This window comes from Adiantum capillus-veneris, chromosome 3, assembly GCF_014529385.1.
Source record: "Adiantum capillus-veneris isolate H3 chromosome 3, ASM1452938v2, whole genome shotgun sequence".
NCBI classification, from domain to species: domain Eukaryota; kingdom Viridiplantae; phylum Streptophyta; class Polypodiopsida; order Polypodiales; family Pteridaceae; genus Adiantum; species Adiantum capillus-veneris.
The window spans coordinates 70,745,484-70,817,572 of NC_140933.1; the positions used below are offsets into that span (position 1 = coordinate 70,745,484).

General features: G+C 42.5%; 1 protein-coding gene across 1 annotated transcript; it reads left to right on the forward strand.

Moving 5' to 3' along the window:
- The first annotated feature begins 12,685 nt into the window (after positions 1 to 12,685).
- LOC147461073 (uncharacterized) lies at positions 12,686 to 49,290 on the forward strand. Its single transcript, XM_086504679.1, has 5 exons — positions 12,686 to 12,772; positions 12,911 to 12,976; positions 46,626 to 46,769; positions 46,996 to 48,729; positions 48,844 to 49,290. Exons 1-5 carry the CDS (start codon positions 12,686 to 12,688, stop codon positions 48,928 to 48,930), a joined length of 2,118 nt encoding a protein of 705 aa, XP_086360805.1. The 3' UTR covers positions 48,931 to 49,290.
- The last annotated feature ends 22,799 nt before the right edge of the window (positions 49,291 to 72,089 follow it).

Below are 72,089 nucleotides of genomic sequence, written 5' to 3' on the forward strand. Positions count from 1 at the left end.
ACCTTGCTTCAAATTGTTAGTGCGTGTGTTTCCATTTGGAGATAATCCTCTATTTGGATTCATACAGAAGAACTCAAATATTTTTAATTGTGCTCTTAGCAAGAGAAAATCCTTAAAACAAATGAGGGTCGCTTTTCAAATTTTGGTCCATTCTCTCCTTTGTGCGAGAACCTCACCTAATTTCTTCACGTTGAATATTTATCTTCAACTAGGTTTATTTTTGCTTTATAGCTTTTACATTCATGAAAAAAATAGATTTATGATCATTACTATTTGACCTACCTATTTTTATTTCATCATAATTTTAATAAATTTTACCATATTTTATTCCACCATGTAAATATTATTATTTCACCTTTCTAGTTTTTTGTAATACTATGTTGACTAGTTGCATTATGGGATAGGTCTTTAATTATTAATAAAGGGGACCTTTGGAGTTTCATGAGGAAATTCAAGGCCCTTGGTGGTGCTTTCGCACATGGATGAAGACTTTTTGGGATGCATAAGGAAGGTGTCAACCAAGATGGGACAACCAAGGACTTTACTGGCAGCAAAGATACATTGTGGAATTTTTGGTGATTTGTTCCACTTGGAACTCGACAAAACTCAAAACATGAGAAATGCATCTCGTGAGCTAAAGCATCTGTCCATATTACTTTTTAATTTTTGGAAATTTGAGCGTAAGATATGATTCAAATAGTGGACCCTAATTTGCTACACAGGGCAACCTTGAGTTCCTCTCACCTTCTCCTCTCCACACTCACAACCACACCCTTTCCTCTCTCTACCTCAAACATTCCTCTCTCTCCCTCACCAACACCTGTAATGTTTTTGTTCTCTCACCACCTTGCTCATCGTCATCTTTCCCTTCACCTCCATACCTCCCAACTTCTCCTAAGTATAAACTCTCTCTCTTTCTCTCTCTCTCTCTCTCTCTCTCTCTCTCACACACACACACACACACACACGCACACGCACACACACACACACACACACACACACACACACACACACACAAAACACACACACACACACACACACACACACACACACACACACACACACACACACACACACACACACACACACTGTATTACTTACTTGTAGAGAATCCCTAGCTTATGTGACACCCTAGATTCTACTAAAACATGCTTCCTAAGCTACACTATATAGGGTATCCACCATGGGACTTGCCCCTTTTTTAACATAAGTAAAACGTATGGTTTACTGCCTTGGGTAAACCCGGCCATGAAGGCGCTATGGTGGGTTTTTTCATACGCATCGTAGACAACCTCGTAGTCACAACAAGGGATCTCTCCACTCATGACGATCTGCTCTCTACACAATAATGGCAGCCTTCCTCCTTCCTCTATTTAAGAGGTGAGGGTGCAACTCTGCCCCTCATTTAGCTATGTATGTTTTTTTCTTGCTTAAAATAGGACTGCGTGTCTGTTTCTCTACTGCACCAAAGTATGGAGCTTGCAACACAAGCAACTCAGGTTGGCTACTCAGCTCATAAGTTTTTTGTTTGTGCACCCACCTTTTAGGGCATTTTTACTGTAATGATGTTGCTTTATCAATTTGATGGTATGACACTTTTGTGTGGATTTCACTCAGTATAACGGAACCTGTTTAAGGTTCATTGGTCGGTAAGTATATATGGGTGATGGTGTTTTGGAAAGGCCTTGACCCCACTGCTGGGTTTCGGTTTGTTGTCAACTCTGCTTAACTACTATTTTAAAGATTTTGAGGTTTTTTTAATAGATATGGTTTCGGGGTATGGCTTATCTGTTGCTGATGCTTAAACTCTGTACAAAACTTGCCTTTTGACTACTTTACGTTAACTGTTCACTGGTTTTGTTAGGGTTGTTGCCGCTTAACATGACTAGGTAGTACTCTGTCGAGGATAACGAAACATACTATTGGTGCTTACTAATCATCAAAATGCTTGGGGATTTGCTTGGCACTGTCGCTTTTGCATGGGTTATTGATCATAGTCATGAGAAGCCTTGTGTTTTGGTTGGATATGGGAACACAAAAAGGGTGGGGTTCTCTGACCCATTGCGCACTGATATTGAATGTTTTTTAAAGGGAGATGGCCTAGTTGCACACTGTTGCTTTACTTGGTCATAACTTTATTGTTGGGATAGGGTAATGCAATACATTATCTGCATTCACATAGGCGGGTGTAGCTCCGTTTGTAACTTTGGGATTGACTTGGTACTATCCCTTAAAGCATGGTATATTGGCTATTAAAAGACCACCGCTTGGGTTGTTATGTGAATATAAAGGGGTTGACCTGCTGCGCACTGTTATTAGATGTTTTTTGGATTTGTAGGGGAGTTTGCCCTAATTGCATACCGTGGTGTTATTGGTTCATTACCTAGATTTTCTGAATGAGATGTTGCAAATCATAGGCGGGTATGGTTTCTTGTTTTTTTGGACTATGGTAAATCGAGGCTTGGCCCAACTGCATACGATTATTAGATGGTTTTTTCTGGCCCGAATACTTATAGTTATTGGAGGCATTACTGGTTGTCTTGTTAAGGTATTGCATTATTTTTTTCATTCACAAATGACAAGTGGAATTGGAAACGTAAAGCATAATTCCTTTAAACTTCATGGTCGGACTCGAGGTCTGGCTTGATTCCGCAAGGGCTCCTTGCCACTTTGCCAAAGAGATGTATAAGGTAAGTCATATACAAATTGGGGGATGATTTGGATTCCATGTACCATGATGGGCATAAACTGTATCTGACCTAGAAACAAACATAAACGAGCTTGGTGCTTTCTAGAAACTATAAATGGAATTCTCTAAAAACTTCTTTTATAACCTCATATGATGGTGTTTTATTAATCTTGAAAGTAAACTTATAAAATGATAAAAGTACTAATGGGGGATTCAACACTTGGATTAAAAGGGGTGATGGCCTTCTAATCAAAATGATATTTTTTTACTGGAAACTATGGGATTTTTTTATAAATAAAAAACATTTTTACATAAATACTATGGACTAAGCTTGTAAGTTTAAAAAAAGTTTGTAAAATGGACATGGAGAACAAGTGGTATAGTCCATTGATACCTGTAAGACACATCCAAGGCTAACATATTTGTTGTCTTGTTTGGATGGATGCAAGTAAGGACTCTATCTTATCGTGGGAAGTTTTTTTTTGGCTTTAACAAGTTGTCCAACACAAGATTACACTTATACCTACTGCAAGGGAAGTTCTTGTATTATTTGTATACTGGAATGGGGCTTCATTCTTACAAACATTGTACAAAGATAATTCTAAGGTTGAGTTTTTTTTGTACTTATTATTTCCTTTATTCTAAAGCCAGCTGTCTTTTGAATGTAAAAAGTTCAATCATGTCTTATTATTTATGATAAAACAGCTACACACACACACACACACACACACACACACACAAATACACACTTACATACATAAACTCATATGTACATACAATCAAAATCACATGCCCACATAGAAACAAAAAAAATATCATCCTCAAGCTTGGTGATAAGAAGACATTGCTACCTCTCTTAAGGATTTCATCACAAAAACATGACATAGAGTTTCTCTTAAGGATTTCATCACAAATACACGACATAGAGTCTCTCTATACAAGAATGGGAAAACAAGTTGGTTCTAGGAAGTATAATCACTCTCTCATCTTTTTTTTCTAGTAATTCTCTCTGTAGGAGAGAGAGCGAGATCACTCAATCTCTTGCATTATTGCAAGAGACACCAAGCTCTTCAATTTGGTCTCCACCGATGACAAATCAATTTTAAATTCCCTACTCTCTCTCTTTCAATAAGCTAGTGTAACTAGCAACCATGTAAATTATCCATCCCTTCAACCCCCCCCAACCCCCCCCCCCCCCCCCCCCCCCCCCCCCGCCCCCCTCTCTCTCTCTCTCTCTCTCTCCCTCAAGATTGTTAATCTGGCACACATAACATGACCAGAGTAGGGTGACCCATGATCACATGGCCCTTGTTATAGCTTAATAAAAATACTAGAAAATCCCACCCTTTTTCCCATATAAGGAGGGGATTCCATCACCCAAAAAAAAATCTCTCCTAGGCATAGGCTCTAAGTAATGGAGATTATCACCATGCCTCACATTCTAGAATAGCTAGGAGTTTTCATCTATGCAAGGCACACATACACATGGAGAGGGCTATGCAGCACATGATATCTAGTGCACATCCAACTCTTCCATCTCCATCAACACACACACACACCCTTGTGCACTTGCAATGGAGGATTGAACATGCACTATCGACAAGGAGGATTAAGGCCACCCTCACATTACTCCTCGCCATTACCTTCTATCCTCCCTTTTCCCTTGCTCTTCTCTACCCATTATAACCTTCTTCTGCAAATAATCTACTCTTTTCTTTGTGCCATTCCTTGTATTGTGTTGGCTAGCAAATTGTGATGTATTTTTTATTTATTTTGTTTTGCTTATTGAGGTGTGCATATTTACCACCTCTTGTATGAATAGCAAGCCATACATCTATGCTCACACACTCTCTCTTGCTCATTCTCTCTCTCATCTCGTTGCTCTGCTGCCATATCCCACATGTGGTGTGAGTTGGTGCATCAGTTCATAGCAGGTTTGGTTGTGTGACATGGTGGGTAGTGTGTTGTGATACGTGGCTTTGGCTAGATATAGGCCACCCCCCCTGACATCAAATTTTTGCCATTATTTCATTGGTGCCCCCCATAGGATTGAACTCAAGACCTTTAGTTTACAATCTGACATGTGTGTATCATGGATGAGTGTCCCCTTGAATTTTCAAACTGGACCACTAATGATGAGGAGGCGCTTCAAGAAAACTTAACACAACTTATCAAAATGCTCTTGCTAGGGTGCTATGTTGTCAGTATAGAAAAGTTGGGACGACCCTCTTTTCCTACTCAAACTATGTACATCTCTCACCATCTTTGTATGTGTAAAAGAAAGGTGCAACAATCACACGTGGCAAATAAGTGCAACCCAAAGTGAAGGAGGAGCTATCATTTTCTTTCTTGGCATCTTCATGGGCATCCTTACCTTGGTAGGTTTTCAAGTTGCATCCGAGTTCTCTACACCGACAGGCCCACCTTCTCCACCTATCCCACCTACATCCACAACTAGCCTTTGTGACTTGAGGAAGCTATTGCAAGCACGTGGTCCCTCCCTCTCCCTTATGTTGCCAAAGGAATCAAGAGTGTTTTGTTGATGATAACCACATCTTCAAAACAAAAAGTTAAATCATTCAAAATAATTTTAAGCCTCATCCTCATCTCATGAGTAGAGAGATAGAGATAGCATCAAGGATTCTATTTCTTCTACCAAGTGAAGTGGCAGAGCTAGAGGTCTTGACATGGGGTTTGCTTGGTAGAAAGGCAAAACCCTTCACATCCAAGGAGTGCTACTTTTGGGGCAAGGCTTTGAGTCTTCTATGTATCGGTTCAATGGGATTTATATGAGTGCTAAGACTCACCACCTATCTCATTAAACCTGTGTATGCATTGGATGTCACTCTCTCTCTTAAGAAGGTGAAACTACTCAAGGAAAGATAGTTTATGCTCTTCCAAGAAATTTCAAGAGGGGCAATCCTAGAGCTAGAAGACGAAGACGACCTTGTCTTGTGGTACTACCAATTCAACCTTGACTACCAAGAGCTCTACACCTCCATCTATAACCTTCCATCATAAAGGGAGGAGCCCTTTCATGTTATCATGTGATGGATCCAAGAAACCATCCTTTTGCAAGAGGTATGTCCTATCCTCCAGAACACATCCAATCCGTTTGTGTCATTCTTGACCAAAAGATGCATTATCAGCAAATCATCACCACCATGTTTGGTGAGTGATTGCAAGAAATTAATGCTTCGGATCAACCATTCATCTTATCTCTCATTCATCACCATGTTCCTTTTGATGTGTGTATATACATCCTTGTATAAAATATTTATACAAGGATGTATAAACTATTTATTCCCTAAGTTTGTTTTAAAAAAAAAGATTTTTTTTTTTGGTTCAAAAAGTTTGTCATCAAATATGCTGTCATGGCAAGTATCTCCTTTCCCATATTTAGTGGCAAGAAGGGAGAAGACACCACCATGGACTTTCTTGATAATCTTGAAATTGCCTATGTGGTCTTCAACAAGGATGATGATGCCTCATGATGCCTCATGGCAGCCTCATGGTGGCAGCTACACATTTTTCCTCTACTGATGAAAGTAGAGGCCAAGTCTTGATACAATGCTTTGCTGCAAGCTACCAAGGATGCATGGGACTTACTATGTGATGCCTTTGTGAATATTTTGGTGAAGACACTACCTTAGAAAATCTATGGCAGTTGCTGACAGAGTTGAAGCAGGGAGGTTTGCTAGAGTATGCCACTTATGAATCCAAGTTTGTGGATCTATGGAAGCAATGTGTTACCTTGCTAGATGAAGATGAAGGAGCACCTACCTTTTTTTAAAGAAGGACCGTTTTATTGTTGGCCTATGTTCGCCACCTGAGGACAAGATAAAGGGGATATTCTTTGCAACATATGAGTTGGTAGTGGAAATAGCCCACCTTAAAGACAAGAATCTACACATGTGAGAGAAATCCAACGAGTTAGAGGAATCAAGCTCTACTCAAACAACCCTAGCAATTGCAAGAACCGCTCAAAGGACCTAACCACAAGAGGTATTAGAAGAGAAACAAGACATTTTGAACCGCATCACTATTCAATTGGAGAATCTATCAGTGCATTTGGTTCAGCAAAAACATGCACAGAACTGCATTATAAAGTAAGGGAGAGGACAACAACGACAAAACTAGGAGTACTATTGTTATAATTGTGGAGAGAATGGTCATGGTATGTATTATTGTCCACATCCTAGGAGACAAAACTTTAATACCGAAGCAAGTCAAAATCAACTTTCACCACCAAGAGAGACATCACCACCACCTAGGCCACCACAACAAGTACCACCTGTCCAAATCCTAAAACAATCTAGTCAACCACAACCACCACCACAGACCCTCATTCCACCCTTTCCCCCACCACCATCCAATGACTAGGTAGTAAGTGTCATCAATCTTGAAGGTAAGGTCAAGATGATAGTGGAGGAACACATCAAAGGAGTGGCAAAAGGGATGATCAAGGTAGAAGAGGTGGATGCCAAGGGAGTAAAGATTTTCTGGAGTGGTGAAGCTTCCCAAAGGGAATAAAAGATGAAGACCAAGGGAGAGCCTAGCAAAAAGTCATCCAAACCCCCACATAAAATCAATGTTGTAGATTTTGTTCTAGGTGAATGTTCTAAACCATTTGGTTCAAGATATCTCTATGTAGGGATGAAAGATCACCTGGCTCCAGTTGCTCCACCTTGCACCTAGGGTGAGGAGGCAATGGACAAAGATGGTTAGTTCGAAATGACCAAAGCCAAAGATAGCTAGGACTATCTCTGGGAGAAATTTAGATGGCATACTACGTGTCATGGATACCCACATCAAAGGGAAACACATTTTCAATATCTACATCAATGGTGGTGCACACATATGCATCATGAGTAAGAAGATGATGCACCGTTTAGGCCTAAAGGTGAGTAGGCTGGCACCATGCTGAGGTGAGATGGCAAATAATGTCAAACTTTGATGTGTTGGATTGTACATGCGGTTAGGGTAAAAACATTCAATACCAAAGTGGATGTAGACATCTTTGTCATGCAACACAAAGGACATGATTATCCTATTATTCTCGGAAGTCCTTGGCTTATGGCTATGAAAGGTAAGCAATATTGGGGCATTTCTATAATCCAAATGAAAGATACCAAAGGAAAGCCAATACTCTATGGCATGAAGACATGTTGACAATGCAACATGGATCTCAAAACCTCTAAAGATTTTTCTACCGACTTTTCAACCACTACAGAAAAGGAGTCTACAATGATAGAATAAAGTGACAACATCATTGTAGTGATGAGGATCATAAAGATCCTAAAAAGATGGATCAACCTGATGCACCATCATCAAACCAAGGGGAGCCACCAAACTATGAAAGTTATGAGTAGGTCGGCACCATCCCAAGCTGAGATGGAAAATAATGTCAAAGTTTGATGTGTTCGCATTGTAAATGGAGTTCGAGTAAAATCATTTAACACCAAAGTGGATGTAGACATCTTTGTCATGCCACACAAAGGACAAGAATATCCTATCATTCTTGGGAGGCCTTGGACCATGTCTATGAAAGCTAAGCAAGATTGGGCACCAACACAATCCAAATGAAAGATGCCAAAGGAAAGCCAATACTCTATGACATGAAGACAATGCGACCTGGATCTAGAAACCTCTCAAGATGAGTTTTCTAGCGACTCTTCAACCACTACAAAAAAGGACTCTACAATGATAGAATAAAGTGACAACAACATTGAAGTGATGAGGATCATTCTCAAAGATCCTAAAAACATGAACCAACTTGATTCATCATCATTAAACCAAGGGGAGACACCATGTATACAACCTCTGATAGAAGAAAGTAAGCTATATCCAATGATTTCTAGTGAGTTGTGTGACAAAGAGCGTGAAGATTATATTTTGATGCTAAGTAATTTTACCACGCTATTCATTAATAAATATCATAAAATCATTAGCATCATAGTAGTTCAACATCACATTAAAAAGGAAAGTAAACTTGTATTGAAAAAACTCAAGAGGCTAGGAGTAATTCAACAAGAGGCCTTGCTTAAGGAGGTAAGAAAGCTATTAAAGGCATGTTTCATCTACCCTATTGAAGATTCAAAGTGGGTCTCTCCAATGGTATCACACTGTCATACAGCTCCGCTTCCATGATGCAAAAAAGATCAGAAAGATGTACATTGTGCTTGGTTCGAAGTTTACATGATTGTTGACCAATTGTCAGAGCTTGATAACAAGCTAATTTTATACTAAATGTATGCCAGTTGCGGCTTTAAAGGGTCAAAATTCTGTCTTGATTAATGCTAAAAGAGAGTATTCTTGAAGTGATCACAAATGGGAGTTTACAGACTAGAATTGTAGTACTCAAGGTGATCTACATGCTTGTCTTCACGGCTCATTGATTGGAGCTATGGAGAGGAAGTTATGACAGTTTGAAGTTTGAGCAGTTTGCAGATTTGTACCAGATTGGGCAATTGCAGATGAAGGATTAGGGATGAAGTAAGTGCATGGACCTGAAGTGCTCATCTAGGGGAGCGTGTTGATTATTTCAGATTGGCAATTGAAGTTCTAGTTGCTAAAATACTGCCAATTTAAGTTTCACCGGGGGTACCAGATTGGTCGCCTTAATTAATGTGTCATTTGAAGGTTTTTCAGCCTCACAAGGGATTGTATGCAAAGTATGTGGTATTTGAAGGCCATAAGAATTTATAGCTCATCATCAATTGGAGCCCGGGTCGGTGAAATATTGCAGTGTCGATGGCAATACCTATATTTGTCACCTCCATTGGAGGGCTCGACAATGTCCAAGAGCGGTGGAGTCGGCACGGTCTGAGACTGGCTAGTAGGGCTTTCAATAGTATTTGGTGGCTCAAAAGAGGAGTCCTAGGCACTCTGTGGCAAGAGATCAAAGCAGGAGGAAATAGAAGCACTTTTTGGGATTATATGAGGTTGTGGGGGACTTTGGGGATCAAATCAACCATGGACTGCCACGTGGTGGTGAATAAACCCGCATAAGGTGCTTGGGGGAAAAGGGGCATGCTATAAGAGCTTGGGAGTGCACCTCATATGGCCAGTGGAATGAGGAGAGAGAGCTCCTTGCCTTCTTGGCTATGGCATTGTCTCATGGCAGCCCTTTGGGCATTGCGTGTGGCCGCGCTTCGGCATTGTCATGCAACTCTGCTTCCATGATGGGAAAATTATCAGAAGGATGCACATTGTGCTTGATTGAAGTCTACTTGATTATTTATCAGTGATCACAGATTGATAACATGCAAGGTTTGATGCTAAATGTATGCTAGATGCGGCTTCAATTGCAAATCCGTACCGGATTGGGCAACTGCATCTGAGGAGACAAAAATGAAATGAATGCATGGGCCTAGAGTGCTCACTTTGTGGACAGTGACCGGAGTTACAATTACCAAGATATTGGCCGTTAAAGATTCATCGGGGTCCGGTTCCGTACCAGTATGGTCCGCTCGCTCGTTGTTCCATCTGGGACTTTTGAGATGCCGCCAAGGTTTTGAATGCAGTAGAATAACTGCTCAAGGAGTATCATGTTCGGTATGCCATCACTTGCAGTGCATTGGTAGCTGGCTGTGCTCGGTAGGCAAAAATGGAGCTCGGCACTGCTTAGGTCAACAATTATGGAAGCATGGTAACGCTCTGGCCAATGCGTATACCAAATGTGGCGCTTGGATGATGACTTGGCCAATAAGTATGCTTAATACAATGCTTTAGTAGTGCTTTGGTTGAGATGTATGCTGTAAGTGATGCACTTCAGAGAGCACAATAACTGCTTGAGTGGAATTTCTTTTAAAGGTCGTCTCTTGATACAGGCAATAGAATGCATGATGAGATTGCTCGACAGGGGCTGCTAGGGAAAGATGTTGTGATTAACAATGCCTTGTCCAATATGTATACCAACTGTGGTGCCGTTACGAAAGCACAAAAAGCTCTTGATGAGCTCTTTGTATGAATTGTCATCTCCTAGAGAGTGTTGACTGCGGGATTTACCCAATAGGATATGGATGAGAGAATTCTTGATGAGAGTACTGCCTTGGATACTATGTATGCCAAATGAGCTAGCTCTAGGGCCTTTCAAAGGCAACCAAGTGGCAGGGCCGCCCATGAGCTTAAAGGAAACATGGCCGCCCATTAAAATAAAAAGGGGCCTTATGTGTGTGAAGGGAGGGGAAAAAAAAAGGAAGCGTGCAGGCAACAGAGATCGAGGGCGCAGGGCATGAGGGAAACGCTTGTAGCAGCCATGGAACTACTCAAACCAGCACGAGGATGAAGCAAAAAATGTTTAGCTTGTAGGGGCTATGCCATTTGGTGCCACTCGTGGTGCATTTGGTGGAGATCAAAACCCGTGGCTGCCACATCATCACCCTCATTCCCACAACGATGGCACCATCATTGTGAAAAGAGGGGAAAGCTAATAATAGGGAGAACTTTTGCGGGGATAAGCACTGAGAAGAGGAGTGGAGGATTGTGAGGGTATTGAGAAGTGAGGAGGGGCTTGCCATCTCTTTGGCTCTCGACCTCAAGGAGGGGCTTGCCATCTCTCTCGCTCTCGGCATCGAGGAGGAGCATGAGAAGGGAAGCAAAGGGGAAGGCATAATGTGTGAGGAGAGAGGAGGGAGGGGAAAAGAGGACTCTCGTCCTCTCAAGCTCTGGAGGCTCTCTCGTCCTCGGCTAGCAAAGACACGGCTCTCTCTCTCTCTCTCTCTCGTCTTGGAGAAGCCAGCAAGGGAGGGTTTGAAGCAAGATACAGCCTCTCCCTCCCTCTCTCTCTCTCTCTCTCTCTCTCTCTCTCTCGTGTGTTGGAGAAGCAAACAAAAGGAGACTTTCTCTCTCTCTCTCTCTCTCTCTCTCTCTCTCTCTCTCTCTCTCTCTCTCTCTCTCTCTCGCATTGGAGAAGCAAAACAAAGGAAGACTTTCTCTCTCACTCTCGACCTTGGTGAAGCGAGGAAGGCGGGTAAGAAAAAGCTTGGTGGTGAAGCGAGGAAGGAAAAAGCAAGTAGCAGGATCAAAAGAAGGAATCAAGGAGTCAGGGAGGGAGCTAAGAGGTGGTATCTCTCTCTGAAATCTTAAGGAAAAGGAATCCAATCTCTCTTATTCCTTATGGAGCAAGTAAATTCACTCTATTGAGCTCGGTAGTACAAATCACCAAGGGCATACAGATCCTGAAGGCAATCAGAGCAAGTGGATTAGAGTAGAGTCCAAATTTGTAAGTAGTAATTAAGGTGGTGCAAAGCAAATAGAGTAGGAAGCATGAAAATTGAGGCAGTGAACATAATTGATATGTGCAAAATCCAAGGGTAGTTGAGGCAAATAAAGTGACAAGAGGGAATTTCTATCATCGGCATTACCTTGAATTTTGATTAATTATCTTGTTAAGGCTCGGTGTCGTAACGACCCGGTTAATCCTGTAAAACGTGAGCTTAAACTCCTAGTTAGCAGATGACGGTGCTGTTAACAACCCGCCTTGGCTAAGGATTAATTTGTACTCAAAGCATTATTCAATTAATAGATGATCACAGTGATTAGAAGATCTTTTAGTGTCTGTATTCTCTCTCTTTCACACCTCTCATAGCTAGAGGCCCGGCGCCAACCCGGCTCACGTTTTGAACACATATCCCCCAGATAGCTTTGGTGAACCCGACACGAAACGAGCCAGGGTGGGAGGTACATATGGAGAATTTATGGCATACGATGAAGATGATTTCAGAGTTAAGTGAAAATGGTTTTGATGATAAGTCAACAGTTCTAGATTTTTCGAAGATGCTTCAATTGGTTCAAGGATCTCTTCTTGAAATGGAGACCGCACAGAAGAAAAATCAAATGGATGAAGCTTTGGTTGCAGCTTTAGATGCAATATATGACGAGAGACGAGTCTTCGATGGATATGATCCAAAAGGCTGTCTAGAGTGTTATGAGTCGGAAACCTAGTTAAGAGGGATATCAGAAGAGTTGATGATCAGACCATTGGAGCATTTAATGAGTTCAAATTTGAAGGAGCGGATTCAAGAGGTTACCAAAGCTTGCAATGACGATTGGGAATGCTTCAAAGAAGTTATTGTACAAGTAAGTTATGAGCATTATGAAAACTATCAAGAATAGAGTCCAAGTCTACCAAACTACACAAATATTCAAGGACAAGTACGATCAAAATTAAAAGCTATGATTGATGAGTGTATTGTACAAGATGCTACCTTCTTATAGGCTAATGATGAAGATATAGTTGAAGCTGTGTATGAAAAGCTGGGTTTAGCAGATGCCTTGCATGAAGTATAAGTCTTTAAGGGTGAGGCTTTATAGCTTCAGGATACACAGGATGAATTTTGTAAAGAACTTATAAATGCAGTACATGAGGACAAGAAATCAGGGGACAACGAAGTGGCTAAAGCTCAAGAAGAAATTGTACAAGTGAATGAGTGCAGCCATATTCAAGTAGACATGCAGGAAGATTCGGTTACAACTGATACTTTTGCTATTGACTCAAAATTAGAGCAAAATGTTTCTGGTACAGATTCCACTATAGAGTTGATTGACGATACTGTACAGAATCTACCGTAGAGTTGAATGATGATACATATATTATAGGTCAAAGCAAGGTTGTTGCTGTTGAGAGTAGCAAGATCATGGATTTGAGTATATTAGATTTACCGAATCTTGATCTACCAGATTTTGAGTACTTGGTTAAGCAAGAGTATGTGTTTCAAGATCTGCAAAATCTTAGTTTACAATAGCCTGAGATGTGCAGGATGGAGGAACCTTCTGAAGCGGTGGACCTAGATCTTATGTGCTTATTAGATGAAGCTTTGGAAGGATTCTAACATACAATTGCTAAGGATACTAATCAATCTAGATTCATGCATGAGCAAGTTTGTTCAGATGCAATTGATGATGACCTTATGCAGTTGTTGGATGATGCTCTACTTGATTTTGAGCCTCTACAAGATAGAGAATTGTTTTCTGATGCATCTTGTGAGCCTAACGAAGAAGATTTTGCCAGAGACTTGATGTATTCAGATATGCATGATTGGGATTCCAATACTAGTGAGAGTGAAGGTGCACTACCAATGATTTTACCTGTGATTGATGACCGAAAATTGGATGAGCCAGTTGCACAGGGGATATGGCAGTATCTAGTGATAACTGATGCTATCTGGGATCTGATGTTAACCTATGATGTAGGGGATTTTGAGCTAGCTTTTGACCCAAGAGGTGAGAGATATATGCATGGTCCAGGGCAATTGACTTATATGCCATATGATCTAGGGGGTTTTCATGAAGATTTATGGGTTAATTTATGTTTATGCTATAATGATTGGAAATTCTTGTATTTTTCCTATGATCCTGGAGGATGGTGTAAATTTTTAAAGGAATGCTCATAGAGGGACAAATGATTAGTTTCCCATTTGATCCTGGGGGCTAATGAAGTGCAAGTTGTAGATTCAAAGGATATGAGTTATTTTCTTGTAGCAAGTTGCATGGTACAAGGTTTTGGTTTCTAGATTATGCTAAGTCAGAAGAGTTGGTTATGTGTTCAATAAGATTACATGGCTAGCTTCTAGTTGACATCTTTGGACAATTGATAAAGTATCTTCACATCTTATGAGTTGATTCTGCTAATAGAACTTGAAGTAAAGGACTTGTCGGCCATTCCGTGTGCAGACAAAGTAAGGCATACTTGAGCTTGATAGGGTTCCCTAAACGAGCTTGGTGGCGGGCTTCACTAAACAGGTTTCCATAATTTAATGTTTTGGAGATACGACAGATACAGTTCAAAGAATTGTGATGGGTAGCTATCTAATGATTAAGCTTGAACATTGTTGATAGGGTATAAGCCTTATATTCTTTTTCATACGTTTACTAGTTATGTGAGTCTGATAATGGCAAAAAGCTTAAGGTACCTATAGCAGATGCAGATTGAAGTGTAGTTGGCATAGAGCGGAGGCTGTGCAGGTTTAGAGGGGGTGGATGTCGTGCAGCTCCGCTTCCATGATGGAAAAATTATCAGAAGGATGCACATTGTACTTGATTGAAGTCTACTTGATTATTTATCAGTGATCAGGGCTTGATAACATGCAAGGTTTGGTATGCTAGATGCGGCTTTAAAGGGCCAATAGATGCCTTAATGATGCCAAAAAGGAGTATGCTTGAAGTGAGCATAGATGGGAGATTATGATCTAGAATTGTAGTGCCTAAAGTGCTCTATCGGCCTATCTTTACGACTCATCGATTGGAGCTACGGTGCAAAAGTTATGGCAGTTTGAAGTTTAAGTCAATTGCAGATCCACACCGGATTGGGCAACTGGAACTGAGCATACAAAAATGAAATGAAATGCATGGGCCTAGAGTGATCACTTTGTGGAGGGCATCGGTCTTTTCAGATCAGTGATCGGAGTTACGTACCAAGATATTGGCCGTTAAATTGTTGTAGTGGGCGATCATGGCCCACGAATTTCGGGCATTCATATGATGACATGGCAGTGCCTACGAGCTTGTTCCCACACGCCCAATCTTTTGAAGGCAAAGAAATAAGGGGGGGCCTCCCACCAGTAGTGCCCGATGCAATTGCTTGCTTAGCAAAGGGGGGTCTCCCGTGATGCCCAAGCAAGCCAAACATAGAAAGCAGGGTGTCACATGAAAAAAGCACGCCAAAAATAGAAGGTGGGGCTTGCATGCAAAGAGAAGAAAAACACACGCCAAAAATAGAAGATGGGGCTCGCATGCAAAGAGAAGAAAAACACACGCCCATAAGGGCAAAATTTTTGGGGAAAAGAAGGGAGTTTGATTTTTCCAGCATGGATTGCGTGATTTGCACCAAGTTTTTGTACGTTTCTAATTTAGCTGCTTCCATATTAGGTGCTGAGTAGTTTTTCCATTTGGCTTCCAATGTTTGACTGGCTTTAAATCCAACTTGGAAAGCTTCCAAGGTTGCATTGATTGGTTCACAAATTTTGTTGACCAATATCGATCCTGACGATTTTGGTTCCGGTTCCTTAAAGTCTGATGACAACGTATGCATCTTTTCCTCTACCTCATTTCATATCCTCTATTCAACCTGGTTTTGTAGTTTCTATCTCTTGAGTTTGTATCGTTTGCATCGTTCTTTTTTGGAGTCTTTGGATGAACTGCTGGGTATGTCCTATCCACTTGTATTTTTTTGTTTATTCCCCTTGGCTTGTGTGCTCATCAGTACTCGAACTGGAATTGTAGGTTCCCCTTCTAATGAACTACTTGGCACAACTTGATCTACATTTATGGTGGTTTTTCCTTTGTTTGCTGGATTCCTAGGGCAGTCTTCATAAAAGTGTCCACCCTTGCGACCGCATGCTCCACAATATGCCTCTATAGGTCTTGCATTCTTATCTGGTTCAAGACAAACATTTTTCCAATGGTCATCTGCCTTGCAGTTATGGCAATTTCCAATTTCTGGTTTGGGCATTGGTTTGATCATAGGTGGTACAACTCCCTGGTTTGCAATGAAGTAAATAAGTGTTGTATCCGTATGTGCTTGATACATTGGCTCTACTGAGACGGGAGTCGATTGATTATACCATTCTTTTTCTACCCCCATTGTTACCGAACTTGTTCTAGGGTATGGTGTAATGGGTACTAGAGCCTGTTCATCCATCTGTCCCTTAGGCAACATACACTTGGCTGGTATAGCATTATTCCCTAGGAGTGGTGACTGTTGGTCCAATACTAGTTGTGGTCTCTCCATATTCATGGGCAATCTTTGTATTGGTGCCACATTTGGCGGGTATCTATACATGGACTATCCTTGTGGTCTCATTGGCACATATTGGATGTTTCCATCATATTTGGACTTCTAATAGCACTTGTTTGTCTCATGGTTTGTCCATTTTTCTTCAATGGCACACCATTTCAACTGTCTGTTTTGTCCCATAGGTTGTCCTTGAGTTGGTCCCTATCCTGGCCCTCTCATAGGCATCCTTTGCATGTTGGCCATCATGTCATTCATGCATTTAAGCATCTATGAAATTTTGCTCAGGCTATCTTAGGTGCTAAGATGACTGCACCTCACTGTGGGTGTAAATTTAACTTTTATCACTTGGATGGGGTTCACATAGCCTTATAAAGATAACCTGGGTGACAAAATCACAAAATCCCTTTTCTCGTAAGAAAATTATCTTTGGTGCACCTAAGATAAATCTTCTCTATCTCAATCTATTTTTACCCAGTGTGACTTGTCTAGGCTCTTATATGCCATTTCAAGCTCAATAAGTTTCACAAACTTTGGTTTGTTTATTAGTGTTTTGTCACCCTTTTTGGTCCATTTGTGAAGGCTTCCAGTTTTCTTGGTGTGTTTTGCCCTTGCACAACTCCAAACTTGTTCAAACTTGCTCAAGAGATGTATAATGGTCCAATGAATCCCTGTGAGTCAAAAATGTGGCAAAATACCCCTTCTAGATGGAATTTTATCTTCTTCGTGCGTAAGATAAAATTCTTCCAAAATTTGGTCTTTTACAATTTTTTGCTTAACAGATTGATTCAATATTTAGTCAAAATTAACTTTCCTTTTGTTAATTTTCTCTAAAGTTGGTGTTTTTTTCCAGATTGGGCTAGACCACGTCTTTTAATGATCCAAATGTTTCCAAAATCAATGGGGATGGTCTAAACAAGTTGGTCTACCACCTTGCAAGTTCAATTTCTCAGTTTCAGTCCCAAAAACCCTCTGTCTATCTTAGGTGCGGTTAAGATAGAATTGGCAAATTTTTTGTTTTCTTCAATGCACCACATATTAGATGCAATCCTGATGGCTTTCTACTTATCCTGCTCCTACTGAACATGAAAAAGAGTGCAAAGAGTGAAATATTCAACTTTCAATCTCAAATATCTACTTTCTACTTAGGAGATACTCTTACCGACCACTAGCTAGTCTCAAGGATTCTTCTGTCAAAGTCAACGATGCGGAAGTGTAGAGACCAAGGGGAGAGAGAGAGAGAGAGAGAGAGAGAGAGAGAGAGAGAGAGAGAGAGAGAGAGAGAGAGAGAGAGAGAGAGAGAGAGAGAGAGAGAGAGAGAGAGAGAAATGAAATGAAATGTTATATTAATGTCTTCAAAAGGCCAGAATGACCTATGAGACCAAACTGATACAAAAGTGGTGAATCTATTACATTGTCTGGGTACCTTAGTACCAAAGTACTAAGTGTGAAAATAAATGTGAAAAACTAAATACAAAGTATTAAATAAACTTCTTAGGAGCATTCTGGGTATCTGGCTAGAATGCTTCTAATCCTTTGTTGTAGTCTCCTCCGCTGAAGTGTGCTTCTGCATCTCGGTCATGGTCGTCTCGATTTCCTAAGCTCAATCTCCCTGTCAATGAGGGTGACTTTGGTATGAATGTGGGTACTCCTTTGTGCTGGCTGCTGGCTCTTGCTTCTCCTTCCACTTCTGCTACTCTCGATCCGAAGAAATCTGTGATCTGCCTCTGAGGCTGTAGTGCTCTTTGCCTTCTCATTAGATTATCCCTGTGCCGATGTAGTTCCAGTAGGTACAAGCCTAAGCATCTTTTATCTTGGTATTGCATGACTCTATCTAGAGGTCCAAAGCCTTCTTTAAATAGGCAATGGAAACGCCCACGTATCTCATAGTATACGGTGCAATGGCATATGTAGTGTAATTCTGTCTCCGGCTCCATTCCGCATAACTTGCAAATTCTGCTCTCAGGTGGGATTCCCCTAAATCTGCCAAATTCAATTTCCAGTTGGTGTGAGGATGTACGAATCTGACCAATAGCACATCTCAAACCATGAGATAGGTGGGTATCCATATAGCTCGGGCGAATCACAAATCCATCTTCAGATAGCTGTAGGAAGTTTTCTTTGTAGTTGGCCATCTTCGTGCCCAATTCTTTTGTAGGGTCTACCCATGTCCTCTTAGTATCCAACTGTATAAGATCATGAGGGATGATTTTATTAATCTCCGTTCATGTAATTGCCAGTGATGGAGCCGCAAGAGAGTATTGGAAGGGGGGTAATCTTTCCATACTGAACTCGTGTCTCTGAAACCACGAGGACAGTTGCGCATACCAGCATGATGTATCCGCTTGCATTGCTAATTGTCGAGAGGATTCAAGGGCCAATCTAGTATATCGGCAATTATTTGTATCCCACAAACCATGTATAAAGGACACTGATCTGGTAAGAGCTTCAATTTCTATCGGAGGGGCAGCAAGTTCCGCTCGGGTAATGGCGTGTGGTACATAGGCCGTGGCTCTAATCATTCGGGAAATCATAGATACCAAAGGTCTCTCCATTGACTTCCAATTGTCCTGATCCAGAGATGGTCCCCAAATGTGGACCCCATAAAGCATAGCCGAAGCCACCACAGTATCAAAGAGCCAAAGTTTTGTTCGTGGTTCCTGAAACTGCACTTGTGAACACATCCTCTCCAACCCTCTCAAGGCCGAAGAGGCTCTGGACAATCTAGCATCCGCTGCTTTCTTAAGAGTAAAACTTCGGTCCTACAAATACCACACCAAGGTATGTGTATGCACACACACACACACACACACACACACACACACACACACACACACACACACACACACACACACACACACACACACACACACACACACACACACACACACACACACACACACACACACACAGAGAGAGAGAGAGAGAGAGAGAGAGAGAGAGAGAGAGAGAGAGAGAGAGAGAGAGAGAGAGAGAGAGAGAGAGAGAGAGAGAGAGAGAGAGAGAGAGTCTCCTGAACCAATCAACCTTGGCAATGAATAACTGAATGTGTGCATACAATGGAGGCAAGGGGTTGCTTAAATAGCAATGCCAGTAAATTTCCCTACCCAAGACTTTGACAAATAAGTAAAATAAATACCTAAAAGCCAAACTAAATAATGGGATCACACTGGGAAGTTCACTTGATATGCCTAAACTTTAACACCCTCTCTGCAGCTCATAGTGGACATCAATAGTGAGACCAAGTCGATGTAGAAACTACCATGGACACCCCAATAGAAGGTCTTGGACTACTAGATACACCTCGTTGTTTCTCTCCTCAACTTTGTACCTGAAAGTAATGCCATCTTGAGCATCGGTTGCCTTTGTCAAAACTTTGAACCGTTGACCATATTATGTCCAATAATCCCCATTTGTGAACTATGAACACATCACGTCCGAAATATAAAACTCCAAGATAATGAACTGTGGAAAACATCCTGTCCATGATCCGACCAACAACAATGGATTGGTGCACTCATCCATAGTGTTTTAGACGTCTGATTAGTTTCCTGCCGATGCATGTGCATTGAACTCTGACCTACAGGTCCAAACACCAATAACTTGAACTCCAACACAAGGGTCCAAATTAATAATAGGGAGCCTTCATTGCCCCTCTCTGCCACTCACAAGCCTTTCTTTGCCTGAAGCTAGTGGTGACACTTGCCATTTGACTAGAAATCTGACGTCGAGGCCAATGTGGCCACCGCCATGTGTGCCATGTTGATCTCCTGTGCCAAATCTTTATTACCGTAATCTCTAACCAGCTTGCCTTTATCCTTGTCTTCCTGTGAGTTCATGCTTTTGCCTTTGGCTTCAAACACTTGAGCCAAACAAAGTATCGAGTCACATTCATGACAACTGTGATCGTACCTCGTGGGTACCAAGGCAGCTAACTGAGTACTGGTACTACCATCCTTGTCCAGCTGACCTTTGCCACTGTCCTCTAGCAAACTCTACCATTTTGCTTTTGACTTCACAAACTCGAGCCAAACAATTTGTCAAGTTTTGTACTAAGCCGTTGCATAGGCCGCTAAATGGATGGTTGACGATCCGTTATCCATAGCCACTTGTTTCTCTTGGTTGATGTTGTTGGGCATGCTCGAGCAAGGGGGTGCCAGTGTTGAAGTTGCAAAACTTGGTAATCTCGTACCTTCTCGCACTCCAATAGGCTGCACGAGTCCCGAGACACTCCACAAATCCCACCTTCTTTGCCGCACCCAAGCTGAAAAAAAATTCCTAGCCACTTTCCAAGCCGGTCCAATTGTCTGCAAACTCCATTTTCTTTGGAGTCTGAAACTCCAAGGTCTATCTCCCAAGCTGCACAAAAATCCCTCCAATTGGTTGTCTAGTCTTGCCAGGCACCATTGCGATGCCCAATCCCGTGCCAAAACACCTCTCCAAAAGAAAAGGGCTTCCTCTCTTCATCAAAGACCAAGGCCTTGCCGCCTGCAGCGTTTTGAAATGCTAGCAGTGTGCAGGCCAGTGGGGAGAAAAGAGGGAGAAGCGGCGGGTGTTTTGAAACGCCGCCTGCAAAATAGGAGGGTGGAAACTCACTGTTAGAGAGCAGAGTTTCCAAAATGCAGCATGGGGTGACATCATCGCTAAGTACAATGTGCCCAATGTTTTGAAATGTTGTGGGTAGCACAGGGGCGGGGGCGGCGATGGGAGGTGGTCGCAGAGGTCATTGGCTCTACCGCTAGCGTTTTAAAACATTGCTCCAACAAGCAACACGCCCAAAACGCCAACCATCGACCTGTTTCCACCCAGAGTTTGAGAACGTTGCTAGAGGAGGGATGCCGAAGACCAGCAAGGGTGGGGGGAAACTCACCTGGGCTTCTCTTCTCTGGGCTGCTCCTCCATGCAAAGGGCTTCTTCGATCACCGAGCTACACCGCACTTTGATACCATGTCAAAGTCGACGATGCGAAAGCATAGAGACCAGGGGTGGGGGGAGAGAGAGAGAGAGAGAGAGAGAGAGAGAGAGAGAGAGAGAGAGAGAGAGAGAGAGAGAGAGAGAGAGAGAGAGAGAGAGTCTCCTGAACCAATCAACCTTAGTAATGGATAACCAAATGTGTGTATAGAATGGAGGCAAGGGGTTGCTTATATAGCAATCCCAGTAAATTTTCCTACCCAAGAATTTGACAAATAAGTAAAAAAAAAAAACCTAAGAGCCAAACTAAATAAGGGGATCACATTGGGTAGTTCACTTGAGATGCCTAAACTTTAACACCTTCACCTAATCCGTCCTACTACCGAAGTCAAAAAATGTGTTACTCTAGTCAAAACTAGAGGAAATGAAGGAATTTCAAGTGAATGCTTTGGGTTTTTCCGTAGTCTAGGTTGCCTCATCCCCAGCAACGATGCCAAAATGTCGGCCGACTGCCATTTCTCACCATATCGATGCTAGCAAAGCGAGAACCACATACATACAATGTCAATCCGTGGGACGTAGCTGACCCGACCAGTGCATGGAGGCTACAAGAGATAACTAATCTCTCAGAAAACCCAAGTCCACAATGTGCTCTTATCTAGATAGATCTTAGACGTGTGTCAAACATCAAAAGCCACTTTCCTTACCTGCAAGCTCAACCTGATGAACTTGCATAGCTACGATGCTCTGAATGCAATGAAACTTACTATCTAGAATGTGCAGAGTATCCTCAACATCCTCGTATACTCAAAAGTCATTTTTGACACTTGGACAAAATCGTGCCTAAGATAATCAACCTATTTTGGGTAGGTCGGTTTCAGCCTCTGAAGTGCTCTATATCTTCCTTAGGACGTGCTCTATCTATCCCTATGGTCAAAAATCAGTTTAGATGTGTGTATTGTACATAAGGAATGAAAATAGCTCGTAGACGAACACGACTAAAAACACAAATTCATTGCGTAAAATTTACATAGAAAGGAAGAGCTTTCACCTGCAAAGTGCATTGGTATGCTCAGAATCACAATGCAACACCACACGAGGGAGACATGAACAATAAAGAAAATAGAGAATTCATAGTATTGTATTACAGTGTATGCTCACTTTAATTATCCTAAAGCTTAGGTCTAAAGTTACAAAATTTGGCTTTTATACCTTAGCTAAGGTTTAAAAAATAGATTTCTAGCTAATTGGACTCAATAATAAGGCTTAGGAACTGCATTTAGTTATGATGCTTTTGTTAGCTGAGCAGCTAATGACAAGTGTGGGCAAAATTTTGCAAATGCAGTTGTGAATTCAAAGGCTGTTTTAGATGCAAAACTTTTGCATACACGTTCTGGGCATCTGAATTTTTGCAGTTTGCTACCTTTGCAAAAATCTGATATAGTTGCTCCTTTGACACTTCTTGAAGCACATTCTAAGCATGTTTGTGAATGTTGTGTTTTGGGTAAGATAGAATGTTTGAAGTTTCCAAAGGATGGTTTAGTAAGGGCTACATACATGTTGCAACTTGTGCAATGTGATGTTTGTGGGCCTATGTAAACTCCATCCTTGGGAAATTAGTCTACTTTGTGACTTTCATGGATGATTACTCCATGCATGCAAAAAGCTAAGTCCGTAGTGTTCATGTGCTTTAAGCAATTTCTGGCTATGGCTGAAAATGTCTCTAAATGTACTATAGACACCAGAGGGGAGTATATGTCTCATGAGTTTAATACATTTTTGGCTAATTGTAGGATAAAACACCAATGTATAGTGCCGTATACACCTTAGGAAAATGGTTTTGTTGAAAGGAAAAACAGGTTGCTTACAAAAATGACACAATGTATGGTCAAGAGTCAAGCTTTGCCACATTTGTTTTGGCTTGAGGCTATCGTGTGTGCTACTTATGTGCTTAACAAGCGTCCTATACTTAATAGGCATCCTACCAAATCCTTGTAGTCTATGACTCCTTATACAACATGGCATGATAAAAAGTCGTCTATTGATCATATGCGCGTTTTTGGTTGTTTAGCTTATGTTTTGGTTGTTTAGATTATGTTTTGATGCCACAAATGCAACACAACAAATTGGAAAATAAGACTGTTAAATGCATTTTTGTTGGTTACAATACTAAAAGCAAAGGTTACATGTTATACCGTCCGTAAACAAAATATATCTTGGTTGCACAAGATGTTGTGTTTGTGGAAGATTATGTTCAACCTTTGTTATCATGTATCAAAGACAATTGAATGTAAGATCACACAACATTTATGACACTTTGTTGCCTATTTTTAATGGTGAAAACTTGAATGTAAATTCCAAGGAGGCAAATGTACAGCATATAGGGGTTTTTGAAAACGGGGTTTCCAAAAATGTACAGCCTATGGGGTTTTTTGAAAATTTTACGATTCAACCTATTACTAATGCAGATGTACATGATGATGTACATTAATCAAACATTGTTACTGCTTTCTTGAAAGGTGATATATTTGTGGAAGTTTATGTAATACAGCCTCACAATTTTGTCAAGAAAGAACAAGAAAATAAAGGGTGCAAATGTAAGAAAGCTTTTTATGGATTGAAGCAGTCTCCTTGTGCTTGGTATGAGAAAGCTAACACTCATTTGGTTGAACAAAACTTTCATAACAATCCATTATAAAGCACTTTATATGTCAAGTATGAGGGTGATGTATTTCTCATTGTAGTTGTATATGTAGATGATTTGTCGACTACTGGTCCAAATGAGACACACATTGTTAAATTCAAAGCTAACTTGAATGTTACTTTCAGGATGAAAGACTTGGGCTTTTGCATCATTACTGGGCATACAATTAAAGCAGTGTGATGGAGGCATTGCCTTGTGTCAAGCAAGCTACATAGATACATTAATTACTATGCAGGTTTGGCCTTGAGTACTATAAACCTATTGATACTCCAATGAAAAAAAGTTTGAATTTAAGCCTTCATGATGTTGATGATCATGCCAATGTCACTCTTTATCAAACTTTTGTTGGATGCCTTATTTATTTATGCAATAAGAGGACGAATATTCAATTTGTAGTCTCACAAGTTAGTAGATTTGTGCATAGCCCAAGGTCCAAGCATTGTGTAAGGACATGGGTCCTATGGGCAAGGCCACCGGCACGGCCGGATAGTGTGTATGCTAGGGGGAGGCTATAAGATAACACAGTTGGGTGAAGACTAGCACACGCATTACCACCACTCTTTCACTGCTATCAGAGTTATTTTTGGGAGGAGGCTAAAAGCAGCTTGCATCTGCATGCAACGCTCTGCTTCTCTCCCACGTTCCGCAAATAGGGATGTCTCCGTTGTGTAGCAAAAAAAAGACAGACATAGTTTTCTGTGCGATGCATGGACAGGCAGTGACAACCGACCGTGGCCGATCCATCTATGCCCTCCACAGCGCGTGACCAAGGCAAAGTCGACCGGCAACTCAACGGGACCGAGGCTCCGAAGGCTTCCCTTTCCATCAAGGTATTGGCCCTTGTTGTGTATAACAAGGAAAGATAGTCTACTTTTGTTGAAAGGAAAACTAGAAGGAAAGGGAAAGCTTCAAACTTCAAGGAAGTAGCTTCACCCTTCCTTTTCACTTATTGGAGGAAGGCAAGTTTTCCTCCAAAAATTCTTTTTTCCTCAAGGAGGTAGCTTCAAAGTGAAGAAAAGCCTTCACAAACACGACGAGTTTTTGTGAGGAATCATCAAAGGTGTTCATACAACGAACGAAAAGTGAAGCGCTCAAATTCTCGCAAGGCGAGGTTCGCATGCAATGCAAATCGCGGAGCATATAAAACACAAAGATTTCAATTTCTCAAGGTATTAGTTGTCGTTTTTTCTCTCTCTTTGCATTAGTGTGTGTTTACCATGGCCAGTGAGGAAATCCTACCTACACACACGTTTGATTTGAGCACGTAGATCAAAATCAGGGCACCACGGGTGTTGCTAGCACTAATATGCATGATGATGATGATCTAGGAGATCATGGGCTTGTAGGTATGGCTTCTTTCAAGGCTTTGGAACATCACCAAAGCGTACTTGAAAGCAACCTCTCTGCAGTCAATGCAAATGTTACCAATCTTACGGAGTTACTTGTGAAATTTATGAATTCACAGACAACTCAAGGAGCCACATGTTGGTATGGTTCAAGGGAACCAAGATCGCACGACTCAAGGAGTCCAAGAGACAAGTGCTGCAGAAGATGTTGAAGGTAGCACTGCATTACTTAAGAATATCACCATTCTTGAGTTTCACGGGGAAGAGCGTGATTGCAACAAGGATGCGGTCAATATGTTCTTACACAAATGGAGTGATATTCATAGATTGAGACACACCTCGGATATAAAGATGGCTGTGGAAACAAGTCTATCTTTTAAAGGCAAGGCCTATAAGTGGTGGATGACATTTCCAATAGCTGCTCGTCCTCCGTCTTGGGCTACATTTCAAGCGTCATTAGGAAAGAAATGGACTCATTTTCGGGCCTTTCAACTCTAGTGAGAGAATGCTCCTTAGCTAATAGGAAGAAGGCTAACGTTACATTGAAAAAATATTTTTTCTAATTTTGAAAATGACCATGAAAACCATTTTGGTGAAATTGTCACTATCATCAGAAAAGTAAAGCGCTTGATAATGACATCTGGCACAAGCGCCGAACGCCTTTTTATGACCCGTTGTTGCTATCATATAAAGTGAAGTACTTGTACTTGTGCATCTCGCACAAGTATCAATCACCTTTTTATGAAGTACTCACAATTTAAATTCGAACAGATTGTATTTGATAATGATTGATAGGTATTTAAAACTATCAAGGAGTCAGAACCAAGCGAATAGAGGCGCTTGAGGGGTCTCAAGGACCTCTATTCGCTTGGTTCTGACCTTAAGAGGCCCTAGGATTAAGATATAGCACTTTTTAAGCCCACGGATGCATCCGGAACGTCCAAAAACCATAGGATAGCTCTTTAAAACACTGAAATCTGACGTCTCTAGCTCAAGATACAACATTTTTAAGCCTAGGACCTGATGAGGTCAGTACCAAGAGAATAGAGGCCCTTGAGGGATCTTGAGTCCAAGTTTATCCTAATGCTTTCTCCAAAGAGTTTTTGGACTCCAATGGAGAAGATAAGAATTGGTTAGCATGGGATGCATGCCGCATGTCTGGTCTCTCTCTCACACAGTACCTTTCAAAGTATTGGGAAATCATATTAAAACTAGAAGGTCTAGATGAATTCCAAAAGATACGGGGTTTTAATAGGGGTCGAGGAATAAGAGACAATCTACCTCTCCACACCCACAAGAGGCTAAGAAGCCTAAGCAATCATGAGATACTCCACGTGGGTCTCTGAGCACTGCTGATTTTGAATGTGCAAAGAAACACAATTTGTGTTTTAGATGTCTTTCGGATCAACATAACAAGAAAGATTGTCCTCTTTTGCAAGGCAAAGAAAAGGCCATGCACACGGTGCAACGCCTCACATTAGATTCATCTCCTAAATATTGTGTTGTAGAGGTTCTTCATATGAAAGAAAAGCACAAGTGTTGTGTGCCTGCTTCAATGTGGCAACCCACCTTTGGCCCCCATGATTTGATCCGCATGCATGGCACTATTAACGGACAACGTGTTCGTATTTTAGTGGATGATGGTGGAACTCATAACTTCTTGAACTATAAGCTAGTCAAGAATTTGAACCTTACACAGACTCCCTGCTCTCACAAGTATGTGGTGGAGCAGATGTCTGGGAATGATAAAGAAGTATGGGACACGGTAGTTCAAGGGGTTGAACTTATTGTTCAAGATCATATGATGACCCTTGTTCCAAGTTGTGAACATGGACCGTGCTGATGTAGTTTTAGGACGGGAGTGGCTGCATGGTTTAGGAAACACATTGCACACTAGTTATGAACACAACTCCTTATCCTTTATGGCCAATGGTAAACATGTGCTTTTGCTTGGTGAGAAAACATACCATCTGCACCTCTTATGTGTACAGCCGAGCTTTCTATTCTATAGAAAGTAGATTTAATAGATGAAGTCTCACTACAACAAAAACAGGTGCCTTCGACGCAGATTTCGACGCCAACCATCGAAAATCGCGTCGAAATCCTCGTCTTCATGAAACAATCGAAATACGCACCGATATCTATGTCGATAGTCCTAGTTTTTGACGCATATTTCGACGCCTGTATCAACGCCTATATCGACGACCATATCAGAATTTTTTTTTCTTGGGCAGAGGACAGGTAGCCTGGCCTGTGTCCAGTGAAAAGATGGACACAACCACAGCCAGACTGCCTGTCCTCTGCCCAAGAAAGCGAGCAGCACCAAAATCAACCGTGCTCCTGCAGAAATTTTGGTAGAGTTCCCTTCGTTTTAACACTAAACTTTTCAAAAGAAACCATATATATGCTCCATGTAGGACCTAACATAAGATTCAAGGCACAACTTGATGGAAGAAATGAAATGAACTTTGTGCAAAACCATAACCAAATTAAAAACATAACCATAACGAACTTCATATATAACGAACTTTGTGCAAAACCATAACCAAATTAAAACCATAACCATAACCATAACCATAACCATAACCATAACCATAATGATAACCATAAACAAAACAATAACCATAACCATAACCATAACCAAAAACAAAAAACAATAACCATAACAATAATCATAACCATAACCATGTGTATACAAGAAAAAACACAGAGATGTGTCTGTGTCTCACAAAACATATAGCGAAAAACCACTGATGACTCGCGCGTCACAACCTGCACATAAAGGGACAAGTCACAAAATTAGTATGATATTACTTCACATATACTTAATTAATTAAGTCAACTCACACATATTATTTGTCTCGATCAAACGTCTCACCTCAATCTATCAGCGAGACTCTAAGGCCTGCCAGTCTACAGTCTCTCCTGCGGCGGCAGCAAGATCATTCAATACTTCATAAATGCCTCTCTGATATCCATCTGTCTTCTCCTGGAGTGTTGGGGCTCGATGCATTGCAAGATTCTATCTTTATACAAAAACCAAAGTAATTAAGAATACATGATTCATCGCTCTTGAAAAAAAACGCCATAGCTAGGATTGGATTGGAAACTCACAAACTCATAGCGGAAGGTGTCGAAGCCTCCGCTGCCAAGATGAGATGTGCCCCTAGTCTCCCTACGTACATCCGCGGCGAGACACTGCTGTCTGAACCTCGTGTCCACTGTCTCCTCCTCCTCCCTGATCTACTGCCACGACTCGTGTGAGATGCGCGAAGGCTTCGACGAGCCCTTCCTGAAAGCCCGATGAGCTGCATCTCGACGATGTTTCACGGTGTCCTGTGCAACATTCATGATCCACCTCCTTGAAAGCTCCTCTGAACCCGGAGCAGGCTGATACTCTCTCATGATGGTCTCCACTATATAATTGATTTTGCTGCGATCCTGATGAGTCCAAGATGTCATGATGGTGCTAGAAAACAGCACCTTTGCGAGCTGGCAAACCCGCTGTCTCATTTTAGTCCCGACACTATCCATGTCAACCTGTCCATCTGGCCGTACAATATAGACCTTGGAGGCACTAGGATCGTGTACCCCCCAAGGTGTCCGAGGTGTGCTAAGAGGTGTGTCGAGAGGTGTGCCTGCGTAGGACGGGGGTCGTGAGCGAGGAGGGGTCGAAGCATCTGTGGACCCTCCTCCACAACAGCCACCACCTCCACCTGACGATCATCGAGATTGGCGAGTGTGTCTGTGAAGCGGAGATACTGATGTACCCGACTCTGTGGTACCTCTAGGTGTCGAAGCAACCATGATGGGAGACCTCGCAGGCATCGTACCCATAGGCATCCCCCCCATAAGCGTCGGACCGTCGGGTGTGAAGCCCGGAGGTGTGGTACCTGTACCTCTGGCTATCCAATACTGAGACTGTTAAGTATGGAGCCTGATTTACCCTTGTAATTTTATGTTGTAAAAGCGCACATTTGTAAGGTCCCCATTATGAGGAGAAGCCATCGTGCGTGAAGGAAAATCACTCACCGAAAGCCAAAATTTTCACGACCAAGAATCAGGGGAAACTTTAGGGGCCTCGGGGGCTTCCGTCCCCGAGACTTTTTTTCCCTCGCAGGAATATTCATTTTCGCCAGAATATTATGGCCGGACGGCGGCCAAAAAGTGGTCGGAAAACAACCATTGGTTGGCCGGTGGCCGGTAGTCAATGGCCGGTGGCCGGTGGTCGAAAGTCAATGGCCGGTGGTCGGTGGCCGAATTCAATGGCCGGTGGTCGAATCCAAAAGCGGACTTGTCTTCTCAAGGGCGGCCACACATGGGCGGATTGGAGGGTTCGATTTGGACTTATTCGCACAAGGGCGGCTACACATGGTTGCCTCTCATAAGAGAGGGCAGCCCTTTGGCCTATAAAAGGAGGCCATTTCTACACACATTTCATAGTGTGAAGTTGATGCAACAAGGTGAGTGTGAGGTGGTGAGAGTGAAGCAAGGCGGGAGCTCTATTAAGGGTTTAATCCCTTTGTAAACTACTTCTTCTTTTGAAGTGCTAAAGCCATTGAGTGGCTGCTTTCACGTGGACCTAGCCCACATTGGGTGAACCACGTATATCGTGTGTACTCTATCTCTCTCTCTACTCTATAATCTCTTGTATGTGAAATATATTTCTCTCCATTAAGTAATCTACTCAAATATCTATTTAGCTACGTCTTATTTCCTAACAACTGGTATCAGAGCAAGGTTTGCTCGTAGCTAAATTATCTCAAGGAAAGGATTCCTTGAATTGAGTGGGAGTTATGGCGGAGGAAGGGAAGCTCAAGATTGAGAAGTTCAATGGCAAAAACTACCAACATTGGAAGATGCAGATTGAAGACTATCTCTACCAAAAGGACCTCTATCTGCCACTAGGTGGTCTTGCAAAGAAGCCCGCAATGATGGCAAATGAAGCATGGATTGTCCTTGATCGAAAGGCACTGGGAATAATCCGGTTAAGCTTGGCGTCAACGATGGCCTTTAATGTTTTGGAGATGAAGACCACGAAGGACTTGATGAAGTCACTTGACGACTTCTACGAGAAACCATCGGCATCTAATACGGTATTTCTTATGAAGCGCTTGTTCAATCTAAAGATGGCAGAGAATGGTTCAGTTGCAGAACACCTAAATGAATTTAACACAAACATAAGTCAACTTCGATCGGTGAAAATTAATTTCGATGACGAAGTGCGAGCTCTCCTTATACTATCATCTCTACCGGATAGTTGAGACAGCCTTGTGATGGGTGTAAGTAATTCTATTTCTGGCACAAATACTCTTAAGTTTGATGATGTTGTGGGTGTTATCCTAAGCGAGGAAATACGAAGGAGAAGCATAGGAGAATCATCAAGTGCTACATTGTCAGTGGAAACAAGAGGAAGGCCTAAGGAGAGGTTCAAAAACCAAAAAGGTCGTGATCGCTCAAGATGGAGCAAGTCACGCACAAAGTCAGTTCTTGAATGTTGGAACTGTGGCAAGAAGGGCCACGTTAAGAAGGATTGCTGGTCCAAGAAGAAGAAGGAGACTGAGTCTCAAGACAACAAGCCAACATCGGAGGTCAATGTGGCAGGTAAAGTAGAGCAAGATGCTCTAATTCTCTCATTAGACAATGTATCTAATTCATGGATAGTAGATTCCGGGGCTTCATTCCATGCGACACCACACAAGCAACATTTCCAAGATTACACCAAAGGTAATTTTGGGTATGTATACTTGGGAGATGATGAAGCTTGTGAGATTGTCGGCAAAGGTACAGTTTCTGTCAAAACTGATAATGGAAATGAATGGAAGCTTAAAGATGTTAGGCATGTTCCTTCTCTTCGGAAAAATTTGATCTCTATAGGACAATTGGACGATGAAGGTCACAACATTGCATTCGGAAACAAACGGTGGAAGATCTCAAAGGGATCTTTGGTGGTTGCCAAGGGAGAAAAGGTCAGTACACTTTACTTGTGTACTGTTAGCACGCAACCTTTAGCTTGTGCAACAACTACAAAAGTTGATAGTGCGGTGTGGCACTATCGACTTGGGCATATGAGTGCCAAAGGAATGCAAATCCTTCAAATAAAGAAGCTTCTACCAGGTTTGAAAGAAGTGGACTTAGAGTTCTGTGAAGATTGTGTTTATGGTAAACAAAAGAGGGTAAAATTTCAAAAATCAGGAAATGAAAGAAAAAATAAAAAACTTGAGTTGGTTCATTCTGATATTTGGGGTCCTGCAAGTACACCATCACTTGGTAGCTCATTGTACTATGTAACTTTCATAGACGATGCGACTAGAAAAACATGGGTTTATGTCATGAAGAATAAATCTGATGTATTTTCCATATTTCAAAGGTGGAAAGCCTTTGTGGAGAATGAAACAGGTACCAAGGTTAAATGCCTCAGATCCGACAATAGAGGTGAATATTGCAGCCAAGCTTTTGAAAGCTTTTGTGCTAGCAATGACATTCGGAGGCAAAGGACAACCCCAAGGACACCTCAACAAAATGGGATTTTGGAAAGGATGAACATGACAATCATGGAGCGAGCACGAAGCATGCGTCTATATGCAGGCCTACCACTTGAGCTTTGGGCGGAAGCTGTAAGTACGTCTGTGTACTTAATCAACCGGTCACCCTCAACGGCATTGGATGGGGGAGTTCCAGAAGAGGCATGGACAGGTAAATTGGTGAATTATGCATTTCTCAAATTGTTTGGGTGTGAGGCTTTCATGCACATAGATAGAAGCCTAAGATCAAAGCTAGATGCAAAGTCCAAAAAGTGTTTCTTCATTGGCTATGGAGAAGGTGACTTTGGGTATCGCCTATGGAATCCTGAAGATGGTAAAATCTTAAGGAGTAGGGATGTAATTTTTAACGAACAAAATATGTACAAAGATTACTTGGAAAGAAAACAAACAAAAGAAACAGGTGATGATCAGTACATGGAGCTTGAGGACGGTGAAGACTCAAGGACTGCAAACGGTGAGAATGTGCAACAACGTCAACCAAATGAGGAGCCTCAACCTATTCCCCGAAGATCTACAAGAGCAAGTAGACCTCCAGAAAGGTTTGTTCCTTCCTTCAACCATCTCTTGATCTCAGATTCTGGAGAGCCGGAATCATACGAAGAAGCTATGCAACATGAATCCAAAGAAGAATGAACGAAGAGCATGCAAGTGGAGATGGACTCACTACATTGCAACCAAACATGGGAGTTGGTTGAGTTGCCTAAAGGTAAGTGGGCACTTCAAAACAAATGGGTGTACAAGCTGAAGGAAGAAGGAGGTGGGAAGAAAATGTACAAGTCTAGGCTTGTGGTAAAAGGGTTTTCTCAAAAGAAAGGTATTGACTTCAATGAAATATTTTCTCCTGTTGTAAAAATGAACTCAATTAGGCTTGTCTTAAGCCTTGTGGCTGCTCATGATTTAAATCTCCAGCAAATGGATGTAAATACGGCATTCCCTCACGGTGACTTAGAGGAGGAAATCTACATGCTTCAACCAAAGGGGTATGAAGTAAAAGGTAAGGAGAAAATGGTTTGCAGATTAAAGAAGAGCTTGTATGGTTTAAAGCAAGCATCAAGACAATGATACTTGAAGTTTGATTGATGGATGTTGGATCATGGATTCATAAGATGCAACTTGGACCACTGCGTCTACACGAAGAATTTGGGAGATGGGAAGTTCATCATCCTAATGTTGTATGTTGATGACATGCTGATTGCAAGTGCTAACATGCAGGACATCAAAGACCTAAAAGAGGAGCTGTCTAAATATTTTTCAATGAAAGATTTAGGTGCTGCAAAGAGGATACTTGGCATGAAAATATCAAGGGACAGGACGAAGAAGACAATAAAGCTATCTCAAGAAGGTACTAGAAAGGTTTGCAATGCAAAATGCAAAACCAGTTTCTACACCTTTGGCTGGTCATTTTAAACTAACAAAGGATATGTGTCCAAAGACACAAGAGGAGATAGCCTATATGTCTAAAGTTCCATATGCTGCAGCGGTAGGTTCTCTAATGTATGCTATGTTCTGGACAAGGCTAGACATTGCACATGGAGTGGGAGTTGTGAGTAGGTTCATGGACAACCCAGGTAAAGAGCATTGGCAAGCTGTGAAGTGGATACTTAGCTATCTAAAAGGGACAACAACAAATGCTTTGTATTTTGGAGGAACTGATATTTTTCTAGAAGGGTATGCTGATGCAGATATGGCAGGTGACAAAGATACTCGAAGGAGCACTACTGGCTATGTGTTCACGGTTGGAGGCACGGCAGTAAGCTGGGCTTCAAAGCTGTAGAAAGTGGTTTCACTTTCTACCACGGAAGCAGAGTATGTAGCAATGACGGAGGCAAGCAAAGAAATTCTGTGGCTGCACAGATTCTTAGAAGAGCTTGGATTCAAACAAGACAATTGTGTCTTATACAGTGATAGCCAAAGCGCTATCCATCTTGTGAAGAACTCGGCCTTTCATTCAAGGACAAAGCACATTGAGGTGAGATATCACTTCATACGCACTCTTTTGGAAGAGAGACATCTAAAGCTAGGAAAGTTGCATACAAGTGAAAATCCTGCAGACATGTTTACAAAGGTGGTCAATAAGGAGAAGTTGAGATTTTGCTCATCTTCAATCGGCATTCAAGGATAAGAAGCCAGAATGGAAAGCAGTCACAGGTTTGGTTTGGAGATCAGTCTCCAAGTGGGAGATTGTTAAGTATGGAGCCTGATTTACCCTTGTAATTTTATGTGGTAAAAGCGCACATTTGTAAGGCCCCCATTATGAGGAGAAGCCATTGTGCATGAAGGAAAATCACTCACCGGAAACCAAAATTTTCACGGCCAAGAATCAGGGGCAAATTTTGGGGCCTCGGGGGCTTCCGCCCCCAAGACTTTTTTTCCCTCGTCGAAATATTCCTTTTCGTTGGAATATTATGGCTGGACGGCGGTCGAAAAGTGGTCGGAAAACAACCATCGGTTGGCCGGTGGTCGGAAGTCAATGGCCGGTGGCCGAATTCAAAAGCGGACTTGTCTTCTCAAGGGCGGCCACACATGGGTGGATTGGAGGGTCCGATTTGGACTTATTTGCACAAGGGCGGCTACACATGGCTGCCTCTCAGAAGGGAGGGCAGCCCTTTTGGCCTATAAAAGGAGGCCATTTCTACACACATTTCATAGTGTGAAGTTGATGCAACAAGGTGAGTGTGAGGTGGTGAGAGTGAAGCAAAGCGGGAGCTCTATTAAGGGTTTAATCCCTTTGTAAACTACTTCTTCTTTTGAAGTGCTAAAGCCATTGAGTGGCTGCTTTCCCGTGGACGTAGCCCACATTGGGTGAACCACGTATATCGTGTGTACTCTCTCTCTCTCTACTCTATAATCTCTTGTGTGTGAAATCTATCTCTCTCCATTAAGTAATCTACTCAAATATCTATTTAGCTATGTCTTATTTCCTAACAGAGACGCCTATGCCATCTGAGTGGGCGTCATTCGTGTGACGAAGCCCATAAATGCATCCGCACTCATAGAACCGGGATCTGGCGAGACTGGTGTACCATACTAAAATCCTGCACAAAGAAAGTAAAAGAAAGCATTAGAACACCTTTGTTTAAATTAAGAAAGAGCTTAATTTTAAATCAAATGACCTCACATGAACACTTACAGGCATCAACTAGTGAGGCATCATCGATAAGATCTTGCACCGTATCATCGTCTATCTCTAACTGTAGACATAACTCTGTCCCAACTCGTTCTGGCGGATTGTCTTCATCCATTGCATCTTCATCTACAAGTGTCATATCTGCCTCGTCTGCGTCATCCCTCATATATCTGTCAGCTTTCTTTGCCATACCTTCGTCCATCTCATCTAATGTCACAGTAGTATCTGCGTCGTCTGGCCGACTTTCCTCCAAGAGCTCTTGCCCTTCAAATGATTGTTTATTTCTTGGAGCAACCTGAACCACAAACCACCATTGTGGCTCTCGAGGGTCCGGTACAAAGACCACTTGCTCGCAATGTTCGGGGAGAGCAAACTTGTCGCTCGCATCTGTCCAAACCTTTGTAGAATCTATATGCACAAGCTTGTTTCCATCTCTGCATACCGTTGCATTGCGACCAGAAGTAATCACCTTGAACCACTTCACATCCAACAAAAACATCTCAAACCGTTTGAAGCTAACTTTCAAGATATCTGACACCAGACCATAGTAATCTAGGTTGCTAGTGCGCTCGTTCGTGTCTTTGGCACTGGCCCTACTCTTTTGCATGAAACTAACCATTACCCCACTATCGAACGTGTTTCTTCTGCTTTCAATTTGTTGTGTTCTAAAATGCTTTCCATGCGACCACAGTGCCATGTATGTATGATACCTCCAGTCACATCCAATAGCCAGCTCTTCCTCTTCTGGAGATATGGGTTCTTCGATCTGTTGAGCTGCTCTCACTGTCTTGTCCAACCATGCCATTGTAGGGAATTCAGGTAGAGGAGCGAGATGGTATGGCAAGGGTAAGCCTCTGGTCGTTCAGCTTCGCCTGAAATCGTGTCGCTCCTTATTGCGTCTCTCTTTCTCTTCTTCGTAGCTTTCAAGCCATTTTTGCATTGGCTCTGAATTTAGTATACAGAACTTCATGATCTTTTCTCGCATGGCGTCGTCCATTTTCTTTGGCACCCCTTTCCCCTGCGGCTCCTCTCCCACCAATCTTGCATCCTCCTCATCGCTCCATAGTTGAGGCATTTCTGGGTCAGAAACGGATAGAAATTCGGTCGTCAAGACAAGAGACTCTTGCACCAGCCATCCTTCTGCCATGCTCCCCTCTGGACGCGCTTTTTGGCGAACAAAATCCTTAAGCGTTTTCATGAACCGCTATAGAAAGAACATCCAATGGCTGTGGACTGTATTTGCCACTACAACCTCATCTACTACATGGACGAGCAAGTGCATTTGGATAGTTAGGCAGCTCGTGGGTAGATACTTCTCAATCATGCAAACTGCCTCAATGGAGTTAGCCCTTGCGGCTGCAATGGATTCCTCTCGTATCTCCTTGGAAGAGATCCACCGCACTATCTCTGAAATCTTGTATATGCAGGACCGCACTTCCTCCGTTAAACACCCCTTGATCGCAATTGGAAGAATAAATTGCAAGAACTTATGCCAGTCATGCGATTTCAGTCCTGAAAGTTGATCGCCACGGGTGAATGCTGTCTTGAGACACCGCATGCATCCTGTTGGCATCTTGAACTCTGAAATCACCCTTTTGACTTGTTGTTCCTCGCTTTTTAGCAATACCAATGGTGCTCTTGGAAGCTTTGTTTGGCCCGCTCCATTGGTGAAAGGCCACAGCTTTGGCATGTTTCCAACTGACTACAAATCATCTCGTGAATCTCGATTGTCTTTTATTCCCATGATTGTCTTCTAGAGGAGCTCTCCCACATTCTTGAATATATGCACTGGATCCAACAAATGGTTAATTAGTAGATCACTCCAGTACGACAACGTATGGAGAATGGACAAACGTTTCATTCCTGGAACAGGTTGCCCCTCATGTTGCTCCCATCGGCGACGCCACTCTTGTACATGCATAGGACGACATTCGACGCGACCAAGCTGACCTTCACGCAAGTGATGGCCATCTGGAAGATAACGATGGTGGCCTTGAGAAAACGTCTTTCGAAGCGAGGCAGAATAGCGCACATCCAAAGACGGCCTGCAAATTGGACATGCATTGTATCCCGAAGTTGTAAGCCCTGCATATATTAAAGCATGATTCAGTACTACACAAAGTGCTTACGAATAGCAATAATTTTGTAAATCATCCACCATTACCAGAAGCTTCACCGTATCCTGGCGAATCATGCATAGTCCACATAAGAAGTCCATGGATCCTTGCATGCTGTTGTCCTGTTGGTTCAACCGCATCTGCTATGTCGATCCCATGCCATAACTCCTGGAGCTCGTCAACTAGTGGTGCTCGATAAACATCCATGTTTTTTGCCTTGAACTTACCAGGCACAATCAAGCCTAAAAATGACCCTTCTTGATGGCAAGCCACGGTGGGAGGTTGTAATTGACAAGGCACACAGGCCAAGTGCTCCATGACGAGCTTCTCAAGCCAAATGGATTGACTCCATCCATTGCCATGCCCAAATGCAAATTGCATGGTTCACTCTTAAAATGTGGCCAGGTATCTTCAATGTGCCTCCAAGCCTTTGAATCAGTGGGCACCCTAACTGTTGCGTCAGTGGATCTATTCGTAGAATGCCACCGCATCAACTTTGCAATGGAACCACAACGAAACATGCTTTTTATCCTCGGAATAATAGGGAAATGCCACAACACTTTAGCTGGCACTGACTCGCTAACCGCATCTTGTTTGTAGCGCATTGTTCCGCACTTAGGACACGACAAACAATCTACGAATTCATTGCGAAAAAGAATGCAATCATTTGGACATGCATGAATCTTGTTGTAGTCCAAGCCAATTGAGGTCAATAGTCAGTTTGCGTCTGGCCTAGAGGGGGGCATTTCATTGCCAGCCGGGAGTAGTTGCTCCCGCAACAACCTGTTTAAGCCACATTAAATTAAAACCTCCCCAAGCACGTCACCATTGCAATCGGAAAATCTCTTTTGTAAGTTACATACCTAAACAAAGAAGTGACTCTTGCATCTGACCACCCGTACACTGACTGGAGATTCAAAAACGACAGACAAGTACGAAGCACATATATTTTGGCGCCTTCAGAGATTGGTTGACGTGCCAACTTTTTAACATGTCTTCAGGAGATAGGCGCACGTCTTCTGGTGCTGCTTCGTTAGCGTTCTCCTCACTTGTTTGGAAGAAGGCATCCAACATCTCCTCCATGCCGTCGTCTTGTGTCTGTAAGCCCTCCTCTGCTTCCATCCTTGGATCTGGATTGGTCGGACCTTCACGCATAATCCTTTCTCTCTCTCTCTCAGATGTAGGTGTTATGTCGCAAAAATCAATGCCCGTTCCGTAGGAGTCGTATCGTAGATTCTGTACGATTTCTCTAGCAAACTCTTCGTTCTTGTGCACATGCTCATTACATATCCTACGCTTGTGTAGGATTTGATACTTGCAGAGCGTGCACGAGTATGCAATATTTTCCTCCATGTTAGTTGATGACGTTGCCATCTACAATGATTATGAATGTTGTCTCAATATATATACTCCTCACAATGTAAACTACCTCGCATTCTCTAGCCTTGCCCGATCTCCGCACACCTCGGTCCAGAGGTGTACGGAGATTAGGACTACCAAGTCAAAATCTCGTCTTTATTGGTTAAATACTATATGGGTTGACACATACGTGCACACCCAGGTGTACATGACAATGCATGTAGCGGGAAAAACCCCTTTGTCTCTTTTAGTTCCATAGTTTCTTCTAGAGGGAGAGAGAGAGATAGAGAGAGCTTCTGTCCTTTTCACACAATTGGTCAGCCAAGCTAACTCTTTCACCACTACTTTCGCTCTCTAGCTACCACTATCTCTCTCTCTCTCTATCCATCTCTGTAGCTATCTCTAGTTAATTCTCTCTCTCTCTCTCTCTCTCTCTCTCTCTCTCTCTCTCTCTCTCTCTCTCTCTCTCTCTCTCTCTCTCTCTCCTACACATACACACACAACGCAATGTAGCTTGAGAGAGAGAGAGAGAGAGAGAGAGAGAGAGAGAGAGAGGGAGATGGGAGGAGGGGGGAGAGAGAACAATACCTGTGCTGCAGGTTTCCAAGAAGGGGCTAGATCTGTGCGCGCGGTCGTAGACAAAAATGACAGCCTACACGCGGATTTGGTTTTTTTCCCCAAATTTTTTTCCGTCGATATACCCGTCGATATACGTGTGGAAATACACGTGGAAATACGCGCCTTTCGATAGACATTGCCACGCGTATTACCACGTACGTATCGATGCGGGGTATACCCATCAAAATGCACGTGGAAAGGTACAGCGCGTCGAAATGTTGCGCGTCGAAAAGCGCGTAACATGTTGTAGTGTCTTTTTGTGTTACTGCTTGTCTCCAAGTCTTGTGAATTCTCAAGAGCGAACTCTAGTAATGGTATGCAAAGTGCAATGAATTCTACTAATAAACAAAGTGTTAACAAATCTAACGAACAAAGTGCTCTCAATTTTAATTCTATAGAGCAACGTGCAACTGTTGTAAAACAAACATCACAAGAATTACAAGATTCTCCATCCAACATAACTCTAGTCTACTTTCTCCTTTTGCACGGAAAAAGTTGACTCACTTACTCACGGAGTATAGTGATGTGTTCTCAAGTGATTTACCACCGGGTTTACCCCCTACACGTGATGTGTAATATGGCATTGATGTCTTGTCAGGAACTAAACCGGTGAGTAAACCACCTTATTGTATGAGTGTTAAAGAAGCCAAGGAGGTTGAGAGTCAGTTGGTTGACTACCTCTCTCGTGGTTTCATTAGACCTAGCACTTCGCCTTGGGCATCACCAATTCTATTGGTAAAAAAGAAAGATGGTACTATGCGCATGTGTGTAGACTATTGTGAATTAAATGTGATAACCATCAAGAACAAGTATCCTCTGCTTCAAGTGGATGAGTTGTTTGATCAACTCCACGGGGCAAGATACTATACAAAGATAGATCTTCGTTCAGGATACCACCAGGTACGTATCCTACTGCAAGATATCTCCAAAATTGCCTTTAGAACATGGTTCGGGCATTTTGAATTTTTGGTTATGCCTTTTGGTCTAACCAATGATCCAGCTACATATTTGAGTGTCAGGATAGTCCAAGTGCTGGTCATCCAAGTATTTGTAAGACGTATGCCTTAGTTTGACGACAATTTTATTGGCCGGGCTTACATCACGATGTTCAAGAGTACGTACTAAACTACCAATAGTGCCAAGTAAGGCATAGCGCCTCAAGGTAGGTGGCCTTTTACATCCTTTAGAGATACCACAAGGTAAGTGGGAGAGTATCTCTATGGATTTTGTAGTATGACTACCTACTACAAATCGTGGCCATGATGCCATTTGGGTAACTGTAAACCGTCTCACAAAGATGGGTCAATTCATTTCCACTAAGACTACAGTTAAGACACCGGAATTAGCATGGTTATTTGTAGAGCATATATATAAACTCTACGATATTCAAGCTAGTATCATTATTGACAGAGATCGAAAGTTTGATAATCACTTCTGGAGAGCTGTGTTCCAAAAGTTGGAAACTAAAATTAATCTAAGTACGGCTGATCATCCAGAAACGGATGGTCAAACAGAAAGAGTTAATCAAGTGCTAGAGGATATGCTACAAGCGTACGTTAGCAAGAAGCAAACCAATTGGGAAGACTACTTACCTATATTGGAATTTGCTTATAATAGTTCAGAGCATGTGGCTATAGGGTTTAGTCCATTTATGCTTCTGTATGGATTTCAACCTAGATCACTCCATACGGTGGGGTTGGCTAAGGAGAAGATACAGCAAGCGAAGGACTTTCTCTAAGACCATTTTGACATGCTTTGAGTTGCTCGACAATATGTTAAGCAAGCTCAAGATCGATATAAGAAGTACGCAGATGAGCATCATCGTCTTGCTACTTTCGAAGAAGGAGACACGGTTTTCCTCAAAGTTCTGGAGGATTCAGAAAGTCTGAAGATGGGAAAAGTTGCTAAACTTTCACCACGCTATTGTAGACCATTTACCATTCTCAAACGTATAGGTCACGTGGCCTATAAGTTAGCTCTTCTAGAGCACTCACGAATTCATCCTGTTTTTCATGTTAGCCGTTTACGAAAATAGCTAGGACAGAATGATAACGTCATTGACAAGGGTGTGTTAGTTGACCTTATCGAACCGCCAAGCATTCCTCATGAGCTTGAAAAGATTTTGGATTCTCATGAGCTTCACACCAGACATCATGCTAGACAACATGTGTTGGTAAAATGGCTAGATAGACCTGAAGAAGGTTCTACATGGGAGAATGTCCCTGCACTTAAGAAACGTTTTCTTACGTTCATTTTCTAGGACGAAAATGATTCTCCAAGGGGGGGGGGGGGGGGGGGTAATGTAAGGACATGGGTCTTATGGGCGAGGCCACGGGCACGGCCGGACAGTGTGTACGCTAGGGGGAGGCTATAAGATAGCACGTTTGGGTGGAGACTAGCACACGCATTACCACCGCTCTTTCACATTGGTAGGGTGTTAAGAGTATCTTTTGCTACTTGAGTGGCACTTTACATCTTGGGTTGTTTTATCTCTCTCTCTCTCTCTCTCTCTCTCTCAAAGATGGTACTATCATCCAAAATGTATTCTTGTTGAATGGCACATTAGGAAAATTGATGTTTAAATTTTTTTAAAAAGAAAAGGTCGTAATTTGGAGGCTACTACTATTGAAGCCCAAGGATGAGAGCATGTTGTAGTCGATAATACAAGGCGAGGGCTGTATGCTTCAAATGAAGAATTGTCCAGAGGACTTGAGAGGAGCAGTAGTGGGTCAAAAGGGACAAGAAGATGATAGTAGAGAAGGCAAAACTTAGGATGGAGGTCAAAAGAATGGCTAGTGAAAAATTCCACTTACTTAATAAAATCTAAGTCCAACCTTAGCCAATAAATACTCCACTTTTTGAAGAGTAGAGCCATCACTCCCTCAAGAATTTTGACAGGGTCAAACAAAAAGGTGGGAGTAAACACTCCTCCCCTTCCATAATAGAGTGACTATGCTTAACTCCTCATGATTCCCTACATATCGTTTGTCTTGTGGATTTTGAAAATGGCCACATGCAATTGGAAAGAATTTTGAAACCCATCAAACAGTTCTTATGAAAAAATAGCACAATAGACACAGCTACATGGCAATGGGGAGAATGGAAATGGGTGGCGAGATCCAAGGGCCAAGGAGGCATTGAGATCTTGGACTAAGTGTGGTATGTTGAAGCCATATGTGCAAAGCTAGTAGTCTCCTTAACAAATCAAAGGCGATCATGGCCTGGGATATGGTTGAAAACGTAAAGATTTTCTCTTAAGGAGGTCAATGGAAGGAGGCAAAAGTACACGAAGAAATTCTAGCTATAAGCTAGACTTTTTTGAAGCTTGGAGGCTACGAAGGGGAATACTAGGAAATGCAACAAAGAGGCATTGTCAATGGAATGGAGGGAGACCTTTAGATACTTTAGGTGCTCCGTCCTACACTGATCCCCTTGGCCCTCCAAGTTAGGGGGAGGATCCTTGGAGGGAAGCTACCAAACAAGTGAACAACAAAGGGGTCTCCAAGGTGACATATTTCTAAAACGACAACAACTTCTGTTGGAAGGATGTGGACTAATTAGTGGTACAACATAGTTTGAAAAGCTACTCAAGTGAATCACTAGAGTCTTAGCATTTCTGTGCAATAGTACAATGCATGCTGCTGGGTCAGATCTCAATTAGAAAGCTTGGCATTGGCCCAAAGATTAAATTTTTTCAGTTGCAAAAACATTGAGAACATATAACAAGCTGATTTATGGAGCGGCCTGGTTCACTCCGCTCATCAAATTGTGGAGAGTGAATTGGTCAGAAGAGAAGTGCCTAAAAGGTATAAGCCACATTTGGGAGGTAAATTGGCCAAGCTCAATGAAGATATATATTCACTTGGAAGGCGTTGTGGTGGGATATCCCAACTGAGAATAATATTATGGCTAGAGGGATTGACACAAACACATGCTTAAATTGGGTGCAAATCACCTTAAGAGGATGCACGACATCAGTTTAAAGAGTGCCCTTCCTCACGGGATCTTGCTGCCGAAATCTACAAATGGGTGCAAAGGACATGGAAGGTACTCTCATTTAGGAATGATTGGTTATGGGACAAAGAAGATTTCAGAATCAAGCAATTCTTGCACAATGAATGCACATTAATAACCCAATACTGCTAGTATGGAAAGCATGGAACCTTCAAAGTTTTGAAAGAAACTTTGTGGTTTCTCAATTTAATGATATCGTGAATGGCGATTATATACTTACTATGCTTAAGACTATGGTCAACTTCACAAGCCGAAGGATGGGAACATGAACTTAGTTGCATCGACTACCTGGGTGGTGCCCGCCCTCTAAAGGAAAGGAGAATATGAAGCCTTCAACTAAGGCTAGAAGAAATGATGACCTTGGGGGTGAAAACATCTTTTTTTTTCTTGCAAAACTCACAATCGATGTGAGTGAATTATATTAGAAACCATAAAGAATTACAGATACTAGTCATGCTTGTGTTGAACCCTCGTTGAACCATGACGTCTCCCAGCAACCATAGTTACATCGGCTAAAAGGGGGGCTACCCCAGGGTATAGGCTCAACACCTAGTTGGACATTGAGCATACACTTATCCATGTGGATTAGACATTACGACACCCATAGCCGTGTTCCACTCATGTTCCTCCATTTACCATTGGCAAAAATTGCTTCCTTGCTCTCTTATATGATCTTCATGAACCAAGATGTTTCGAGAGCGTTCTTGAAGAGTCGACAGTTTTTGGCCTTCCAGACGCGTTTGAAGTAGCAGAATCTAACACTTTGCATACCCCAAGAAGCGATTGGCTCTTGAACTCCTTTCCTTTATTTTGCGAGTCTAGGTTTGAGTGGAAAGCATGGCGGTGGCCTATGGATAGACACTTTTTGAAACCGCATACCAAGGACGTGTACAACACCCTCATGGTCTCAAAGGATTGGTTCTCCCCCCTCAACAAAGCAATGGGGTAAGGTGTGGCCGAAATTAAGAAGGTTGATTATTGTCAAGAACATCTGGTGCCCACAATGGCGGCATGGGATGAAGGTTTTTCTATGGAAGGTACTGTGGGGAGCATTACAGACTGGTGTGGAGGTGCTAGCCAGAGGTATTGGGTCGGGAGATGCTCGCAATGCAAAAATGCAAGCGGGGACCTTCCTCACTTATTTAAGGATTGCCCAACGATTTGTGGCCTAGCAGGGAAGATTTGCAAATGTAGCAATTGTGTAGCCATTCTAAGACTCTATTGGCGAACAATGTTTCAGTCTTACTACGATGAAACTTGGAGGCCGATTGGTCTGATCCTTTCCAGCCTCTGTTCCTGCTGTCCCAAAACTGGCCTTAGCGGGGGGGGGGGGGGGTCACTTAATAGTTATGTGACTATCATATGAGTGCAACAAAAGGGGTTATTAAATTTCATTTTTTCTCACATTTTCATATACAGAAGGGTATTGTAGGGACACATGATGTTGCGATACAATCAGTGGGGATAAAAATAAGAATGATGTCCTTTTGTAAAAATCATAGATAAGGATTTTTTGGAATAATCCTTGAACACACGTGATGTATACAGTTTTCACATAATGATCCCCTTGGGAAACTGGCCAGTCGTTGAAGTCCTTTGTTATTGATCTTCCTGGCCACTTCCCTACAGAAGGGGTTCAATAGGATGCTTCCCACCTTAGAAAGCCAAGGGGAATAGTGAATTGTCAAGTTGTGAAAGTACCTGGTTATCTCACCCCATTCTAAGGCATCTGTTTCTCTGTTGCACTCCAAACTAGCTCGCCTGTGCTCCCAAGTTTTGGGCTAGACCACCGAGGGGCCAACAGCTTGTCATGCGTCTCCAGCCCCCTCAGGAGAATCTTGTGAGATGCTGTCTGGCAAAGCGAGGGAAACTGGGGAAGGAGGGGGGGAAATAAGGGCTAGATGGTGGTTGAGGAGGTGAGTAGGACAGGTGGCAAGAACGAGGTCATGAGCAAGCAAAAGCCAGTTGGGACGAAGCAAGGTGAGAAGCCATGCCACAAGGAGGCCGCAGAGAAGTCAAATGACTCTCTCTCTCTCTCTCTCTCTCTCTCTCTCTCTCTCTCTGGGCAGAGTGCAGGTAGGATTGCACTTTTATAGCTTTTTTTGCACGCCATTGATAGCTTTACAATATCATGAAGAGAAGATGCAACGATGCATTTGTAATACTTCCAAAAATAGCATCCTAATGTCACTCGCAGAGTGTTACATTGTGAGCTCAAGTTCCTTTGCAAGAGCTCACCATCGTGTTGACACTAGCGACCTCAAGCATGCCTGCTTGAGCAAGAAAAAAGCTCGGCTTTATGAGCTTTGCATCAAGCCATGTTGTGCTACAAGCTGTCATGGACGAGCAGGAGGTGCAACAGTGATGGAAAGCTCCGACATTCGCTCCTACTGCCTTCAGAGGGGGAGGTGGATTGGAGGAGGTATGTTACAAGGAAGACAACAGCCGGGGGGGGTCTGCCGAGAGGGACGTGACCACGCTCCTAGGAATCCACTCTAGTGCCATTTCCTTCAATTGGGAAGATTCCAAAAGGGATCGAATCATGGACATTAATGGTTCCAGTAGTAGAATAGACCCAAATAGGTAGTAGCCAGTAGTATATATGTATGTGTATATCTTTAGAATTGGTATTTTATCTGCAAATGGGTCCAAAAGACATGGAAAATAGGATTCTTCAAGAATGATCTATTCCTAGGAGGAAAGGTGTTCAAGAGCCAAGTAATGCTCATCACAACGCAAACTGTGAGATAATCCAATAGCTCCCTAATGAAGGACTCACATGGGTAAAGGTATGGGCTCATCCATTGTTGTGGGGCGGCTCCCTTGTCAGCCGATGTATCTAAGATCCTTGGAAGATGTCATGGCTCGGCATGAGCATGGCTAGAATTTGTAATTTATTGGCTATGATAATATAATGGGAAAATTACCAAAATACCCCTCTAATTTGTGGAAATTCCCAAAGTACCCCTCAAATTTCAAAAATTCCCAAAATACCTCCAATATTTTGTCATAAATTCCCAAAATGCCCTTCAAATTTTTCAAAATTTCCAAAATACCCCAGGTCGTGAGATTAAATTTCTCCAAAGATAATTTTTTTTGTAACTTTTCATAAGAAGAGGGATTGTCTATCAATACAAGATGCTCAAGCTAGAATTTGAGTTGGTTATGTAGATGAATCGCTTCATTATTTTTATAATTGTCAACAAGGATTAAAGATCAGAAAATCTTGAACAATCCGACCAAAATAGATACAAGGGTATTCTGGGAATTTTTTGAAATTTGAGGGGTATTTTGGGAATTTCCACAATTAGAGGGGTATTTTGGTAATTTTCCCTATTTTCTATAACGTTGCGTGGCAATACCCATTCGGCGTTTTGTATCTTGATTTTTACTGACCCAGGTATCCTGTTACAGCGGTGAATAAAGAATGACCGTGGTTTAAACTCTTTTTAAACTCCAGCTTTCAAAGCACGGGTTGCTGGCGTCAGCAAGAACATCATGCTCTCTCGTTTGTTTCCTGTCACATTCCAGTACGAGCTTGAAGAGTCCCTTCAGCGTCGCCATCGCCATCGCCAAACGAGCTCGTTCAGCTTGGACGCCGCATGTAAGCCGTCTAAATCTCAAACTCTTGTTGCATGGTTCTTGACCTTCCGTATATTTGTTCAGCTTGATGACATGCAGAAGTAAGATCTCGCAATGGCCAGTAATTCGCGTTCTAAGCTAATCATATTGTGCTAGCAGCTAGTTGTCATGCCCCTGCATACGCAATACAGACGAAAGAATTCGCTCGTCTATAAGCCTACTTTTGAATTATCTGTAGGTTTGTGCAGGTCCAACTAAATTCAAGCTGCGTTGCCTGCATCTCTTACGGTAGAATATCGTTACCATACACATTGTGCGGCAGTGCAGAGTACCACCCCGTGAAGCTAGTGGTGCAATCCGACAGGAAAAAGACAGTACCAGATATGACGCCATTCCCTGGCTCAGCCAGAAAGAAGAGCACGGCCAAAGCGAAGCGGTCTCGGCGCACTCGACAAAGGCGCACTATGCTGCGACCACAAGAATACAACAAAGTCAAGGTCAGAACAGCCTCTGGTGGAAGCTTGACCATTCGTTATAGAAGACGGCCTTCTTTCAGCAGTCATGAAGCAGAAATCTGCTTCACGACCGGCCCCAAAGAAGCAGAAACTTTGACAAGCTACAGACATGAGTCCGATCCGAGTTTATGCGATTACGCTAGCATGGATGAGAGCAGGGCGTTTGAAGATCTATCAGATTTGTCAGAGAACAGCCAGAGCAGCTGCCACGCATCCGGAAGAATTGCTTCAGAGGCTTCCATTACTAATCTGCATGACTGCGATACATCCTGTGATTTCTGGTCCGACTCCAATATTGATTTTCTCCCAACGGGACGGCCTGACGTTGCCATGCAGAGTATTCAAAGCCTATTGGAACTCGAAACTGATCAGAACTGCTGCTCCTGGCCAGCCGCTCTCCAAGATGTGGAACAGACCAGTGAAGATTTGCTTCAGCTGCTTATGAAGCCTTTTGTATATCACGGAGATGGCAATGAAGTGAGTTCCATTGTTTCTTTCATGGAAGGACCTGGCGATGAGAATCAGCTAACTGAGGGTGGATTTTGGTCCACTAGTCCATCTTGCCAGAGCAGTCTTACGGACCTCAACAGTACTGGATCAGCAGAAGGTGGTCAGCTAAATATGGAGAGCTCTGCATTGGTGAACATGAGCATGTTCAGCCCTCCGCCTGCTCTTGACGAGATGGAAAGCTCCGATGTAGAGCTCATCGACCTTCCACCTCGGCTTTGCTATGAAAATGCTGGCACAATCTGCTGGCAGGATGAATATTTGGAACGGTACGAGCTCCCCTACGACCCCTACGACATCAAAGCTACACCAAACGGCTGGAATTTCCACATGATGGAAGAAAATGCGAAACCATTTGATGGGAGCACTTTACTACATCTGGACGAGCCTGAGGACGTGAACGTGGCAAATTCTTGCCCCATACCGCAGCAGAGACCAAATTGGGGTGCTATGGTGATGGAGAGCGCTTTGCAACATGTAGAAAGAGTTGAGATTGAAGATCCACTGGAGAATGTGTTACATTTGAAAGAAGCTGTTTACAGGTTAGTATCCAGAGATCACAAACTTGCAAGTATGGCACGGGAACCAGCTGGTTCAGACGTTGGTGAGGCCGGCAGTTTCATGTTTTGCTTGCTGGACTCTGCTACAACCAGAGGCAAGAGCATGAGAAAGAAGCGACTCCGGCGCGCTACTCCTCTTCACACGTTTAATTCCTTGCTCAAATATAGCAGTAACAAAAGTGAAGACCCAGCAAGCGATCAGCCATTAGGCAGCTACCAGAATTTAGCGACTCCCGCATGCCTCGCTCATGATCGGCGCCGAAGACGTCATGGCAATTTGCTCCCTCAGAGTGCGGTATCTACTTTACGCAGGTGGTTTGATGATCATGCAGCATTTCCATTTGCAGAGAAGAAAGAAAAGCTTGAACTAGTCTATGAGACAGGATTGACTCTCACACAGGTCCTGCTGCCTATAAGCTTACGTATTTCTCTGCTGCTTATGTCATAAGCTTATAAGCTTATGACTACTTGTGATCAGTAATAGTTAACATTTTTTCGTTTCATTTTGCAATAGGTGGAGAACTGGCTGTCCAACCAGAGGCACAAACTGAAAATCAGAAAATCGGACTATGTTTATGGCGCCGCGCCCTCAGAATTGTAGATAAAGCCTTGAAAGAAATTACACGATGTGATCAGCTTTACATGAGTCTGACCTTTGATATATTTTAAGGCATGAAACAGTATGTGGAAGCTGCCGTGCTTGAAATTAGTAGCTAGGAACGCATTTGAGTAGGGAGGGTCCCTGAAGGACAGATCAGGTAAGGCCATGGCCCGAAACGGAGGGTCCCTGAGGGATGGCCCAAAAGGGAGAATTATGTGCTGTGAGCTATTTGTTAATCACTGTGTATTAATCATTTTGCAAGCAATAATAATTTCTGAAGTAGACAGGATACGTATCGAGAACAATTTTTTAAAAAATTATTGTAAAGTGAATGAGAAGGTCGAAAACGATTTGAAGCGATTATGGACTTGAATTATGAAAAGTCTATGGATTTAAAACTTTACATGGTTTGGATAGCGTTTGGCCGTTTTGTTAAAAAGATTAGCATATTCTTAATTTGAGGATAGAATACAATCCACATTGTGCCAGTACATCTTGTTGTTGGTTAAGGCAAAAGAAGATTCCCTGAGTATGACTATGGCTATCACTAGACCATCTAACAATCGAGATGGACCAATAGCGATACATGGTGCACTCACTTGAAAGTGTTTGTTGTCAATGCATTAGAGTCTTATCATCCTTCCCGTATCAGCATGTAAAACAAATCTATCGTCCTTAAAGTGGACCATGGATGGGGACTCCCACTGCCAGCTTAAGCGGCGATGTTGCCTTCAGCAGCCAAAAAGAACCAAAAAGAAGGAACAGCAGCATGCTAAAGCATGCACTCATAAATCAGACAAAGAAAGTCACCACAATTTAGGAGCCTCTATATACCATCATCGCGAAGGACCAAGGCTTCTAGTCAGTCCTAGCACTATCCCCACTATCCCTCCCTCCCAGAAAAGGTGCGGCCCATTGGCTGAGCCTATGTTGTCACTATATTATGTGTTTACTAGAAGAAAGTTGTCTGAGTTGCTTTAAATCATAACAAACTTAACAAACTTGTCCGCAAAGCATATTTGATGGCTTGGAGCTAGGCCTGCATTCTTCTTCACGATGTAGAGGGCTTGGGGCTAGGACTGCATTATTTTGTAGGTTTTTGATAGAGGTTTTTGACATGCTTTACTATGTTGCTTGCATTGTAGCTACAAAGAACCATTACTACTACAAACTTTGCAAACGTTGGGAAGCCCAATATAGAAGCAAGTATCTTACGAGAAAGAAGTATTTTCCTCACATAATCACTCTAATAGCATAGCTTAGCTTAGTAATTAGCATGGTAGAGGAGATGAGCATGCCATTGAAGGCTGGATCTTGGTTGGATTTGCATTCCATAGCCAAGAGTCGTTGGTGTAGGCCTCTACTTCTCAATGCTTAGAGAAGGAGATGGATTTCTTCTTGCACACATGAGTTGTGTGTGAGTGTGTGTGGCAATGAGTTAGAGTAAAATGCAGCCTTCTCTCTCATCTTGGTCGACCCCTCTTGTTATTTGCTCATGCTTGCATCCCATTGGCCCCTGTAAAGCTTAGCCAATCACAAATTATAAGCATAATTGCGTTTCTAAATGCTCATTGGACCCCTTGTTAGACTATCCAATAGTGTTCTAAGGAGCTTAATTTCTATTGGTTCTTTTATCAAAAGCATTTTTAAATTGATTAGACTAAATTTACTCTAGCCTAATTCTCATTGGTCCACCTCTATGGCTAGCCCATAGGATTTGAGGGAAACTTGGGGGCAACTCGCCTAGGACCATGACATGTGTCCAGTATTCCCTTTGTGTCAAGGGGGAGAATTGTAGTGTTAGGATTTGAGGGAAACTTGGGGGCAACTCGCCTAGGAGCCTGACATGTGTCCAGTATTCCCTAATTTGTGTCAAGAGGGAAAATTGTAGTGTGTGTGTGTTCTCTCTTATGATTCATTCCCCTACACTCATGGCTCGCCCTCTCCTTGATAGGGATGTGGGAAGACTTTTTAGTCTTCCCATGAACATCCAATTTTTCCCTACATTGGCGTTTGGACAATTGAATAAGAAATTAGGAACGTTAGCCTATGGAAGTGTTAATGGAGCTAAACCTTAGGTCTTTTAAGCCCCATTGAAGTACATTGCTCTTTTGCAGACTGTCCCCCTCTGGATCCCTATTTTCCATCCTTTGGATCCATGCACAGACCGGTCTGGCAGCCTTACCAATATTCTAGCTTTTACTCCCCTGATACTTTTCCATATTAAATGATCAGTTTAACATGAGAAAATCATTTGAGAGAATTAGATATTAGTTTTTATGACATTACTTCTCTCTTGGAATCATAGTCGTCCTTGACTATGAGATAGAGAAGATAAAGCCTAGTGATTAGTCGGTTTGCTAGCGGATAGAGTCTCCGTATTTTACCCTACGACACCATTGTAGAATGGATGACTAGTCCATTTGGTGCTTGATCAGAGCCTTAGCTGCCGCAAGCATGTCTGCATCAATCTTTAATAGTAGAGTGATTGAAACTCTACTTGGTGTTTGGGAGACGCCGTCTCCACAAACATGATCCTAAGCATGCATACTCATTAACATGTGCACATAATAAAGAAAAAGAGAATCTTGTAAGACAAAAACTTTGTTCATTTATACATATTTACATTTGCTTACTCTAGGAAATCATTGTAAGCATTGACAAGGTTTAGGTTATCCTTTAATTGTATGCCTTGCATCCATCTCGCATCTAAGAGGATAATTTTTAAACTTGATAAGATATCACCGGATAGTCTTACCACCTCGTAATACCTTGTCTTCCTGTTAGAGACTGGACTAGGGTTGCAGCACCTCTTCTTGGTCCTTGATCTCCGATGGGTCTTCAATAGTTGCTTCTTGAGTTGCCTCTCCTTTGTAAGGCTTTAGTAGGCTCATGTGGCCAAAGCATTGTGTATGAGCCAATGGCTGGGTAACTTGAGTTGATAGGCCATCTCATTGATTGGCCTAAGAAGCTGGAAGGGACCATAGTACCTTTTTGCTAACTTAGCATAGTGCTTTTGGTGTCCTGTAGGATTCTTGCCCGTTGTGTGTCTTAATGGAGCCTTGAGAAACTTGAGTAAGACCCAATCATTTTGTTTAAAGGTTAGGCCTCTTCTGTGCTTATCAGCAGCAACAGCCAAGTTTTGCCTTTTCTGAGAGATGGATATAGCATTCTTAATCTTTTGGAAAGATTCTTGCAGGTCTCGATTATATTCATTTGCAACGAAGATCTTCCCATGTACCTTGAGTAGCTGTTGGACGGATACGCCGTGACGGACGTCAGCACAGCGAGAACTCACCTAACATGTAATGTTAGCTAAGGACAAAGCTCGACCTGCAGGCGCGTGGAAGCAAGTATAAGGTGTCAACCTACACTCGACCGACTCCTAACTAATTCTTACAGAGGTCTCTACCAATTGTCTAAGTCACAGCCTTCAAGAGTGCAAGAGAGGAAACTTCCTACAATGCTTTTTAGAGCCGAACACCTATCAAACAATCTCGAAACACCATAGAACTTGAAGGAGACCCTATTAATACCAATAGGTCACTCTCCCTACAGTCTATGAACCAAAATCCCGACCCAAAACACTCGGTGCGGAAACACGTAGGATGTCTGGCCAAAATCTCCACGTCTTCGTTTCCGAAATCTAAAGTGCCTAATGTGTAGTTCTACTCAATGTTAACGCGTGGATATGCTACAATGCAAAATCGGACAACGTATGCTCACCCAAACAACCGATGAAGCTCGTAGAAGGAGCTCGCAAAGCCGGACCGTACGCGCGCAATGTTGGTATTGACGCGTAGCTCTAGTCGGGGGCAACACGCTGCACTTCTCCGCACTCGATTCCGACCACCGGAGCACACGTAGCGTCAAAACGAAGCTCACACACTCTCTCTCTCTCTCGTACACAGTACGCTCACTCACAGACTTCCAACTTGTTTTTAAAATGACAAAAGGTTTTTCATTAAGTGGTATATATACCTTACAACTTCTCAAACCCTAAAGTTTCAAAATCAACCATCTACTCAATCTAACTATCAAAACTGGGATACAATCTGGAAACTTCTGTAAGTCCCAATTTTTACAAGGTGAAAAATTGGGTTTTCCTCACTGAATGAATAATTACAAAAATAATAGTCCTCTGAGTAGTTAGATGCCGTGGGGTGTGTCCAGCTTCTAACATCCCCCCCCCTCCTTGTTCATGTCGTCCCCGACATGGCCTTGATTTGCTGCTTCATCTGATCGTTTCTCGCATCTTTAGTAGTGATTCGTACCTGGCATGTAGGTTCAGCATTGTTGGGCCAATGATATCTGTATTCATGGTGAAGAACCCCGTATAGAATGCTTCTTCGAAAGCCTGGAGGTGATAGGATGGTAGAAACATGATTCTTTGATACAGCGCATGTATCACCTCCTTGGAAGGCTGACCTGACAGATCATAAGCACATCTGTATGTATCCTGGAAGAAGAATATGCTGTCGATCACCTGGCCTGGCTTGAAGGTCTCGAACACTGCTAAGATGGTTCTGCAAATCTTCCTCATCATAATGCATGTAAGGTCAGGTGAGCCAGTGAAAAACTTTATGGTGCTCGTTAGGGTTTTCACCATGTATTAGACACTTATTCTCTCACCTGCCTTCACGTCCGGCAGCTTTGGGTAATTCAGCCAAGTGGGTTGGCTTCTTTGCAAAATTTGTTGTGCCTTCCACGTCCTAACCCTTGGTAGGGGACAGAAGCTGAGATTGTCTTTGATATCTTTAGGTGCCTCTACCAGGTGGATTAGGTATTGTGGGTACTTGGTAAGCCAAGCCTTCCTCCACTTTGGCTGAGAATCCACTATAAGCTTAACTCCTTCTGGCTTTGAGGTGTGTGCATTGTAGAGAGGTTCCGTTGGCTCTTCTCTGATCCGCTTGTTTATTGTTGCTGCCTCATATTTCAGCAATGGATATGGGAGAGAGGGTTGAAGCCACTCGCGCCTGAGATTACTGGTGTCGATCTTCTGAATTGTCATAGATTTGAAGACCCTTTGCTCCCATTCCAAGGCTTCCTTCGTGCTTTCTCTTAGCTCTTCCTCTATTGCCTTACGCAATTTTTCCTCCTCTTCTTGTGTTAGATCTTGTGGCTCTTGAGAGGATCCTGCTATGCTTTCCTCTTGCATGTGTGTGTCCACAGGATCTGCCACATTTTTGAGGTCGATGCCCTCATTGGCGGCTGGCCCTGAGCTTTCTGCCTCTCCTCCTTGCTGGCCTTTCAACTCCTCAATTTGCATGAGGAGTGTTTGCTTTTCTGCTTCAGCTTCTCCGCCCATATTCACGAGGAGGTCATTAAGTTCAACGTTTACTCTTTCCGCCTCCTCGAGCTTTTTCTTTATGCTTTCCACTTCTTCTTGCAGGGTTTTTTGGCCCTCCACCATTCTTGTTTGCATTACGATAGAACCTTCAGCCATCATTAACCTTTGATTTTTCTTGAGAGTCAGCTCCTTCTGAAGTTCCTGCATTTGCTCTTCATATAGTTGACTGTCGAAAATGATTTGAGTCGAGCTCGTAGCTCTGACTCTAGCAGGTGATGCTCGCAGCCTCTGGATGGTTTGATCTTTGACTTTTAATTGGTCCTTGAGCTCAAGGACTTCATCCAGGCTTGCTTCTTGTTCTATCTCTGCTTTTTACTTAGCATTTCTCATGGCCTCTACTTCTTTTGACTCTTCGGCCAGCTGTAGTGTCAGATTATCTCTTTCTCTTTTGGCATCTCGCAATGACTTGCTGAGCTGCAGACACTCTTCTTCAGCTGCTTGTATTCTTTTTGCTACTGCCTCGTTTGCTTCTTCCATTGCTTGGTAGTTTTGTAGAGCCGTTGCCAAGCTGGCCTGCAGGTCATCTTCTCTCTCTTTTTGCCTTTGGCTTTGTGTTTGCAGAGAATCTACTTCCTTTTTGATCTGTTCTTCAGTGGCTTTGAGAGTGTCATTTCTTTTTCTGAAGCCATGGATTGTGCCCTCAATCCGGCTAGCTTTGTCATCACCACATCCCAATCATTGGAGGGCTACCCTGTCGGTAGCAATTTCTTTTAGCTCCACTAGCTGGATGCCTTGCATCTATTCTTTATGCCTGTCCTTGCCAAGTTGAATGCAAATGTGGCGGCTTCTTCCTTTGTATAACCTGCAGCTAGCAGGTCCAAAAATGCGTAGTAGGCCTCATCTAATCCTTTTTGCTCAGACTAAGGCTTGGCCTCTTCCTTTGGCTCAGGTTAATGCCTTTGCTCTTGCTCCTCAGCTTGCCTTTCATCTTGTTTGTCCTCAGCCTCCTTATCTTCTGGTGGAGGGCTGCTGGGAGGTGGTGAAGGCGGTGGAGATGGCTGTGGGCTGGGTTTAGGGCTATCTGGTAAAGCTGCCGGTTTGCCCTTTAAGTCCCTATCTGCTTTTGTTTTTATTTCTCTTTCTTGGCTTTCTTGTTCATCTAGCAGTGTCTGCCTTATCTGCTCTACTTCCTCCTCGGTGAAAGGGACATGGGGAATGTTTTCCGCTGCAGCATCAAGAATCTCGAAATTCTTGATATAATCTTCAAAGAGGTTTCTTTGCACTCTTCTGGAAGATCCGGACATAGACTCGAGAGATGGCTTCCAGAGTTCGTTTAAATCACCCTTGAGGGCTCTTTCTGCTCGGAAACTCTCCATCAGCCTCTCGAGTCTTGCCGCTTTCTGAGACCTGGTTTCTTTGGCCGGCACTTGAGCAAACTCCTTCTTTCCTTTCTTCTGCTTGGGTTGCTCCTCTTCAATTGGCTCCAGTCGTCTCTTCAATCTCGTAGCCACCCTTGGTGCCCTTTGTGGCTCATCTTCCTTGTCTTCTTTGATTCTCAGCCAATCATTCTGAGATGGGGGGTCAGGCCACCTTCCTTTAGCGTGTAGTGCCCCATAAACCACCTTGGTGATCAGTTCTCCTGGCACTATGTATGTTGGCTTTTTGTTGCCCATCTTTACTAAGCTGTCATGTATGTATGCTACATAGTTGATTATCTTTGGGGTACCCTTCGTCATTGCCCAAGTAAACATTGTGGCAATTGCACCTGGCGGCATCTTGTACTTCTGTGGCCTCTTCGTGCACATGTGGAACTACTGGTTGTACAACTGGCTCATAATTGCCACCTTTGAGTTGGCAATGTCTTCAAAGGTGTAATTTGCCTTTTTCTCCTTGTACACCTTGACTTCATCCCTTCTTTTTGTTACACTGTCCCCCTCATTGGAGAGGTCTAGTGCATGGGCTAGAACCCGCTCCGTGAGTATGATCTCTGTATCTGGTCTGCCTTGTAAATCTGTTACCTTGGCCACTCCATCCTCTTTGATGCTTGTTACAAACTCCCATACTCTTTTGATGTCCACTCCTGCTGGTATTGCTTCGAAGTAGTTGTGGAGGTCAATTTTCTCCAAGTAGCCGGCCATTTTGCTTCGTACAAATTCATTGAGTTCTCTTGGCAGCATTGGTAGCTTTATTACATTGCCTTCATTGTCTTTGAACACTCCTTGGTAGATCTTTAGGTCATTTGACTCTAACAAATCTTCTTGTATCCAGGTGTTGGTGGGCTTTAGTGTTCCCTCTGAAATGACAAAGGGTTCCACTTCAAACTTGACATATGGGCTCTGGATGATGAGGTAATTGGATCTGGAATGATAAAACATCCCTTGCATGTCAAAAAGGTCAATTAGACATCCTACGCTTAGGATGTCTATTTCATCATTTTTTCTCCTTGACCACACAGATTGTTTGCTGATGTGTTGGTGAATGTGTTGTGCAAGTTTCATGGGATTTGGACAAGATTTGGTAGGTCTTTGGCCCATTATTTCCTCTATGCCGTAACTTTGCGTTTTTCCATGCATATGAGGTCAAACTTGGTCCAAATGTGATGAAACTTGGTGTATGGCTTGTAAATGTCATTCAGAACATCTGCATGATAAAAGATGTTGGAGTTTGTGCCAAAAAGTTTCCTCGACACATCCTACGCGTAGGATGTCTCATGGTGATTTTTTCAGTGCTGGTGCTCCCAGTGCTTGCCCTTTGCCCCCCTAAGTCCCTTTTGAGCCTAATTTCAACAAAAAAGTCAAATGGATAGAGTATAACTCCTTGTGTGGACTTCAAAGCCTCCGAGCCGTTTTCTGACTTTTGGAGTTCTTTTTGGCAATGAAATTTCTCAATGTTGGTATCCTCAGTTTCCCGATCCCTTGGGGATCCTTGCTGTATGGTTTTCGTCGACTTTGGCTTCACCGGAGCTCCATTTGGCAATTTGTCGTTCTAGAAGCACCCGTGGTTGCGTTTACATTTCTTTGATGATTTGTGGTGGTCTACCACCATAGGATTTGGTTGTTGATGGTCTAGGAAAGCCGCTCGTGAAGTTTGGTGGCAAACGGACTTGCGGTTTGGCCGCAAGTGCAATTTGACGCTTTGTGTGTCTGATGCCGTTTCTGAAGTTTAGTGCCGCTTCCGGTCACTTTTGGTCATGTGGGTCATATAGACTTGTCGAGCATGAGGAGATGCTCCTACCCATGAATTTTGGTAGCATTTGGTCGCCGTTTCGCCGATTTTTCCTTTGGTGGTCTCTTGCGGTTTTCTGGGAATTAGGGTTTTTTCCTGATGGTTTCCTACTGCCTTTGGCCATCCACGACTGGTCTCCTAGACTAGGGTAAGCTGCCGATGAAGTCTTGTTGCTTTCGGGTTAGCCGTTAGGCCGCCGTCTCTACTTGTAGGTCTCTACCGCTCGCTTTGTGTGTGATCCCTACGCTAGTTTTCGCGACATAATGACAAACATGCACGAAAAGCTCAAGGTGGTGAGCCTACCTCTCATGTCTGGAGCTTGTCGGGTAGTCGTGTGCGTCGTAGAAGCTGCTGGAAGGTCGATCCGCTCTAGGTGGCAGAAGCTCTCTCCACACAGTCAATAGTGAGAATGAGCTAAAAATGGGGTGAAAATTTCTTATAACGGAGGTCCCGGAACCACTTTTCATGAAATTTGACATGTGCTCCTATCTTCTTGCGAGATGCGGTTTAGGCTCAAAAATTTCTTGATTTGGACTCCATTTGCTCTGTTTACCAGAAATTTGGCATTTCGGTCAAAACCTGGCCAAAACACGCTTTGCGCTCCAGTCTCATAATTGCACCCCCACTGTACCATAGGTTGTCCTATAGTCACTGATCATCACCATATTTTTTGTTTTTCATTACGACTGTTTTTCACCTGCTTTTTGTATTTTTGAAGTTTTTCTGCCGAAAATTAGTAAAATTAAAAGGAAAATAGCAAATCAAACCCAAAAAATCCCCAAAAAACATAATAAATCACAAACATCACCACAACACATTATATACACTCACATGCAATTTTTATGGCCGGATTTCTCCGTTTTACCAATATTTTGCTTGAAAAAATGGCTATTTCTACTTATAGACACACACCTAGGGGCTTGATTTGGCGTTTGGCCCCATATACCTGTAGATTCATACTGTATAAGGGCATATGTACTTGGGTTACTCTAGAAAATTTTGCAATCAAACAACAACCCTTAAAATAGTCGAAAATCATGCCCTTTTTTTGTTGTTTCTGTCATTGGTTCCGCATTTGAGAGTGCCTCTAGAATGCCTCCCCCCCTCCTAGCCGGAGTCCTCCCAGACGACAAGGTTTCGCCTCGGAGTATGTGCTGTGCATAGGTTAAAAAAATTTGTGCTAATGCCTGGCCGATTAATGTGGCCCTACTTTATGCATACTCTGTCAATGCATGGAAAAATTAATGCTGTGCAAGAGAAGGGAATAAGCAAGATGCTTATTGGCATTCGCCGTCGAGGTTTCCTGCTTTCTTTGCAAGTAATAGCTGTAACTCTGCTTCTCTCTGTTTAATTGTCTTTTTTGCAAAAGGCAATTGCTTTGCCGACACTGTTGATGGAGTCGTAGCTGTTTCTAAGGATAGAATTGGCTGGGATGTAATGGCTATGGGCCTTATGACCTTGGCTTTCCATTGGTATTTTGTTGCTGCTGATTTTTGTAGATGATTTGGCACTTTCTTGTTTGCCTCTGGTTTGTCTTTCATCGGCATCCACATATGTCGGTTTTCCTTTTTGAAATTCAGTTGTCTGCTTTTCATTGTTGATTGTACTGAAGATAGTTCCGTTTGCTTTTGCTTTGGTATCCAAATGTGAGTGACATTTGGGTTATTGCTAAGCATTTTCTTTGGGATCCACATCTGTTTTATGCCCTTGGTTTGTGGTGGAACCATCTGCTTCGTTGGAATTTTGTGGTTGCATTGTTGTGTGTCCGCCCTGTCATTTCTATCCTTCCGCATCCATACTTGTTTCCCGGGTTTTGGTAGCCTAGATCTTTGCATTGCGGCCGGTGACTTCATATGTCTGTAATTAGCGTGGTTGGCTTTTACTTGATTGTTTGTCGTGGGTATCCTGTTCTTTAATGGCATTTGTGCTTTGGGCGTTGTTTCCAGTGATTGCATGGCTTGCAGTTGATCATGCTTGTATTGCTGAGCAAAAGCTATCACCTGTTGTTCATGTTCATATTGAATTTTGACCGCCTTTGCTTTCCAATCTATCTGCACATTGTATGATTTTTGCCAAGGTTGACCCAGCATCATTTGGTGTTGTGTGCTTTCATCTGTCACCACATAGAATTTGTGTGGATAAATATATTGATGTATCTGTACATGCAATATGGTCCATCCCAGTGTTTTGAACGGATGTGATGTGGTACTTTCCAGTACTTGAGGAGTAGGATGAAGTTGATCTGTGACTTTGAGCTATTGGTATAATCCGTAAGAGATTAAATTTGCTTGAGCACCCGAATCAAGCAATGCTGTCGATTCAACTTGATTGCTACCCACTTTTACCGTAAATATTGGCTCCACTGTTTCCTTCTCCAACTTCATCAATCGAATGGCATTTATTCTCAATGGTGGTCCACTTTGTTGTTGTTGTCGTAGAAGCCGTCTTTTTGCAATGTGTTCTTGTGCTTCGGCTTGAGCTTCCTCCCGTACTCGCTGTTTTTCCTTCATTCTTTGTTTTCCTTGATGAATTTGTTGGAGCATCTCTTGCGTGAGTGGTAGTGATACCTCCTCAGTCGACATCCACTAATCCAGTTTGGCATTTCTTCACCTGATAGCAAGCTTGACAGCTCCACTTTGTGATAGATCACTAATCACAAATGGTCCCATCCCTCGCTTTTTAAGTTTCTTGGCATGTTGCTTCAAGGTATAAACAAGTACGTAATAACCTGTTTTGAACTCTTTGGTACGCACACGTTTGTCAAAAAAATCTTTTTGTCTCCTCTTTTTAGCATAGATTGAAGCGACAGCTCGTAAGTGGAGTTCATCTAGCTTTTCAAGATCATCAATCCTCGAAGAGAGCTCATGCCCTGTCCATTCCAAGCTTTTTGCTACTCGTAGAGTTGGGATTAAAAAATCTATGGGTACTATAGCATTTAGGCCAAATACCATGTTGTATGGTGTTGTTCCTATTGATATTTTGTAAGCTACCCTGTATGCCCATAGTGTTGAGTGTAGCTGCTGATCCCAATCTGTTTTTGATTCTGACACTATTTTAGTGAGAACCGTGCATAGTGTTTTTTTGTGGCCTCAGCTTGCCCATTGGCCTGTGGATGGTATGGTGCGGTTTCCTATGTATGACCATGAATTCCTCTAGCAGATATTCAATGACTTCATTGAGAAAATGTGTTCCACGGTCACTGACAATTTCTATTGGTAACCCGTAACGTACAAAAACATTCTCACACAAAAATTGTGCCGTGGTGCGTGCATCAGCTTTTTGTGTTGCTTTGGCTTCGAACCATTTTGTGAGATAGTCCGTAGCCACAATGATATATTGGGTATGGGTGCGATATGCAGGGGGTGATATAGGTCTCACAAAATCAATGCCCCATTTTGCAAATGCTCTTGCTCCCATCATTGGCCGTAATGGCATCTCATCTCTTTTTATTGGCATCTTGGTGCGTTGACATGCGCCACAACGCTTTACGAACTCTTCAGCATCCATGTGCAATGTAGGCCACCAAATTCCTGCGGTTAAGACAATTTTTGCCGTCTTATCGCCTGAAAAATGGCCTCCACTTATTCCGCTATGTGCATGTTCTAGAATCAGCAGGTATTCGCTTTCACTTGCACAGATTCTAAGTTGATTGTCCTTTCCCCGCTTATAGAGTTGATTCCCAATTAACTGAAAGTCACGTGCTTCCAGCTCTATAGCGTTTTTCCGTGCTCTTGTTATGTTCTCAGGGAACGTCCTGGTGGTTAAGAAGTCAATGATATATTGACTCCATGCAGGTGTTATATTTACCTGAAACAAAGTTGCGTGATCCACTGGTCATTTGGCACTACATATCGTACAATTGGTAAGATAAGAATGTGTATCCGCATACATAGTTGGCCAGTAAACCCCTAACTGTTTCAGTCTCTGGTGTGTCTTCACTGTTGAACAATGAAATGCACAACCCTAGACATGTGCCTCTTCAAGGTAGCACTCAAATTCTTCCGGATTTATACATAATCGTAGGATTAGGTCAGATCCAAGATGATACAGCCGTCCTGCTATCAACTGGAAGTTTTTTGTTTGTCGAATTGTTTGTTGTTTGGATCCGCATTCCGTATTATTAAACTCACTTCCGAAGGAGAGAATGCTAACAATTTCCTGAGACCATATATTTGGGTACCATTTCAATGTTGAAAAGATAAGCATCTGGTATGTCATCATCTACTCCTTTAGGAGCTTCCCCGTTGTGTATCCTTGAAAGATGATCTGCTCGTAGATGGGTTTTACCCTTTTTGACCACCACTGTGAAGTCAAATTCTAGCAATATAATAAACCAGCATACGATTCTCCCTGTATTGCAAGGTTTATTTACTAGGTACAAAAGAGCTTGATGATCTGTGAAGAACACAAATTTGTTTGCAAGCAAATAATGCCGAAATTTCTTTACAGCATAAATCATTCCTAACCCTTCCCTCTCGGTGGTTGTGTAGTTCTTTTCTGCGCTGTTTAATTGTCGGCTCTCATAGCAAACCGGAAAATCCATTGTTCCATCTCCAGATTGAGCTAGAATACTTCCAATGGCATATGCTAAAGCATCAATGTGCACATGGAATATCTTTTTCCAATCTGGTGCCTTTAGTACGGGTGCTGATATAAGGTTTTCCTTTAGCTTTCGGAACGAAGTTTCACACTCCTCGGTCCACTCGAAATTGACTAGCAAACGATACAGAGGTTGTGCGATAACCGCATACATGTATATGAATCTTCGATAATATCCGCAGTGTCCCATGAAGGATTGTACTTGTTTTGCATTAGTAGTCCTGGGCAGGTCTACAATGACTTTGACTTTTTCTAGGTCTGTGGTTATGCCATTTTTTGAGACAATGTTTCCTAAGATTCGTACTTGCTTAACCATAAATACACACTTTTCCGGGTTAAGACAGATTCGATATGTCCTGCACTTTTCAAAGACCTTTTGCAAATGGTCCATATGTTCCTCTAGTAGAAGAGAGTGTACACACAAGTCATCCATGTAAATTTCTAAGAATATTCTTAGGTATTCCTTGAATGCGTGAGTCATTAACCTCTGGAAAGTGGCTGGTGCATTAGTTAAGCCAAATGGCATAACTCGATACGCATAAATCCCCCATTCTGTGGCAAACGCTGTTTTGTGTTGATCCTCCCTTGCTATTGCCAGTTGGTTGTATCCTGAAAACCCATCCAGAAAGAAATAAGCCCGTTTCCCGGCCACTTGCTCAAGTACATGTTCTGTAATTGGCAAGGGATAATTATCCCTTATGGTTGTTGCATTCACCTTCTTGAGGTTTACACACGCGCGCAGTTTTCCATTCTTTTTGGGAACTACCACAATGGGTGACACCCAATCTGTATGTTCAATCTCATAGATGAATTCCGCTTCCATCAGTTTATCAATCTCTTCTTTGATTCGTTTAGCAAATGTGTCATTATATGTATAAGGACGTTGTTTGCTAGGTTTTGCATCCGATTTCAAAGGAATTGTATGTTGGCATATCAATGGATCAACTCCTTTGAGATCTTTATAGGACCAAGCGAACACATCTTTATACTTCTTGAGAAGTTGTGTTAGCTGTGCTTCCTCCTCAGGCTCTAAATCGTTAGCTATATAGACCAACTGAGGCTTTTCACCTGGTTCCGCGAGGTCTATCTTTTTTGTATTTTCAGGCCCATCGTAAGATTCTTGGTTGGTTCTTTCCTTGACTGATGGTGTCATGATGATTTTTCTGTCCTGGATAGTAAACTTTCGATAGTGTGATGGTACATTCATGTTCCCCTTTTTTAATTCCCCTTTACCATCACTATCTTCTTCCGTAGTCCATATCTCTCTCAAAGACCGTTTCAGTTCTTGGTATTTCTGTTTACGCTCCAGTTTGGTCCACTCTTGGTCCTTTGTTATTTCTTTTTTTGGTTTTTCAGATTTTTGTGATTTTGTTTCGGTTTTAGCTTTTCGTACCTGTTTTATTTCCTCTCGCGTTCGTTCTATTCGATTTTTTGAGGATTTTCCTGATATTTGATCTTTTACACAATCCTCTGCTTTTACAAGCATCAAATAGTGAGTTTTTACCTTTTATCCTGGGCATCAGGTTCTCTCTCGCTTTGTTTCCTGTTCGTTTCCTCCTATAGCGTTCTTGGCGTCTAGGGTGTTGGTTAGCAAAATCATAAAACTTGATATTCTCGGCTTTCCTTCCACGCTTACTTGAGGTGTCTGAACACTCATTATTTGCATCATCATTTTCTTCCAAATGTTCAGAGGAGTTGTAAAACTCTTCTTGTTCTGGTGGTTCTACCGTCTCCTTTTCTGGTACAACGCTTACCATGTAATAGGGTAACACATCATAGCCATCCTTATCACAAAATTTTGTTGTTGGACTGTCGGTAATGGTACAAACATCCAATGTTGCTAGTATGTGTTCCCATTCTAGAGGTTCCAAGGCATCTTCAGGGAAAGGTTCTGGAATATACTCCTTGTCCTCAATTGCTCTTTCTAAGACGCATTCCTCTTTTCTTAAGCTTCCACCATGTGAAGCTCCGCACATCCATAGCTCTTTTGGTTGCCCTAACCATGTTGGTAGTTCTGATCCTGCTACAGTAGCTGAATCAAACTCTTCCACAGGTGTTTGGTTCACATCTTTGTAACTATGGTCTTTCAGGTGTATTTTAGTTGTTGTCTCGCCATGTCTGAGGTATATGTGGTCATAACCCCAATCTTGGACCATCTTCAGTTGTTGCATGAATGGTTATCCCAAGATGATCTCATAATTGTTCTTTTTGTCGAAATCGACTATGGCAAATGTATGCTCATACTCAATTTCGCATAAAGTGACAATCACTTTTTCTAAGAGTCCTAATGGCTTCTCCATGAACTCATCTGCCAATCGCAGTTTCATTCTGGTAGCCTTTAAAGCTGGTTTTTCCCATTTTTTCCAGATTTCCTTGGTGGCGATTGCAACCCCCTCTCCACTGTCAAGAATAGCCTTAGAAACTACTCCTTGGAATTCTATCGGTAGCGTGGTGTTTCCGTCTTCTCCCTCGCAATATTCTCCAACCTTATTCAATGGTACTGGCCTAGTGTTTAGTTGAGGCCTGTCTAACTCTCTGATTGTAGACATGTAGTAGTATTAGTGTGTATACGCGCTTCACCAAGGGCACTTTTCTCCCTCTGGGTTTTTTCCCCTGGACATCTGGTGTGAAAGGACACCTTATCTCTTAGGGTCTCATATAAGCTTTGTAGCTCTGAGTTTGTATATACTCTATTATTCTAATACAGAGAGATAGACTACAGAGATTTCGTACACAAGCTCTGTGTCTTCTCCTTCTCCATCTTCTTCCTACTCTGAGTTGCTGTCTTCCTTCTGATTCCTGTTTCATCATATTCAACAATTGGTATCAGAGCAAGGTGATTTCCAGAGCCTCTACTTGCGTTTTTGCGTCCGCGCGCGCAATCGCAGTTTTCAGGCAGTTTTCGGAAAATTTGCTCGTGGGAGCATCCTCGACGTTCCGAGAGTATTCTGAGAAGGTGACCTGTAGTTTTACCCCCCTTTTGAAGCCGTTCGAGCCCTCAGAATTTTGTTCTGAGCAGCGTAGCAGAAGTTACTTTTCGGAGGCGTTTAGATCAAGAGGGTGTGCTTTTTGACAGATTTTCTTCAGGTAAACAGTTCTTTTGGGAAGCAACTTGTCTTAGCTTTGTGCTGAGATTTTGTGTAGAGTTTTGCTTGCATTGGAGAGGAGATTTTTGAATCTCTTGGAGGTTCTTTTTCTCTCTTGTGTGCATCCACATTATGGCTCAATTTACGAAGAAAGAGATTTTTGGTGCGTTTACATCCGAAGACAAATTGGATGGTAGCAACTATTCTCTTTGGTCTTTTATGGCCAAAAATGTTTTGGTTGGTAAAGGATTGTGGGATTATGTATCTGGAGACTAAGTTTGTCCAAGTAGCATTTCACCTGCCACGCCTGGTCGTGGTGCAGCTGTTGGTGCAGGACCCTCACAAGTCACTCCAGAGCAAAAGAGATGGGATACTAAAGATGCACAAGCTATGGCTGTGATTGCCTTTACCATAAAGAGGAAAATCACACCACATATCAGATCTTGCAGAACTTCTGAGGATGCTTGGAACACTCTGTAAGCTATGTTTGGAGGAAGAAACGCTGCTAGAATAGAGTTTTTGAAGAAACAACTTGACAAAATACAAATGGACGAAGGTGACGATATCGTCGAGCATCTTACAAAAATAAGGGATCTTAAAGAGCAATTGCTTAGCATTGATGAAGTGATTCCAGAGAAGGACTTGGTTTCCAAAACACTCAATTCACTACCACCATCTTATTTGACTTTTCAGACTTCTTTGACTCTGTCTTTGCGAGCTAATCCTGAGCCTCTTCATTTATAAGAGTTAGTGGCTTTGCTATTGCAGGAGGATCAATCACGTAAGAACAAGTCTTTACAGGTGGATGGTATGGATCATGCTCTTGTTGTACATAACAAAAACAAGGGTAAAGAGAGTGCTCATCACTCCAAGTCTGGTGCAGGACAGTCTTCAGAGAAGTCTAAAGGTGATTCCGACAAGTCCAAGAAGAAAGGTAAATGTCACTACTGCAAGAAACCTGGTCACTACATTAGTGAGTGTAAAAAGCGAATTGTTAAAGAAAAGAAGAAAGAGTCAAGTTTGGTTGTTTCAGCTTCTGGTGATTCTTCTACAGCTAAAGAAGAGTCTGCAAACTTTGTGCAGGATTCTTATGCTTTCGTAGTGTGTTCAGTTTTTTCTGCTTACAGTGTTGACGAGACACAAATGATTTGGTACTTTGATAGTGGTGCATCCAGGCATATTACTTCAAGGAAGGATTTGTTTTGTTCATTGGATGCAGCTCCAGCAGGAAAGAAGGTGACATGTGCAAATAATGCTTCTTATCCAATCAAAGGCGTTGGTAAGATTTTGATTACCATTTCAGATGGTTCAGATTTATGCTTTCCAGATGTCTTATATGTTCTAGGGATCAAGAAGAATTTGTTGTCTGTATCCTCTCTTGCAAAAAACGGTCTTCGGGTCATTTTTGAGGATGACAGATGTGTTGTACGAGATCGAGAGAATGGTTATTCTCTTATCACTTCAGGTACGCTGGAAAATGGACTATTTGTGCTAGATCATTATGAAAAGCAGATTCAGGTATGTATTGCAGAAACAAAGACTCAGGCCATGCAGGATGCTGAGTTGTGGCATGCTAGATTTGGGCATGTTGGTTATGGCAGTTTGATGACTTTACAACGTCATAATATGGTGCATGATTTGTCTTTATTGGAGATGCCACCAAGACATGCATGTGAAGGTTGCGTTCTTGGAAAGATGCACAGATTTGCATTTTCGCAGGATGGTTCAGTTAGAGGGACACGAAAGTTGCAGCTTGTACACAGTGATGTATGTGGTCCTATGAGGACGCCATCTATAGGAAACAGCCTTTATTTTGTGATCTTCATTGATGACTTTTCCAGGTTTTGTTGGGTGTATCCACTCAAAGCAAAGTCAGATGTGTTTGCAGTTTTTCAACATTATGTCGCCATGGTTGAAAATGAAACAGGTTGCAAAGTACAGACTCTTCGTACCGATCGAGGAGGTGAATACATGTCAGGTGCATTTAAGGATTTTTTGGGAAAGAAAGGCATTAAACACCAATGCACTATGCCATACACACCACAACAGAATGGTGTTGCAGAAAGGAAGAACAGATCTTTAATGGAGACGGCTAGATGTATGCTCAAGGCTAAGAGTTTGCCTCATAAGCTATGGATGGAGGCAGTTGCTTGTGCAGCACATGTTTTGAACAGGTGTCCTACGCGTTCCTTGAAGACCATTACTCCATATGAAGCTTGGTATGACATAAAACCTTCAGTCAGTTATCTTCGTGTTTTTGGTTGTCTTGCTTATGCTCACATCCCTCAGCAGTTACGTGGGAAGCTTGATGATAAGGCAATCAAATGTATATTTGTGGGGTACAGTAGTGGAAGTAAAGGTTATAGACTTTACAATCCTGCTACAAACAAGATTTTTGAAAGTTGTGATGTAATTTTTGCAGAAACTACTGCTCAACCTATGGTTGCTTTTGATGTACCTCATATGCAGACACATGATGTATTTGAAGGTTTGCTTCCTTCTTTTGTGGAGAATCAAGAATCACAACAGGTTGATAATCTTGATCAATCTTTTGATCAGCATGTGACACCTCATGATGTAGAGGAAATTGTACATGAAGAGCAAGAAGTTCTCAGGAAAGAAAGAACCTTGCCTAAATGGGTTCAAAAAACTTTGCAGGATAGCAAGTTGGATGCACCGTTGCCACGAAAAACACGTGTTGGTAATATTTTTGGCAGAGAGAAAGTAGATTTGGATTGCTTTAGCACTCTTTGTGATGCATATGAGCCTGATTCATTTGAACAAGCTTTAGAGTGTGTTCAGTGGAAAGATGCTATGCAGCAAGAAATTGATTCTATTCATAAGAATCATACATGGGATCTAGTGGAATTGCCTACAGCTAAAAAGCCTATTGGTACAAAGTGGGGTTTTAAGGTAAAAAGGAAACAAGATGGTACTGTTGACAGGTACAAAGAAAGGCTTGTGGCAAAAGGCTATGCGCAACAGAAAGGAATAGATTATGATGAAACCTTTGCTCCTACTTCTCGTGCGTCCACAGTTAGATCACTAGTTGCACTTGCTGCTCATCATGGTTGGAAAGTGCATCAGTTGGATATCAAAACTGCTTTTTTGAATGGTGATATGCAGGAAGAAGTTTATGTAAGTCAACCAAGTGGTTTTGTTGTAAAAGGTCAAGAGAAAAAGGTATGTAGATTGCGTAAAGCTTTGTATGGTCTCAAACAGGCTCCAAGAGCATGGTATGAGAAGATACATACTTATTTGATTGGCCAGGGATTTCAGAATAGTCCAACAGAAAGTAATTTGTATGTCAAAAAAAGAGATGGAGTTCTCATTATGCTAACACTTTATGTGGATGATATGTTTAAAGATGCTTTGAGAAAAACCTTTGAGATGTCTGATCTTGGTTTGCTGCATTATTACTTGGGTATTCAGTTTGTGCAATCAGAGGATGGCATATACATGTTGCAGGAAAAATATTTGCATAAAATTTTGGACAAGTTTGGTATGCAAAATTGTAAACCAATCTCTACACCCGAAGAAACTGGATCAAAGTTGAGCATGCACGATGCTGGAGAACCTTTTGATGTACATACTTATGCAGCAGCGGTTGGTTGCTTGATATATTTGGCAGGCAACACTTGTCCAGACATTCAATTTGGGGTTTCACAAGCAAGCAGATTTATGCATAGCCCAGGTATGCATCATTGGCAGGCTGTGAAGCGCATACTTCGTTACCTTTCAGGTACCCCTAATCTTTCCATGTTCTTTCCAAGGGGGGATATGTATGGAAAGCACAGTTCTATGCAGCGTCTTGGTTACAGCGATTCAGATTGGGTTGGTGATTTTGACACATGACATTCCACAAGTGGGAATTGTTTTTTCTTGGGAAATGCATGTATATCTTGGCTAAGCAAGAAGCAACTCACAATGGCTACATCAACTTGTGAAGCTGAGTACAGGGCAGCTTTCACAGCAACAGTTGATTGTGTATGGATATGCAGGTTATTGGCAGATCTTTGTGAGTGTCAACAGGCACCCACTACCATTTTCACTGACAATCAGAGTGCTATGGCAGTTGCAAGGAATCCAGTATTTCATGCAAGAACAAAGCACATAGAGGTTCACTACCACTATGTGAGGGAAAGGCTACATGCAGGGGAGATCACACTAACTTACTGTCCTACACAGGATAACATTGCAGATCTATTTACGAAGGCGTTATCACGAGAAAAGTTTGAAGCTTTCCGAAAAGCTTTGGGCTTACTCTCATACACATGATGATCTGCTACCGTGTACGGATTCACACTATCATTGCAGGAGGGATTTGTAGACATGTAGTAGTGTTAGTGTGTATACGCGCTTCACCAGGGGCACTTTTCTCCCTCTGGGTTGTTCCCCCTGGACATCTGGTGTGAAAGGACATCTTATCTCTTAGGGTCTCATATAAGCTTTGTAGCTCTGAGTTTGTATATACTCTATTATTCTAATACAGAGAGATAGACCACATAGATCTCGTACACAAGCTCTGTGTCTTCTCCTTCTCCATCTTCTTCCCACGCTAAGTTGATGTCTTCCTTCTGTTTCCTGTTTCATCATCTTCAACACTGATCCCTTCTTGTAGCTTCAAGGTGGGGTCTTTCACTCCAAATTTTTCTAGGCATTTTCCTACTGTGGTCCACATGTTTGGCCTTAACCTTAGGAGTTCTACTAACGTGATTGTGCATGCCACTGGAGTGGATAACAACTCAATCAATCCTTGCGAATCCATCACCTTGTTAGAGAAAGTCTTTGAGATGGGATTACTCTCACTTCCGACTTAGCTTCGTACTCTCCTAGGTAAGAGGGTAAAGTTCTCAAAGTGTCTGGTTGGCTGTGCCCGGAACTAATGGATCCTTGGTCTCCCCCTTGTGAATGTATCTCAAAGTTCATCTGAGATCTTGCCTCAAATTCTTCAATAGGAGGTAAGATCACATTCTTTTCTTTTTTCGTGCTATTCATATGGTTGCTCATCCTATTAGCCTCGTTGGCGTCACGGATTTGCTTCCACAGAACATCTAGACCGTTACAGTCCTTACCCATTTCTGCTAATATTTTAGGCTGGAACCCGTCACTTGCTCCATCGGTGGTATTTGGCACTATGATAAGCTCTCCTCTGGACTCATAGTCATTAGTGAGTCTTTCCTTTGTTTCCTCAGGTTTCTCTGGCGTTGGTTGGATAGGGGTTGGAGCTGGTGCCTCATGCCAATTTGCAGGTTTACCCAGCTGTTCTTCCATCAATGATTGAGTCGTCTCGATCATCTTTCTACACATATCCAACCTCTGTTTTTCTATTTTTGCATATGGGTAAGTCATCCACCTTTGCTCCTGGGTTTGGTTCTTTTTAAGTCGAGCTTCATAAGCTTTTAGAAGTGCATACAACTACTCGTTTACCTTGTCTGCCAGTACAGATCCTCCTGATCCTTCACTTTTGGGTTCTGCTATTTCCTTGGGTGCTATTACTGCTGTGGTGTGTGAGCTTAAGCTAGCTAGATTCTCTAACCGCTCCAATTTGTCCTTGGTATGTTTCAACTCCTCGGATAGGGCTGTTTGCTCTCGTTCTTTCCTGGCTTTCCTACGCGCCTTTCTAGCTTTCCAAGTGCTTCTCTGATTTTTCATTTCTGAACTTTGGGCATGGGTTTTTGGTTCTTCAACTATGGGTTCAGTCGTCCTTCTTTGGGCTTGGGCCCGTGTTACCGCCTGAATAGGTATGATTGTTTCATTTTCCGATCCTCCACTGGAAGGTACTGTTTCTAACATGTTCAAGGTGGTTTTTGCTCCCTTGCTCGGGTTTTTAGAGCAATCGGGAATCAAATGAGTAATTCCACATTCTGGGCAATACGCATTGACTCTAATGATTTCATCATGAGGACAGTCTCTCAGCCAATGGTCTCCACCACACTTGTAGCAGGGTCCCTTGGGTTGTTGAGGTGCTCCTTGAGCTCCTCTTTGTTGGTAAGCATGCCTCTGTCCGCCCATGCCTCCATTGGCTATGAACATCAGTGTTCGTTCATCTAAGCTATATCTTCCTTCTCCTGTGGCTTGTGTAGCAGTTGGTGGTCCTTGATTCCCTATCATGCTCCATGGTTCTGGTGTCGAGGGTTCTTCCAGTGAATAATAGACAGGGTTTGCCGCATATCCATTGGGATCTTCATAATATGCATGCATAGGCACCAAAGCCTTTTCTTCTGATTCTGTTATTGTTGGTGTGTATCTTATACCAACTGGTCGTAATTCTGGTAGGGGTGGTTGTTGCCCCAACACCGGTTGTGGTCTTTCTACACCTACAGGTCCTGGTAAGTTGCTCTATGCATCGGTGGAACTTGAGGGGAAGCTACTGGAGCTTGGGGAGCGTAAGGTCTCTCTCTCACATATCCCTTGTTATAATAACATTCCTTGGTCCCATGGTTTGTCCATTTTTGTTCAATAGCACACCACTTGGGCTGTTTAGCCTGGGGTTTGGTGTATAAGTTGATCTTTTTTAGCACTTCATCTACGAGCTGATCCTGGTTTACGCTACTTCTCCTTTTGGTACTGTCTTAGAAGACTTGCTTCCACTTTGCTGTGAAGATGAATCGTCATCAAGGTCCTTGAACTCCCCTTCCTTGTAGATCGTACAATTGTCCACAAGGTAAAGAGCCTCCTTGGTCAACTCATTCAACGTCGTACTCCTCTTCATATGTAAGTCTTTCTGGAGATCTGCATTCCTTAGTCCTTGGATGAATATCAACATAATTCTGGACTGAGTTGGCAGTTCTTCAACAGGACAGAACTTAACATATCTTTTTAGTCTTAGGGCTGCCTTTCTTACAGATTCTCCATCTTTCTGTTTAAATTTATGGATTTGTGAGACGGTATTATGAGCTATTCCCCTTTGAGAGAATTCCTCAATAAACTCGTCAAACACTTCCTCCATCGACTCA

What these genes read in the sequence shown, in the direction of transcription:
- LOC147461073 (XM_086504679.1), top strand. Translation starts at nt 12,686, where the DNA reads ATGAGTTCAAATTTGAAGGAGCGGATTCAAGAGGTTACCAAAGCTTGC. An exon ending in TAGCAGATGCCTTGCATGAA is followed by an intron (nt 12,977 to 46,625) that starts GTATAAGTCTTT and finishes TTTAAACTCCAG; the next exon opens with CTTTCAAAGCACGGGTTGCT. An exon ending in CAGGATTGACTCTCACACAG is followed by an intron (nt 48,730 to 48,843) that starts GTCCTGCTGCCT and finishes ATTTTGCAATAG; the next exon opens with GTGGAGAACTGGCTGTCCAA.